This window comes from Melopsittacus undulatus, chromosome 2, assembly GCF_012275295.1.
Source record: "Melopsittacus undulatus isolate bMelUnd1 chromosome 2, bMelUnd1.mat.Z, whole genome shotgun sequence".
Taxonomy (NCBI): domain Eukaryota; kingdom Metazoa; phylum Chordata; class Aves; order Psittaciformes; family Psittaculidae; genus Melopsittacus; species Melopsittacus undulatus.
In genome coordinates, this window is record NC_047528.1 from 73,372,213 (window position 1) to 73,444,301 (window position 72,089).

The following is a 72,089-nucleotide window of genomic DNA, read 5'->3' on the forward strand; positions in this document are numbered from 1 at the left end:
TTTTCATGGGTGCTTGTGCAAGGACTCCCCCTTCCTAGCCATTGCATCTCCTTAGTAATACAAAACACATGCCTGGATGCCCTTAAGCGTAAAACCAAACTGCTCCAAATACAGGAAAATGAGTGGGAAGGTGAATGTCCTGAAATAAAACACATTGCACAGGTACAAACGTACATTATCTTCACAAAGTACAGTTATAACCTGTGTCTTGCAGAATGCTATCCTAGCAGCTTGGGCAAAATTTGTACGTCAGAAGTTTAGAAATAATTTTTTGCAGAACTCATGTTGTAGAGTATAAAAAGTTCTTAACAAAACCAACAACCCACAAAATCCTCCAAAATTATGCTTCTGAGATGTAACATTCAGTTAACCAAAAATGGGGATCAGGCTAATTGCCTGGTTTTCTTTTTTTGTTTTTTAATTTTATTTTATCAAAACATTTTGAATGTCCTAATTTTTAAATACTCGATGGGAAAACTTCTGCATAAGTTTTGAAAAGTAGGCTGGCATCTAGAAGAGGATCTTTTAAGCTGTGACAGCTGCACTGAAAAAAAGGCAGAAGGCTGCAAGTGAAGTGACAGATAGATGGTGGGGCAAAGTGAAGGTAGCAGAAATCAAACCTTTGAGTTAAGCTTGTGAAACTTGAATATGATGCAGAAGATGGAGGGAAGTCAGTCTGGATAAGCTTGAAATGAAGCACTGGGAGAAGGAAAAATGCAAGGGATGGTGAAATCATGGCTTGTCTTGTTTCCAAGCTGCTGCGATTACGTATTTCATAGAGATGAAAGAAAATCTGATGCCTGGGTGTTGCTGCAGAGTCAACAGGAATAATTCCTGGGTTGCACACAGCACGCTTACTGTGCTTTTTCCTTGTGAAAAATGTGATCGTAGTGTCTCTAGCAGAGCAATCCACAAACCCTTTTAAAAATAATTAGCTCAGGTTAGGGGTGGGGGAAAGCAGCCTGTGTTCTGAGGGTGACCAAATAGGGAGGGCAGCGTAAAGAGGCTTGGAGTTTAATCCTGCAGGATCACAGACTGGTCCGGCTGCCTGTGGCTGCGTCTCCTATCAGATACCCTATAGAGGGAGGATACAGTCACATGATTGTTACTGCTTCCTCCCCATGACATCACCGCTTCTGCAGCCATACCACCCAAGGAAGGATGCTATTAGAATCTTGGGGACTGGGCTAAATGATGTTGCATCGCAGGTAAGCGACACAATGCTGCGGAAAGTGTGATTTGCCACTTGTTTTTCTCGTGTTGCCATGCTCAAGCCCCAGCTCTGTCAGGCAGAGTTTGTGCTGGAAGAACACAGAGCAGCTCCTGTGCAAGCAGAGGGTTCGCAGGTGCAGAGGCTGCTGCTGGCTCTGTGCTGAGCTGCCAGCTGACATCTCCAGCAGAAATGATGCCAGATGGAGCTTTTAAGCTGAAGAAGGCCCTTTGTCCCTGCTAGTGTGGTATGGCCCCTTCTGGTGTCTGCTGAATTCTCTATGTGAGCAGCCATCATCAGCCGGTCATGCAGAGAGAGCGCAGTAACACTGTGCTGCTTGCATTCCCTGCCTTTTTCCTGGATGCCTGAAGAAAGCTGTTGTACAGATAGATGTGTCTAAGCTCATAAAGGAATGAGGATTAACTTGTATTTGGGGAAAGCTTTTCCTCCATTGTTAATTTTTGCTGACGCGGTTTGAGAGTACCTAGTCCAGCAGGTTTCCTGCATAATTTGCTGTAGTGCAAGGTAGGTTCTGCATGCTGTCCAAGATAAGAATGAAAAATCCTTTTCCAAAAGGAACATGCGAGATGAGAAGCACATTTTTACTTCTTGCATAAAATGTCAGTCTCCAAAAGGCTGAAAATCCCACGCTGAACTGCTTTTCTGAACTGTTGGTATTTATATAAGCAGAGGCCAGAGTTGCTTTTCTTTTCCTGGTGTGGGTGTTTAATTGTGTACTCTGTACACTTATGTGAAGACATATATATTTGTGGAGTAAAAATGGTGACTCTTCTGTGGTGGGCTTTGTTGTTTTTTTCCCCCTGTATTGCTTTTTAAATGTATTTTAGGGGGGTTTAAAAATATATTACTTTAAAATTATTCTAACTACAGAAGCTAGAATGCAAGAAGCCAAATCAATTTTTGAGCTCATCCTAGTCAGAAAAATAAAATAGTACCTTTTTTCCTTCTTTTCCAAGAATTCTGGTAGGTAATTCTGTGCCTTTGCTAGGGAACAGAGGATGACTCAGCCTCAGCTTCATCAGGCAGAGTCAGGTGACTTTTCACACCTAGCCTGCAGGAAGTTGTTTTTATTCTTGAAAATCCTATTCTTTGTTCAAATAAATTGTTCCCACTCTTGGAAAATCTGCAAATTTGGCAGGTCTGGGGTCTCACTGAGCACTCATGGGGGAGGATCTGGGATCTCCTGCGCTGTGAAGTAGGTTGTGCGTCCTAGTGAGAAATGAATTCACAGGCTGAGAGAGTTGGGTTTGTTCAGCCTGGAGAAGAGAAGGCTTCAGGAGGCCTTATATCATCCTTCCAGTACCTAAAGGGAGCATACAGGAAATCTGGAGAGGGACTTTTATAGGGACATTTAGTGAAAGAACAGAAGGGAATGGCTTTAAACTGACAGAGGGGAGATTTAGATGAGACATTAGGAAGAAATTCTTTACTGTGAGGGTAGTGAGGGGCTGGCACAGGTTGCCCAGAGAAGCTGTGGCTGCCCCATCCCTGGCAGTGTTCAAGGCCAGGTTGGATGAAGCTTTGAGCAGCTTAGCCTAGTGAGAGGTGTCCCTGCCCATGGCAGAGGGGGTTGGAACTGGATGATCTTTAAGCCCCTTTTAACCCAAACCGCTCTACGATTCTGTGATACTAATTCTGGTTTCCGGGGAACAGGCATGCAGTGTGTTAGAACATAGGGGTGGAAAAAAACAAAAGTATATAATGAATTATCAACATGAAGTAAGAAGGAACATCGGTTCTTCAGAACTGGGAAGAAAAATAGTTTTCAATTTTGTTTTTCTCCAACAGAACTTCTGAGGTTATTTTTTAGGGTTTTGGTGTTTTTTTCCCCCAAGGCTGAGCCTCAAAAGTGCTAGAAATACACATCTTATTGTATGAGCTGGCAGCAGGGTGGCTGCATTCTAATGGTGCCCATGCCATGTGTCTTCTCCTGGCTCCCTCTGAAGTCAAGGCTGGATCAATTCTCTCCAGCACTGGGTGTGAGTAGAGCTGTCCTCTGGCTCACCAGGCACATGGGGCTTGGCTCTTTGCCCATGCAAAGCTCACAGCAGGGATGCCACACATGAGTTCTACAAGTGGAGTGTGCTTCCTCCTGACCCCCACTCTGCCAGTCCCAGATCATATTGGAATGCCTTGTGGAAGTATGTGCTGGCTGGTGGTTCTCCTGGTCTCCTGATTTGAGTCAGGCATCTTTGTGCAACAAAAGACAAGGTGCAAGCCTGAAAGGTATGCTGGGGCAACTCAGAAATCAAGGATTTAAGTCCTTTAACCATTATTTAGTTTATTTAGTATAAATTGTATATTTAGTATTATTTAGACCCTGGAAACATCCCCAGCTGGAGGGCTCTCTGCTCAGCAGCACTGGGGTGCTGTGTCCTGGGTTCAGCATGTGGCTATATGGGTGCTCAGCCCCTGTACACACTGCCTTGTGAAGATAGAATCATTGCAGAGGTAGTGGCTGGTGGCTTTTAAATGAGGACTGGAAGAGGAGAAGGGGGTGGTGTTGGAGGGGAGTGTTTGCCGTGGTGTTGGGTCCTCCCCATCTTCCTGGAGCAATCAGGACTCTCCAGAGTGCTGTAACCTACTAGGTCTGGGAGATGCTTCATTGTGAAGCCACTGTTGGCTGGGCTGGAAGGGAAAGTGAGGGGGATCATTACTACAGCTCAGTGCTTGTGTCGGAGTCCATCCGGGCCATCTTGTGTGCATTGGTGGTCAGTGTTGTGTTGCATGAGCCTCCTACAGGTCTGACAAGCTCTTAGCATGGAGCATAACCCTCATAACATGGAGCTCTTAGCATGGAGCATGACAGCCATAATGCCCATCTGTACTGGTCCTTTTCCAGTGTGCTTTTGCCATCAGGCTGAAGCTTGCAGATTGCCAAGAGTGTTGATTTTTCCATGTAGTGAAATGGGGTCAGGTTGTGGAGCAGAAATCTGATTTGTGTGTGCATACATACACACCAGGTACTGGATTTTGTCAGATTTCTTCTCTATAGTCCAGCAGAACCAACACCCCCCCCCCCCCCCCCCCCCATGATCATTAATACCAAAAGAGAAACTGTCAAGAGTTATGGAGAGCTGCTATTGCTAAACCACTTTTAACACGTTGCTCTCAAACATCACCCCAAGGAAGAGATTTCACCATCTTGCAGGTGGGAGAGTTTCCTCTCAGCAGTATGAAGTAACTCATCTGTTACTGCACAGCCCATAGGCATCAAATGCAGCAGTGAAAACCAGTGCCTTGCAAACAGGAAAACATCCTCCATCTATGTGAAAATGGCTTACTGTCTCCACTCAGATCATGGGAAGTGACATGGTAGAACAGGCTAATGGCTTTTTTGCTGCAGGTTTATTACCATTATTTCAAACTGGAGGCTTAAAATGTTTTTAGCAAGAGATGAAGCCTTGGATGATATGGTTTAGTGTGAGGTGTCCCTGCCCATGGCAATGGGGTTGGAACTTGATGATCTTAAGGTCCTTTCCAACTCTGACTGTTCTATGATTCTATGATGCCATTGAACACCCCATTTAAGGGCAAAGCTTCTTACGGGTAACTGTATACAAGGGTATTTCTCTTTTGACAGTGCAGATCTGTTCTCTCTAGAGGTATTTGCCTTTTTTTGCAGTCCAAGAAATGTTTTTCCTGCTCTTTAATCCTATCACTTTCTGAGTGCAGAGACAAATGGCAGCACTGGAAATCCAAACCTGGTGCTGCAAAGCTTGACTGTGTGAGGAGGAAAACTGTACAGCACCCCTGACCCTTCAGCCCCATGAAGCTCTGTGGCATAAATCCAGCTGCTCCAGGAAAGATATTCCCTCTGTTTTTTGTGAGGAAGGGTACTAGAGGAAAATTAAGAACAGAACCTCTGTGTGTGCTACACTGGTACCCTGATCTGTGGCTTCCTGGATTTTATCTAATCAAATCTTGTTTCCTTCAAGATGCAAGGGTGTGCGGGGTCAATGCAGGCCCAGAGGGCTCACTTGCCCAACCTGATGGGCTGTTAGCAGAGGGGCATCCTTTAAAAGAGATGTTTCAGCTTAGTTGGAAAAACCCAGATGGATGTGCCAGAGCCAGCAATGCTTCCCTCCTGCTTTTTCCATAGCCCCAGCATCTGAGCTAACAACCAAATTTATTGGAAGAACCTTTAAGACTCGCTGGAAACAGAGATGTGAGTTTAACATTTTTTTTTATAAGGAGCCAATTTTTAGTTATGTGAGTGCAAAAATTCCATTTGGAGTTTATGGGGAAGGATCTGCGATATTCCCCCCCCCCCCCTCCCTTTCTGACATAAGTCAGCAGCTGAACTAATTTTGCTCAGACTTTCCAAGAAAACTCGAAGAGAGATCAGACACATGATATTTCATACCAAAATAAATTAGTTTCTAAAGAGAGAGTTATCCTGGGAAGGAGCAAGGAGCAGGATACCAGGGTGAGTTTCACCCCCTTGGAGGAAGAGAAGTGTAGTGATCCAGGGGCTTCCCAGGAGGAGAGAAGGAGAGGAGGGAGTCAGGCTGTAGCCAAGGGTGTGGGATGACCTGATGGCTGGTTATCAGCTCCTGGGGTACATTGGTGCACTCCATGTCCCCCCGTGCCTCCCTGCGCTCCTGGCCAGCCCTGTTACCTATCTCCTTTGTGCTTACCGCAGGAGCACATCTGGTGGTTGAAGGCTGTGGTTTGCTCTGGAGGAGCCCTTTGTGCCTCAGTTTTCTGACGTTTATCCCAGATGTTCCCTCCCGCCTTCCCCTTCTCTCCCAGGCCCTCTCCCCTGTGATCTGGTGCCCTGTGTTTTTTTGAGCTCTGCTGTGGCTTCCTAAGTTTTTCCATAGAGGTTACTCAGGGTAAGGCTGCACATCAAAGATGTGACTGTATTCAGCTTCCCTGCACTGTCAGAGCAGGAGACTCCTTCATGTGTGCTGGGGGGGGGGGCATGCAGTAAAATGCTGCAATATTTTACAGTATTGTTTCCAGTACTGCAGCCTGCCTGCACTTGTGTAGCAGGAGACTGAGTTTGCAGTGCTGTGTGGCTGTGTTTGGAGGCTGTGCAATTCAGCCCTGAAGTGTAGGAAAGGCATTTGCCAGTTTTAATACCCCGCCTTCCCCCTGTATTTTCCCAGTTTAACTATTCTTCACTTTTTATGTGCCATAATATGTTTCCAAAAAAGGCCTGCAACTGAGTTCAGCACTTTCTTATTCTTACAGGGTCTGAAGCGTGCTGTGAACCGAGGCCATTTTAACGTGTTTTTTAACACCATCATTAAGACAGAAGGTCAATAAATCAATCAGCTTGTTCAGGCTGAGGCTCCGAAGGTGAATAGTCTTAAATTGCCCTCAGGTGATTTTCAGCCTGCAGAAAACCACCTCTTTAATTTGCCAGTGATTCTGCCTGCTTGCTTTTACTGAAGAGGTCTTCCTTGTAAGAGTACCAACCAACAGCATCTTACTTCTTGCTTAGAAGAATGCTTCACAGCCATTTACCTGCCTCCTCTATCCTGTAGGGTGCAATGTCACATCACTGTTTCTTCATCATCTTCTACATGGTGGGTGGTAGAAGAGGGATTGCATCCACACCCCTTGGCCTTCCTGGCTTCAGGCTAAACAGGCCTTCTTCTCCAACCCCTCCTCAAAAGACACAGATTCCTAATTATCTCCCTGTAATTTTCATTCATGTCTTTCCAGGTGACCCCATTAATAATCTTGCTTGCTGACTTCTTGATCTACGAGGTCTATTTTCTCTGGCTTGGTGGTACTAAAAACCTGTGGTATAACCACTCTCAGCTCTAAAAACTCTCAGCCTTATCCTCTTATGGCTCTTTCTGAACACTGACGTCTTCAGCTCACTGCCCTCCTAACTGCCTGGATTTGAGGGCTGGGTGGAGAGTGCTCTGCATCTGTCTTTGCCAGTAGGTCTAAGTCTCTTTGGATAGGGGGTGGATAGATGCTGGCAGAGCACCCAGCTTTCAAGAGAAAGTGCCTTTGTTTGGCAGATTGTGTTGTGCAGTTAATGGCCATGGGGCTGGGGTACCGTGCTTGGCTGTCTTGAGAATACACTACTAGGAATGGTCAATGCAAGTATTATGGGCATAGAGAGTGGCAAATTATCTGTCAGCACAACAGGGTCTTGTGATTATCATAAATTATAATGTAAACCAGTAGATTGCTTTGTTCATTAATAATGGGTACTATATGGAAAACAAATCCCAGGGATTTGCACAGCCCCCATGCCATGCTCCCGAGTTTGTGCAGTACTTGCTGTCACGTCATGCCATGCCTTATGAGCACAGCTGACCTGACCAGCCATGTAGGTCAGCAGTGTGCTCAACTCTGATGGAGGCAGGATTGAAATGACCATAATAACTTCAAAAGCATTGTCTGTACTAGGATCTCCCCTGTTTTATCATTGTATGTATACTGGTACCAGAGCATAGAAAGTCCTGAAATGTACCGTATTCTGCTTTTGTGTGCTGGCTACCTCACACCGCATGTGAAAGAGATGGAACAGGTGATACTTCAGATGCCATGGAAAAATCACTCCAAACAAATGTGAACAGAGGAACTTGCAACTGGATGTTAGGCTTCTGCTTTCTTCCCCCAGCCTCTTGCCAAGTTCACTTTTTCCTTATGCTGCAGCAGAAGGGTCACTGCAGAGGTATGCTTTGCTGCCTGTGACCATTATGTTTCACAGAGCAACCCACCCACTACTGTCTTCCAAGAAAGCAGCATACACATGAAAGCATGTAGGTAAATGTTCATCTGCTAGAAGCATTTGAAGTGTTGAGGTAATTCAGTAACTGTGATCTGTTGAAAGAAACCTGAAACTTGCTGGAATTGCATGAAAAACTGTACTGCCTGCCTCAGTGCAATGTGTCCAATTAAAACAGAAAACAGGATGAGGAGAGCGTAGCATGGAACTAGCATGTCTACTAGCAACTGACCAGGGCCAAAACTTTTCCTTTGATGACTGTTCAACTGGTTGTTTCCCATCGGTATACTTTTCAGCTTCTTTTGAACCAGGGGATGTTTTGGTCTGTGCTTGCCATGTCAAACACATTTCAGATCCTATCAGTCAGTCAACATAATACCTAGAATGTCAGTTCACCGGCAGAGCTATTTAAGCTGTGGCTTTTGCATTTTCACATGCTGTAACAGTGCTATAAAGCTGAGAGATTCTCAGTGTTTCCATTGTAAAAGTAATTTATTGCTCTTCTACAATACCTCACTCCAAGCTGCAGTGTATCATACAGCTGGTCCCAATCACATGATGGGTTTACTCACTGTGAGACCTGCAAAAAATCCCCATGGCCTTAAATATGATAATGCTACTGCTTTGGTTCTTTCAAGCTAACCCAAAGTGAGCAAAGGTAACAGAAGAGCCCTACAGTCCATGCAGTGCCTGCTGTGCTTGCTAGCCTGTCCGCCAGCTCGCTGTGTTCACACCCTGGTTTCTGTAGGTTGTTTGCACTAACCTCTTACTCACTTTCTGGACATAGGAGGCTTCAGTGATTCCTTAATTAATAATTATCTGGCTTTATACACTCATCAAGCTTCATGGGCTATAGACTTGCTCTTTTGACACTCACCTCCACCGAGCATGGCTCATAGATCAGGGACTGAAAGTCAGGTTGACCTGGCCCAAGGTTTCTGGATGGTATCTAAGGTTATGTGGCAGCCAGAAAAGTCTCTATCAAGCGGCACAATTGCCAGTCTGGCTCTGTGACCTCTCTCAGCTTGTAAATTGCTCCCTGACAAGACCTTGCTCCATCTAAAGGACTGCAGTAGTCTGGCATAGGTCTGATACCAGAGAAATCTGCTAACCAGAACCCTCTAAATTGAGGAGATAACATAGTCAGATTTATTTGTTTCCTCTTTCAGTTTCCAACAAGAACCTGTTTACAATTATTAAGGCAGAGCGTTGACAAAAATACTTGGTTATAGCTATATTAAGCTAGTCAGTAAAAATGAGATCTCACTGTTAAGAGCTGAGGAAGGCTCTCTACTGTATCACAGGGAATAAAATGGCAGATGTAATTCAAAGTCATTAAAGCAATGGGGAAAATGTCCCTAAGGGACCACAGAATAATGGGCTCCAAACTGGCCACTTCCTCTTATGGAGCATAGCCTGAAGTCATAGCAGACTGCTCAGTGAAAATGTTGGATGTCTGCCCAAGGAAAAGCTGGTGGAATGCCAGGAATTATTAAGAAAAGAATGGGGAACTAAGCAGGAAATGTTTGCCCTTGCGCAAATTGTGTTGCATCAGCATCTGGAAAAATAGTGGAAAGGACAGCAAGGATGTCTAAGACATAGAACGACAAAGGGACAAAATACGTATGTCAAACTCTTACTCAGCAAGATTCAACACCTTTCTGTGTAAATAAGGTTGTCATTATCCAAATCTCTTAGTTACTCAGCTGTTAGGCATGACTATGAGTTGCATTTGTTACCAGGTCTGCATATAATGGTATTGCAATGTTTTCTTTGGAATTGTTAGTGTTGAACTCCTTTGAGGAGATGTGGATGTCTACCTCTGATATCTTCTTGTAATTAGTAAGCAGAAATTTACACTCATGAGGAGGAGTTTAGCTCATTCTAATGTAAATATCTGAAATACATCAGATAAATTGCATGTGAACACAGTTTACTTCCTCATCTGCTGTGAAGGGAGTCTAGATTTTAGTGTCCAGAGTCAGATTTCTGAGCATAAATGAGACAGTTTGCACCACAAATGCTCATACTCTTGCCATCATCAGAGTGGATTGCTGAAGTACACCTGTTTGGATGAAATTAATTTGCCCTTAGCCTGTGTATATTAAAACATCTGCAACTGAGTTATTTGTATAAAGGCTTCAGTTCTGCTGGTGTAACTGGAAACATCTCTGCAAACATCTCTAAGAAAGAGGTCAGGTCAGTTTATCCTGAAATGAACTTTGGAGATTACTCCAGATGCCAAAGTAAAGGGAGATAAATAAACGCAGAATAGAAAGTGATACTTAAGGCGCTTGGTGCTAGGATGTAGATAGGAGCTCTGTAGTACTCAGTTCAAAAGTGCTGTAGCTAGGTTTTATTTACTAACATTGGCTTTTGCATAACCTGATGTCACATCTTTCCTTCAGAAGGGTAGTACCTGAAATGAGCTTTAAGGCTGATAACCATCCAGCTAACTGCAGTTTCCATGTATTAGTGAGCTACCTAGAGTTCAAAGTGTGTTTGGTTTCTTAGTTTTCCATGGCCCTGTGGTCTCTAGCACATTTTTCTCTCCCTGGACATGTTGTGCAGCACGTATTTTTGGGGTAGATTCAGGCTGCGATTATAATTATCCTACATACTTGTGGTCTGGCCTGGTATTATCCATCACAATACTGTCATGTGCTGGGCATCGACAACATAATTAAAAAGCTATTTTTTATATGATATAACTCACATGTTGGGTAATTTTCTTGTAGTATTAAGGAAAACTTGCCAACTCTTTCAGCACAAGAGTTCCCAGAGGTTTGTTTCTGTAGCAGGCAGGCTGCATCGTGCAGGCAAGCAGTCTGAACTGCATGTTCTTTACAGGTCCTTCTTTGCTGTGTGGGAAGAGTGGGATGAAGTAAATGATCTGCAAAATGTCACAACGTTACAAGATAATAGCATGGTCTAATCCTTTCACCTCATTTCAGCTTCCCATTCCAGTCCCCGGTCATGGTTTACAAGACACGGAACTCAAGATCCACTTGCAACTTCAGCTCCCTAGTGTCAGCCACAGCATCCCACCTTCAGACTCGCATTTTCCTTAGCACATGTAGGAACCTGCTCTCATCTGTTCGTTGAACTGCTGCTATTTTCAGTTGTCACTCATCTAAACTGGTGCTTTTTCAAATTGCCTTAGTCCTGTGGCAGCTTACTTGTGCTCAGCAGGGCTGCCTGGAACACCTGCTCTGCATTTGGTTTCCTTCCCCAGGCTGCAACTCCTTTGCTTGATTCTCTTTGAGACAAACATGCCATCATGCTTGGAGATTACTTGATTTCCTCACTTAAAGGGGCTTTTATAGCATTATAATGGTGACCTGCTGGTTGCCTATAAGAATGCTTTCCTTGGTTGCTTATGCAAGTACATTGTCTGTGTCATCTGAAAAATCCTAGCTGGTGGAGTGCAAAGAGCAGACATGACAAAGCAGAGTAGTCATGCTTGTTATATCCCTAAAATCCCCACCAGGGAAAAAAATAAATGGTAAGGCTCCAAGTAAAGCAGTTGAGAAAGGATAGAAGAGGGGGGAAATGGCAGTAAATAAAGGGGGCCAAGCAGAACAGCAGGGTGTATGGACAGTTGATTAAAAGCTTATCTGCCTCTTCCGGTTACAGAATTGGGAAGTTTCCTCACAGGTGCAAAGATCCAAATTCTTTACTCATGAAATCCCTGTTTCCATACCTGTAGTAGGTGCTGGTACCATGCTAGCCTCATCAGTGACATGCAAAAATTACCTTGTGTCTGTCAAGGACCTACAGGCTCTGCAGGGTCAGTTCTATGAACCCCCTGAAGTCTGTATCTGTCCTCATTTTTTTATATATGTATGTTTTAATGTGCTTTCTTTTTTTTTTTCCTTTTTTTTTCTTCTTTTTTCTTTTTTTCTCATAATCCCCTGTTAGCTGGGGGTTGTTCTTGGCTTGCTGTTGCAGGTTACAAACCTAGGTACTCTCTGGAAAACTCCCTTTCCCAAGCACCTATTTTATGATGGATGGCATTAATCACTTTCTAGAGCAACGATTTGTTAAGTGATGTAGAAGCACACAGCTGCTTCCTCCAGCCCAGGACCCTCCTGCCCAGCTAGTGTTCCTGTCCAGAGCCTGTCCACACCATGGACACAGGATCTCTGACCACACTGAGGGACACAACTGCCACTTTCTCATGTGTAGGTTCAACCAATAGCAAACCTGAAAATGTATCCTAGAGGCACGTGCACCATTAATAGCTCTTCATTTGGTGTGAATGGTGAAGTTTGTTTCTTGTCATGGTCTCCATGCTTGCTTTGTCAGGTCTGTGTCTCTGTATTTTGTTTCCAGTTTTCCCTGGTTTTTCTATAGTTTCCCAACTGACAAGGTCCACAATTGGACAACCTTGCTGGAATAGACATTCTCACACTGCCACATGTCCTCATCAGTGTGTGTGACTGGCCAGGCTTCGTTCCCATCTCTGCCTCCCTTATTATTTGTGCCAAATTTGTGTCCCTCCATGTTCTTATTCAGGCTTCCTTATTTGCTTCTTATCCCTTGTTACATTAAAAAAGGTCCTTGACCTTACCTTTGAAGGAGCAGGCACTCTCCTGCCATGCACCCTTACACACATCTTTGTTTCCAAAGGCAGCCTCAGTTGTTCTTACAGTCCAAATACCAGATGTTCAGATGGCCAAAGTTAGATGAATCCAGCCCTGTCTGCCTAAGCTACTTCATTTAATAGCTTCTCATGCTGCTAAGGGCTCTTCTCATTGGGAATGATGTCAGCCATTTCTGGAGCTTGTCATATTAGTGAGTACTTTGGGACCTGATCTTTAAAGGAGATAACAGTCATTTTTGTACCTAGCCAGATGTTGCTGAGCTTGCTGTGGGAAAGAGAGATTCAGTGGTTATGAGCTAACTTCTTCATGCTTTCTTATGTGGACTGCATGAACAAGGTATAGTTTCCAAGCCTGCAGAGCAATGTGTATCTGTGTTTCTCTGTTTTAATATCTTCTTATATATATTATTAATGTATTGAGCTTTGCCTTCTGAGCAATGGAAGGAAAGCGGATCAGTTCAGGGAGCTTTGAGTATGCAAAACTAGACAGCACTGCAGTGCTATGATTAATGTTGCACATAAAATCTGCAGTTCATGATGAATGGTGAATTCTACTGTATTTGTTTTCTGAGCTGGTGGGCTTGCTTTCTCGGTGATCTCCCCGCAGGCAGGGCACTTCCTCCAGCATGGGATGAGGATGGGCAGAAGAAGCCCAGAACCACTCTGGGGTTTGAGGCTGTGTTTTCAGGAAAGCTGATATTCCTGCACTTGGATCCTGTGAGTTTTGTGTGTGCTTTTTAGTGTTTGCTCAGCTACTGAAGTAGTCTTCAGCAAAACACTTTTTCTAGTGGCAATGTATGGATTTCAGTAAGCACCCACCAGGACTGCTGACTCAGGCTGTCTTGACTCTGTGGTTTGTGGAGGTATTTTGGAGAACTTGGTTCTGAAAGACCTGGCAAAGGTGCATGAACTTATTCACATACTTGTTTTTCTCTATACGTACAGACCCTAATATGGTCAATGCAGGAGACATGAATGGTTCTGGCAACCTGATGGATTTTCTGGATGAGCCTTTCCCCGATGTTGGAACTTACGAAGATTTCCACACCATTGACTGGCTGCGGGAGAAATCACGCGACACTGACCGCCACAGAAAGGTAAAGCTGTCAGCCCTTCATGCGTTTCAGCCCGAGTTACAGCAATCCTGGTGGCAAGAAAAACAAGCACTTCTACAAAGTTACTGCTTCCTGCCTTGTTGTATGACTTGAGGAGAAGTATGGATGTGGCATGTCTTTAGTTTGTAAATAGGAAAGGGCTTCTGGCAACTTAATCAGCAGAGCTTCTCTGAAAAAAATGACTGAGTAGAGAAATTGTGCACACTTTCTAGGAGGCTGAATATCTGTTGTTTTCAACACTACACCCTAAAGCTGTGTTAGCCTGTATTGGCAACATGTCTATGTTTAAATTTCAGATTACAAGCAAAAGTAAGGAATCCATATGGGAGTTCATCAAGAGTTTGCTGGATGCTTGGTCAGGATGGGTTGTGATGCTTCTCATAGGACTACTGGCAGGTATGTGTGTGTTAGCATTACAGTTATGCTCAGAACCATCTCACCCAAGTTTGCTGTAGTGCCATCTGTTTCTCTTTTTACTTTGGGGTCTCTCTACTGATGTTTCAAGCTAAAAAGGCAGCTATGCACCCATGCAGTTATAATTCTTAATAAAAATAGCCACTTGCAAAGCCTTCTGAGTATAGTTGACCTAGAAAAAAATGTTACACACCAGTAGAGGGATTTTTCTATTGCTTTTGGAAACATGCATCTGGTTGCTTTATACTCAATGGGTTGCTTTGACTTTCTGAATCTTAGATGCACCAAAATCAGTTTCATTGTTAGGATTTTTTTTCTTGTCTTCACTTACTTTAATTCTGCAAGTAGATATTATGATGTGGGGAAAATGTTGGCTGTAGGCACTCAAAGGGGAGCTTTGTAAATTGCAATATCCACTGGCTTATCTTCCTTATATATGTATGAAGAGAAAATATAGTTTCAGTCTCAGTTTCAGATCTGCTTCCAGGCCAGACAGACATTACATATTTAGCAGCCTGCTTAAACTCAGATGGCAAATTCATTAATTCCCCAAACTTCTCCTGTCTTCTGCTCAGTTTAGCACATCTTCCAACTTGGAAAGCTGCACTTCTCTAACCAAGCTGAAAGAGCTGCCATTTCTTATGCTTTTTCAGTGATGTCAGGGTGCTCTTCTATCATGCTGCTTGGTAAAAGTATAATGGGAAGTTTCACAATCTCCATGTGATGTGAATCTGCTGCTTACCAACTGTCAAGTTAATACATTTATTACAGTTGAGCAGGAGCTTCAGGAGTACTGGGGATGTTCTTGAGAAAAAGTTGGTGAAGTGTCATTTTTGGCAAATTATGTTATTTTGTAGAGATAGATATATTTGTTTCCACAAAAGCTTTGATAGGAGGGTGAGATTGGAAGAGAATCTGATAGACTATGTACTACCAGGACTGCTGAATTCTTCCTGAAAAACAGGATTACCCTTATCTGGGATAGAGAATTATGCTTGAAATAAAGTTAGAGCAAGCCCTTGAGGGCTCTAGTCACCTCTTGCAAGCTTGTTGGTAATCCCTTCACTCCTGTAGGGAAGTTGGTGTACACTCACAGACTTCTACCCCAGAAGCTTTGTTTCAGTTCAAGTATGCAATGAAATCTCATGCTGAAATCCTCAAGGCTGTTGAAAGCTGACCTCTGGTAAGCCCTAGTGCTGCCCTGAAGTATGTCCATCTTGGGAATGGTGGTCAAGGGCAAGCTGCAGCCAAGATACGTTAGGTTTTGCAACGTTTTCAGTTACAAGGATGCAGAGCAACGTGGTTTGTCTCAGAGTCAAATCAATTTAGTTGGTTTTTAGACTAAAAGGACAAGGACTTGTGAATCAGCTGGAGAACAAAAATCACCTGCATGCTCACGATCTGGGCTGAACCCTGCAGACTTTCTGCTTAGCTTTCTGTGTTTTCAGTGTTTCTGGGGCAGGGCAAAGATCCCAGCCTCAGCAAGGGGTCAACACACCTTTGATGAGTGGGGTGGGAGGGGGGTTACTGGTGCATAGATAAGGTTTCTTAAGCAGGTTTCAGGAGGAGTAAATGAGGTTGGTGGCTCAGTCAGGACGCACTTTGTGTCATTTCCTTCTCTACTTGAAATACTGCCTGCTCAGAGAAGCTGTCCTGCCATCTGTGGTTCCATGGGGTTACATGGACCAGACTGGCTCCTCCATGGTCCCTCTTGTCCTGCACAGGCAGAAGCTACTGCAGCTCCAAGGGGAGCTGTATGTTTTGAATAACACCAAAGTATATTGAAAATGTAGCAGCAGCCATTTAGGCTCAGACCAAAGTTTCATGACTGATTGTGGACACTTAAATTAGATTGAGTGGAGCCCATTGCTGCTGCTGCAGTCTGATACAGCTAGCTCTTTTGGAGATATGTGCCTATAGGGTCTCAAACCCCTCAGGTGCTACATGGAAGGAGAATATGGTGCGTAACTCTGTCATGTGGCTGGAAATGATGTCTTAGGCTTCTAGAAGTGATGTCTTAGGAGCCAGAGCTTGCTCATTTCAGGAAGGGGAAAAGAGCAGTAACACAAATGCTGTTTAGTGTGGAGATCATATGAAAAGTGCTCAACAGTATGTGCCAGAAAAAGATGCTGAGCAATACCTGGGGCCGTCTTTAACAGAAAGGTTATACTTTCTGGAGAAATACAAAGCAACTTATGGGGAAATTAACCTAAAAATTCTAGGTGTGGGTGCCAATTTTTAAGGCATTTTTCATCTGTAAGGAATTCTGAGTTTCTACTGTGGCCATCCTGCCAGCAGACCAATGGGCATCGCTCCACCTAACAATTATTACTAGTCAACTGAACTATGTGCTATATATAGATCACCAAGAGTCTGTGTTTTCTAAACTGTGTGGCACAAAGTACTATTGTACTAATGCTGAAATGCTCTGGAGCTGATGGTGCAAAAAAACCCCTTTGCAATTCAGTGCTGTGCCACTTGGGTGTTGCTATTTTCTGGCACAGGTGCATCAGGAAAACTATGTTTTCAAAGCAAAGTTTTAGCATTCTTATTAGGGCATTGTAAAGGAGAAGTATTGGCCAAGGATAAGCATAATCTAAAGGAAAAGGAGAGATGCAAAAGGCTCATATCTAAAATGAAGTTCAGCATTTCCTGACTTTAGAGTGCTTCACTGTTTTTCATTCCAGGCAGATTACATAGAAGGGGGAACAAGTTCGATTCCTTTAGTGGGAGGAGTAGTGAGTTAAATTTATGTTTTATTGCAGTCTAGTCGACCATGGTAAGCACAAGGAACTAAAGTGTTGACTTTCTGAGGTGCTGAACAGTCTGCAACTCCCATTAATTTCATTCAAAGTTGCAATGACTCAGAACTTTGAAAACTCTAGTCCTGGTCATGCATCTTGTGAAGATTCACTATTGCACTATTATCTTGTAAATGGTGGTCCTCCTCTCTCATTATTCTTTTCTCTGTAAAGCATGTGTAGTAAATTGCATGTCACATTTTCCTCCTTATGTAGATCCCAAAGCATTTGGCAGAAGGGATTAGATCAGCTGCAAATTAAAGACATTTTCCTAGAGGTACTGGGGTGAGCATGAGCTTGTTACATTAGAGAACTGAATTCTTGTTCTTTGCTCTGTTTACTAACTTTATTGGGGAAAAACATTCAAAAGCCTATCTGCCTTTGAACCTTCTTTGCACTCTATGAAGCATTAATACTCAGTTGCCTGGTTAAGTGTGATGTGAGCTTTGAACATTGGGTCAGCTATAGAGGATGATAAAGGTCCATGGAGAGATGCAAGAGGCACAGCATTTGATGCTCATGTCCAGGAGATGAGGATTCTTTGTACAGTTTCCTGAAACTTTCAGAAAACTGGAGGAGAATGTAGAGCTTGCTGCAAAGCTCAGTAAGCTGCGCACATTGACGTTACCAGCAGCACAGTGATGTATCATCATCTAAGAATATGGTTCATTGTTTCCATAGAAACTTGGGAAAATGGAAGCGAGCAAGCAAGAGAAAGGCAAGGTCTTAATGAAAGAAAATAATTGGTACAAACGTCATTGCTCCCTTCTGCAGCCTTTTTGGGTGATCTTTAGTGTATATCTTAATTCTTCAGAGTATTCCCATACAACAAAAAGACTTCACTGTTACCTAGTCACGTTGCTGGTCAGTGTGGGGACAAGGATCCTTCTTAAGGGGGTGAGAATATTTACTTATATGTAAGCCTTTTCGAACACTAGTGTTTTTTTTCTTTCCTATAGAGTAAAAGATAAGTTACATGTGCCTGCATTATTTGAAATGAATTTTAATTTTGAAATTAAATTAAATGAAATATTTACCTCCTTCACACAAATGAAACCCAGAAAACTTTAGTTCCAGGTCAAATAAACTGGCTCCTGAACTCACCTGTGTGCCCCAGCTGCTAGGAGAAAGGGGAGCAGCCCCCACCACTGCTTCATGTAATGGAGCCACAAAGCTAAAAGTTTTGGAAACGCTAAACCACTTTACATTGCCAAAGCATTGTTTTTCAGTGGTTTAGCCCCAGTAAATCTTTCAAATCCATTATTGGTTTCCTGAAATTGCACTAAAAATGACAAAAATAATGATGACTTTACTTTCCACTGTATATGAGAGGGGTGTGGAAAATACTAAAGGACTCTTCAATCAGTTGGTGGACTAATGCTTTCCAGAACCCCCGGACATGCAGACCGAACAGAGGTCCGCCGTTCCGTGTTCTGGTTGCTCCCAGCCTTCCCCTTCCTGCTGGTGCTGGATTCGGGAGGACACATCTGATCCCGGGGGCTGAGAATTACTTCTGGTGAACAAATGCCCCAGAAAAACAGGATTTTCTTTTCTTGTGTCTGGCCCCGCAAGTTTTCCCGTATCTGTGTCCGGTGGCCACCGGGTGTCACTGTAACTCTGTATATACTGGGGAAAATCTGCAAGGAATCAGCTAGCTACGGCAAGGTTTTGAAGGATAATTTTATTCTGCATTCTCGGGTTGCTAGTGAATGTACATATCGAGAGCCTGATTCCGCTAAATTCATAAGTCAGAATCCATATTGTTTCTGTGCTGAAATAGTCATTCTAAAATATTGCAGTAAAGCTGTAGGAAAACATAATGTGTCCTCCTCTCCCCTATACCTGAAATACAGAATGTGGTTTGAGATCTGCAGCTCAGGATGCATATACAGATGCCGTGTGAAGTCCTCCTTATCTCAGTCAGATGCTACCCCTACCTGGAACAGACTGGAGGATCAGGCCCTATATCAGTTATGCCTTCTCTACTTGGCAGTCGGTCAATATGAAAATGATAGCATCTAAAATAAAAGGCTGATGAGAGAGTATTGAAGGTCAGACAACAAGCTGGCTGTTTCTCTGCACACATGTTATTGCCCTCCATTCTTTGGTATATTCATGCTTACATTGCAGCTGCTTCCTCAAATCATGTTTTTTTTTTTTTTTTTTGCTGTTGTTATAATTAGATTTATTTTCCTTGCAACTTGATATTTTTTAGTGCCACAGTTTCTTTTTCTGCATTTCTTTTCCCAGGCACATTAGCCGGAGTGATAGATTTAGCTGTGGATTGGATGACAGACCTGAAGGAGGGGGTCTGCCTGTCTGCCTTCTGGTACAGCCACGAGCAGTGCTGCTGGACGTCTAATGAAACGACATTCGATGACAGGGACAAATGTCCCCAGTGGCAGAAATGGTCTGAACTTCTTGTAAGCCAGTCTGAGGTATGGGAGACCTGCGGTCACAGCAGGCCAGCAATGCCTTTTTTCCTGCTTCCTGATGTTCTCTCCAGAGAGTTGCTCTGAAAGAGAAAGTAATGAACCAAGTACACTGCAAAAAGAGACATTTCCACAACCATTATCTACTTAACTTGGAAGAGGTCCTATTGTTCCAGTGTCATGTATGATGAAAAACTGCAAGATCGCTCTCTTTTTATCAGTATTGAAAAAGTGTTTCATAACACTCATAATCACCAGGGAACCTGAGCTGTTATCCAATTTTTGTCTTTTAAACACAATTTTATGGGACAGAAATGGTGATCCCTGACAAATACATTTAAGAGGAAATGTTTGGGATTGCAGATGGTTTTTTTATGTATTCAAATGCTGTGAGTGGTAGTGGGAGCTGTGTAAGATCTGCATAACAAAAATTGAATATGACATGGATGTGGGACGAATGTGACTTTGAAGAGAACTAGCCAAAGTATGTAATGTGGCTTTTAAAAAGGTATCTGGTAGTGCAGTTTGGTCAATAATAAGAGAAGAAAATATACACTTCTGTGGTATAAATAACCTCCAGCCAGGCAATTAAAAAATGGGTGATGTGGAGAGGTTGTCTCGGGTCTTCCCCTAGTGTGGAGGTGGTCTGGTGCTGCAGAATGAGGGCACCTTCATCACCACACAAGTTTGTCATTCACGTTTCATTCTGTGTTGCTTCAGGTTTACAGTACAAGCTGTATCTGTGAATATGTATAGCCCAATTTCCATAGTTCTGAAAAGCCATAGTGAAAGTAGTGGGGTGCACCCTCTTCCTGAATATTCCCACCATTTAATGGCAGGCAAAAATCTCTGCACCATTGCCAGTCCACAGTGCCAGCCCTCCCTTTGCCAGAGGTTTGCTAGGTTCGCACTAGTCTTCATCAGCAGATGGTTTGTGTGGTTGTGTCTGTAACAGTGAAGAAATATTACCCTCATATAAAGTTGCAGGGCTGGGGATGATGTTGTAATTTAAGAGGACAAAAATATGTGGGAAGGGGAAAAAGAAGAGACTGTTAAAATTGTTATGGGATTTGGAAATCCTGTGCATGTGTTTGACACGCTGTTACTCCAAAAGGCTGGAATATAAAAACAGAGGATATCTTGCAGAAAATTTATTGCTTTTGGCTGCTACTTAAAATCAGCAGTCATGACTGTTGTATGCTGTGGCCTATAGGGAAGGTATCAGCTAGGAGGGCACTGTGAAACTTTACTGTGTTCACACTGAGCTTCTCATGCCCTAGTCATGGTGAAAAAAAGTTCATCTTGGCTTAGTTTTGGGCTCTTTCTCAAAACAAATGGGCCTCTAAGATCTGTGGGGTTTTGGCTGTCATGGCCCAATGAATGCTATGAATATTAATAATACAGTTGTCTGTTGCTGTTACACTGCAATCACAGGCAAAGCCCAACAAAAATGTAAATATGGAAACTAAAAATTGTTTGGTAGCAAAAGTCTCAGGATTTGGGAAAGTTTTGCATGATTTCTGTAGCTATAGAGGTCTTGAGGAGAGGGATCAAAATACACTGAATTTGACTGGGATTCAGGATAATTTTCTGGATTTGTTTTGGTTTGGTGGTTTGTTGTTTTTGTGGGTTTTTTTTTTTCATATTGCTTCACTTTGTGCCTGACATTTGCATAACAGCCCTTACAAAACAGCAGTGGACAGAAGGACTAATTTGGAGCACATTTTAGACAAAAGTGCTTTGGGACAGTTTCCCTAAAGGTACTTTGGTCAGGAATGTCTTATCATAGCCAACTAAACTGACATGCTGAGGACTAAGATTTAGATCTGTTCTTCCATGTGATTTTGACAACTTATGGCTATGATAAACCATGTACGTATGTTCTGACTGAGAATTGTGACATGTTCCATGGTATCTCTTGAAAAATGTTTTAATTTTAGTCCTATAAAATGAGCCCAAAGCAAAGTCTTGATGTAAATTATTATGGAAAACATAATAGCCCATCAGACACGTATCAGGCTAAGTTTTTTTCCCTGATCACAGCTTGTAGGTGGATGATATACTTCATCTCTCTGGTCCTGAGCTGCTTTCAAAGAGCAGATGAAGTGGGGTTTTTTTTTTGATCCAAGGCTGTTTCAAACCCTCAAATTCACTGGAGGAGGGGATGTGTTAAATCACATCAGATGCCACCCACTTCATATAGATCACTGGCAAGTATCTGGTGACCCGGACCTTCCCCTGTTCTGCAAATCCAGCTAGGTCCCAGCCTCAGCTTCATTAGAATTGAGGACCACATTTCTGGTGCCTTACAGCTATCCAGGGTAAAGGAAAAGACCCCAAATCTTCCATGTCTTGTGATGCTGTATCCAGCAACAGATTGTATTCCCATCTCAGGGCTTCTGGATCTCCTGTCACAAAGCTGAGACCTGCAAGACAAGGAAGCCCCTTTATACCTGGAATACAGTTTTGCAGCCTTGAATCTCTGTCTTGAGTGCCCTGAGGAAACACATTGATGTAACGTCCACAGGAGGGAGTCTGCAAACTGTGAGATTCCCCAGCAGAGTTACAGTAGAGCTTTGGGTCTCTGCTGGAAACAAACACTGGAGAGCATCCCGAGGGATGTGGTTTATTTCAGCATTCTGAGCTTGTGAGGGTTGTTTTCTGTTGTGTTCCATTTGTACCTGAGCTGTACTGACACCAGATCTGAAATACTGCTTGGTCTCACAAACTGAAGTACAACATTTTTCTCAGTTCCCATACTTGCTCTGTTACTGTTGTTGCCAGGGTAAATCCTTCGAGCCACTAGCAGAGTGAAAAAGGTCTTGGCAGGATCATCTTTACTGGTGAGCTTTTTTGGTCTCTGATTCCAGTGTACATGCCTAAGACTGATTCAGGGCCTTAGTAATGAGTGGCATGTAAATGAATGAGAAATGAGCCATTTGCTAGACTGAGTTACTATTACTTCACTTCCCAAAGGTTTGGGTTTTTTCATTATTATTAATCATTATAAACTGCTGCAATTGGACCTGCAGAATGCCAGATATCTGGAAAATGTAACAGTGAGAGTTGTCCCAGAGACTGAACTCACCATATAGACTCTTGTGGGGTCCTGCCACAGTGTGCTAGGTGTATGTGTGACTGCAGTAATACGTTGATGCAGTATTCATCAGATGTGAAAGAAGTAGTAAAAAGAAACAATGTTAATTTGATTCCAGTGAATCTAGAAACAAAACTACAGCTTTCACTCAACCTTGTAGGACTGAATTGTTGTAACAGCGCTGGTCTTCTTTGGAGTTACTCCAGTTCACACTGACAGAAGAATTTTGCCCTGGGGCAACATGTACAGAGTTTTCTCTACAGGAAGAGTAAATATTGTCATAGCTGTTTGTAATTGAAAGCACTAGGATAAGACATTCATGAAGACAAGACTGTCTTCAGCTGTAGCAACAAAGATCCATGGTTACTACAGACAAATGTCAATCACTGTAAGTGCGGGATCCATGACTGCTCAGTCTCAGGGCACTGGAGGATGGCATTGTATTGCTGCTGTTATTCTGCTGTTATCAGCAAAGCCTGCTTCAGCAAGTACAAGAGGACCTTAACAAATTGTTGTTCTTCCAAATAAATCCATAAGGATAAGAGCAATGGTTCCCTTGCTGTCTTTTCACATGGACAGAGACCTGGAAAATGAAGCTAGCAAGCATCCATGCCAAAAGTTGATTCCTTGAAAGTTTGTAAATAGGGAGTCTTCTCAGCTCTAGACTTTTTATGACTGGGAACTGTGTTTTGCCAGCTCTGTTAACTGAAGACACAATACAAGTGATTAATGTCTGTTTTCCTGCTTGATTTATCATAATATTGATATCCAGGCTGCTGTTCTGCAGAGCAAAGATAGGGGCCCCCATGTTCTTGAGCAGCTGGGATTGCATCCGGTAGGAAGAGTTCACTTAAAGGTGAAGGATTCATACCAATTCATGCCCTGAAGTTCATCTTGGTTTTTATTCTGTAGTGTCACATTGCTAGAGGAGATTATTTGAAGGCTTAATCTCCTTAAAAAGGCTTAATGTGTATCAGTTTGATACCTCTGACTAGATTCTATTTTGTATGTGTAGGTAGAGTGCTTGAAATTAATCTAAAAACTATGGTTTTGACTTAGCCACTGGAGACAGGTAGAAAGCTTGAAGGTCACTACTGACTATGGCTTCACTATGGCACTGCACGGTCAACTGTTGCTAATTATTATTGGCATTTCCATTCTGTCAGCAAAGCAAAGCTATTCAGTTTGAAGATAGGTTTTATTATTGGCTAGAATGCTTTTAAAATATCAGGGCAAAAATGACTGAGATGTGTCTGAATGGGATCTGCCAAGCTATTGTGTTTGTAAACGTTTTTCAACCCTATCATAGACAGCATCATGTAGAAGGAAAGGATTTATTTATGATTTTATCCTTACCATTTATGAACTAGCTACTGATATACACAGAGGTGTCGTTTTAAAAGATCAGCATCTGCATGGAGAGGTAACCTTTTAATACCAGCCCTCAGAAAAAGATGTATCCCTGTCACCCATCATGGGATGAACACAGCAGCTTCCATCATTAGGTGCTCTTTTATCACCAATTATTTTTGCTCTTACAACAGATTTGTTTGACATTTTGCAGCTTTTTGCGGTTGGCTTAATTTTTAAGTCCTTGAAAGATACTTTTAAGGTGTTTGGGTCCCTTGCAAACAGACTGTATGGACCAGGCTAGGTATATATTAGGATGCTTCTCCTTTCCATGAGTAATAAAATTGTTGGACTATACAAATTTCTCCTTCCTGAAGAAAAGCAACAGCTATCATGTAAATGAAAAGACCAGGTTCCATGCCATCATAATCCCTAGTAGAAGTGTGAGTTTTACCAACTTGCATTTGTCTAACAATGTTTGTTACTGTTATTTTTCTAGGGTGCAAGTGCTTACATTCTAAACTATTTTCTATACATTATGTGGGCTCTATGTTTTGCTTTCCTGGCAGTCTCCCTGGTCAGAGTGTTTGCTCCCTATGCCTGTGGCTCTGGAATCCCAGAGGTGAGTTTCTCTTTGTGGGTGGATATCGAAATACCAAATAAAACAAAGAAATAATAATTTGACACCTTTTCCCAAGTCAGAACTGTCCTGTGAGATAGTGTAGGAACAAGAAGATTGCCTTTCCATCTCATCTGCCTTCATTCCTCTAACATGCCTTTATGGTGCTTACCAAAATTGTTCATTGTAGAAAATGTTCAGATGCCACTGTGGCAGGTTAATGCACATCATACCACACTGCCAGAGCCTGAATTAAAAATCAGCAGCTCTCAGTCATCACTTTATGGGCTCCAAATTTTTGTGGCTGAGACACATACTCACCGTAGGATTCTACAGAATTTTCTTTGGGTTAAATTACTTGGGCCAGTTACAAACTCAGTCATTTTCTAGTCTAGGCTTTAAACAAAACCAAAATAAAATGAAGAGGGAAGCTACAAAGCTAAGGTTTCCTAAGCTCCTGAAGATCCAAATGCCAATCATTTGGGATGCCGGAAAAGTGTCTGGCTTTCATCTTCTACAAACTGTGTCCTTGTAGACAATGTTATGCTGTTGTGCCAGCATTATGACAGCCAAAAATCTTACTTGCTTTCCAATATTTTACATACTGAGTGTCAGCCCATATTTAAGCTGTTAAAATGAGGAATCCTGTAATTCAAGATTTTTTCAATCAGAGAAGACTTCTGTTAGAAGTGCTGTAGGATCACTGGGATTAGTAAGAATCTGGCAGACAGAATCAACAGCCCAAATTTTAGGAATCTTGGCATATTCTTTTTTTTTTCATCTCTAGGAGAAGCATTCAAATATTTCATGGTTGATTAGCACATCCCCTCCCCCGTAATTTGAAATATTATATAATTTCCATGTTTCAAATTCTGCACGTGTGTGTTACGTATTTGATATATATAATGTTGACATATACATGTTTTTTAAGTTTTTGTGGTTAACTGTAAATCTAGTTTCTAAGTGATAAATATCTCATGTGAGGTGATGCTCAGTTTCAGCCTGTTTCCAGGGCTACAGTCCAGACCCAAACCCCACCCTGGAGCCTTGTGTCATGCATGTACATTGAGCTGCATTCTAGCCACTCATATGCAAAATTAAGAGGAAATCTGTAAAAATAAGATCTCCTGGACTTTCTCATTTCATAACATTTGCCTGCTTTTATGGCATGGCCTTTCCAAATACTGAGAACTCTTTTTGTCTCTCGTTTTAACTGGGAAAAGTCTGTGGTTGTTTATTTACTTCTTTTTCAGCTTTGTTAAAGTTGAGTCTAGTTTAACTCTGATCTGTAAGCCAAGGAGATACGTAAGGGTTTCATATTTCTATTGATCTCTGTGAGACTCCTTACCAAAGCGGGGGACCACCCGTAACAAGAGTAAAAGTGTGTTCTGCTTAACCCCTGCTCAAATATCGCTGTGGGAAAGTTGCCCTACCTATGGTTACTTTCTCTCCCTCACTGTCTCTTTTCAAGCATTCTGCAATTTCTTTATTTTAACTCTGCTGGAATTTTAATTCCATGTGCAAGTTCAGAGTAGAAAAGGTTTCTTAAGCTCTTCAACATGTTCTTCCTGCTTTCCAGATAAAAACCATCTTGAGTGGGTTCATTATTAGGGGCTACCTGGGAAAGTGGACACTTTTAATCAAAACAGTCACCTTGGTTCTGGTGGTATCTTCAGGCCTCAGCCTTGGGAAAGAGGGGCCGTTAGTCCACGTGGCCTGTTGTTGCGGAAACTTCTTCAGCAGCCTTTTCTCCAAGTACAGCAAGAATGAAGGAAAGAGAAGAGAGGTGAGGTTGGCTCCCATCATCTCTAATTTCCCTGTCCAAACACTTGGTGTTTCAAAGGACTCATGCCTTGTATGCAAATATTTGCCTTGTAGGTGCTTTCGGCTGCAGCTGCCGCAGGAGTTTCTGTTGCCTTTGGTGCTCCAATTGGGGGTGTGCTTTTTAGTCTGGAAGAGGTGAGACCTAGCAGTTTGCTTGTTTCAGTAAATATATTTTCATTTGGTACCTTTTTTCTAAGACTCCTCTTTATTTTTCAAATACCTACATGCTCATTTTTCTTCTGAAGCAAAAATTATGTTTGATTTCTAGTAATAAGAAATAAACAGATATTTTAGGCTAATTTGAGTAGAACAACAGCTTTGGCTTTCTGGAAACAAATGAAATGAATCAATTTGGAAATGTATCCCTGTGCTGAGCTTTCTTTAGCTGCCACATGGGCTGAACTATCGAGCATCCTTCTTACCATCTCTAGCCACCAACTTTGGATTTTGGTTTATTGATTTTTAGCTGATTGCTGCTCCCTATCTGAAATCTAAAAGTGCCTTTACTCATGCCTTTGTGAAAACATTCTGCCTGTGGTAAGGACTGGTGTTTCCAGTAAAGTCAGATGTAGAGCCACAGATGAAACACACAGTGATGATAATTAAAGCAAACATTCTCTGTCACACTCATGAAGTGTTTACGGTCTCTGCTTGGTTTTAGGTCAGTTATTACTTTCCTCTGAAAACTCTCTGGAGGTCATTTTTTGCTGCTCTTGTGGCTGCCTTCACACTGAGGTCCATCAATCCTTTTGGAAACAGCCGGCTGGTCTTGTTCTACGTGGAGTACCACACCCCCTGGTACATGGCTGAGCTCTTCCCCTTCATCTTGCTTGGTGTCTTCGGCGGCCTCTGGGGGACCCTCTTTATCCGATGCAACATTGCCTGGTGCAGGAGGCGAAAGACCACCAGACTTGGGAAATACCCAGTCCTGGAGGTCATAGTGATAACGGCTATCACTGCCATCATCGCCTATCCCAACCCCTACACACGGAGGAGCACCAGTGAGCTGATCTCGGAGCTCTTCAACGACTGCGGTGCACTGGAGTCCTCCCAGCTCTGCGACTACATCAATGACCCAAACATGACCCGGCCAGTGGATGACATTCCTGACAGACCTGCTGGCCCTGGAGTCTACACTGCCATGTGGCAGCTCGCCTTGGCCTTGGTGTTTAAAATTGTTATCACAATATTCACTTTCGGCATGAAGGTAAACTGGGGACAGGCACAGAAGCTGTCATGAGCACAAGGCACAGATGGGTTGCCATCAGCAGTTGTGGTCTATCTGGCAGGGCTTGTGTGCCTCTGACCTACATGTAGCCATGCAGGTGTTGATGAGATATCTGCTGGTTCACCTGCCTGCCAGTACCTTGCTTTATGGGCCCCTGTTGCATCAGAGGGATGAGCCTCGCTTTTTCACCTTCTAGTCATCTGCAGTTTTATTAAGTAAAACATAAATCTGGGTGGGAATTTAAATCCATTTTTGCCAATAGGCAAATTCAAAATGATTCCCACTGCAGTAGTCTTTCAGTTCTCTTGGGGATAAGAGTTATTTACACTGCTGTTTGTCTTGTTGAATTAATGTGTTAATGTGCCTAAAGGTAGCTATGCTTGGGGAAATGATAGCTTTAAATTGACTGATTTACACATTTAAAATCTCAGAAAAATATAAAAATAGATGAAAAGCTCTGTTTTTTAATCTTTTAAACCACCATAACTTGGAAAAAAGAGGGGATGAGTGGCAGGACTGATGGATGTATGATTTCATTATTCTGAGTCTGCAGCCTTGTCCTTCTCCTCCCCATAAATAGGTGATGAAAGGTCCAAGAACAATTTATTCAAGGTTTCAGTATACACAAAACTATTAGTGGTGAGTTTTATATGTCTGAATTCTAGAGTCCATATAAAATACATATCTGTCTGCCTATGGTTCCCATTATCTGTGCATTTAGTTTTTGATCTGATTGCAGCAGACAATGGGAAGTTTTTCTAAGTTGTACACTGTAGTTTATATCACACTCAAAGCTAAAGCATCTCATCTTTTTCTTAAATGCTGTGCTTGAACTGAGGATCCATCTTTTAGAAGGTCTTCTACTTAAAATATAATAGGAAATTGTTGGAATTCTGTTTTTCTTTTACGTTTTTCTCCGTCTGAAGACAAGAAATACTGAATGGTAGAAGGTCACTCAGGACCAGTGACTAAGTAAGTCCTGCTGATTTGATGAGCAGGGGGAGCAAGTAGGAGTTTAAGAGAACTTGTATGTTGCAGATAGGTATAATATTTCTGGAGGAAGACTTGGAATAAGGTGCCCTTCACTGCAGAATCTGATTTATGTCTGGCAATCAGTTGTTTTGCATGTTTGTTTGTTTAAAATATTCTGAGTTTGGTTCTTTGTTTAATATGCAGTTCTTTATTTACTCTATATATTTAAAATTTGTTATAAGCAACTGACAGTTTCAGTTACTGTGCAAAAGAACAACTAAGTATCTTTACCCACCAGATGTAGAAGACTCAATCCAAATGTATCAGCCAAATTAACACTATATGGTGGGGGAGATAGTGCTTGCTGTTATCAGCCCTAAGATTTCTGGGCCTTGCTGAGGTTTAGTTTAATTCTCTAGGAAGCTCAAGGCGTATTTTCAGAATTAAAAAGATATAACCATCTTTCAACTCTAAAAATAATAAAAACTCCATGCAAGCCCTTGCCACAGCAATGTAATGATTCATAGAGCTTCCTGGAAAATATATAACAAACTGAGATGAAGAAATAGCTGCCCCTGGGCAATCAGTGTCCTTTCTGTGGATTTTTATTCTGCGTTTGACATTTAATTTAAAATCTGGTCTGATTTAGCCTGAAAGAGTAGTAATAAAACTATAAAGTACTCTGTGTGGTAGAGGGGGTGAAACCAAGACGTGATTTTCAGTTAAGCTAATTCTCAAGCCCATGACAGAACCATCAGCAGCTCCTATCTTCCTGCTGAGAAAGCAACAAAGGCAAAACCAAGAGCTTCTTAACTTTAAAAGCAGACTATTATTCAGAAACACTGTTTAGCTACCAAATTCACTGTAATGCAGCAGGTAGGATTCAAAATTACATTAAAAAAAAAAAAGCATTAGCATTTTATAAAGCTGTTAATACACATAGAGCCACGCAAATTTAGTCACTGCTGAAACCAGTCTTGGACCACAGGGAACATCACTGTAGGCTGCTATAAGGCTATGGCTTTCTGAGCTAACATTTAATAAGGAGATGGGGTTCTCTTACCAGTAATGATTGTTTGATCAATAAGTAAATTACTAGTAATTTTTGTCAAGGTGCTTCTGTGTGTGTTTTATTCAAGATCCCTTCAGGCCTTTTCATTCCCAGCATGGCTGTTGGAGCCATGGCTGGCAGGATGGTTGGGATCGGAGTAGAGCAGCTGGCATATCACCATCATGACTGGATCATCTTCAGGAACTGGTGCAGACCTGGGGCAGACTGTGTCACACCAGGACTTTATGCTATGGTGGGAGCTGCAGCTTGCTTGGGTACAGTATCTGCTGATCATTGGTTCATGCATGAATAATGCTGATGTTCGGGGACCTACAAATTGTTTATGAGGGCTTTGTGTCTGTGTTAGGTGCTATGCTGGCATTTCTGCATGTACTAGAGGGTGAAATCAAGATGTGATTGACTAAAGCATGGGCAACTTTCTCTAGAATGGTTTTTCTAGGGATCTGCCAAGTAGTTAACAACAGAGGCTTGTAGTCACCAATGCCTACTCCTTGCAAAAAAGAAACTCCTGCTAAAACCCACACAGAAATAAAGAAAAGAATTGAAGTTAGGTGACAAGTTTTCAAGGAAGAGAATTTTTGCTTTTTTGTTTGTTTGGTTTGGAGTTGTTTTGTTTTGTTTTTTTGTTCTTGCCCTTTTGATGTAGTGAAATCCACTGAAGCTGGACTAAAGCTGTTTCCATGTTCAGACTGTGCTTTCTCTCAGTGCAAGAAACAAACTTCCCAGTTCTGGCCAAATTTTGAGCTACACAGAGGTAAAAATTATAGGTCTTATTTTGGCTGTGTGTCACATATGGCCAACTGGGCTGTCTCCTGGTTTAGTTTTGACCATAAGCCTATATTTGATTATATCCAATCAATGGGATTTATTGAATATAACAGGAATGATCTGTTAACTATTAAAGCAACATCATTGGATAATACCTGACATATCAAATTTCTGGTCTTAGATGAAACAGGAATGCTACAAGCATATCATCTGAACATGTTTTTTTGCCTGATCACACTTTTCCCCTTCTGTACTTGCATGTTCTACCTCCTCTTTTTGTTGCTGTTGAAACAAATATCAGATGATGAAATAATAGTGGGGAAGTATAAGACATGATTAATATTATTGGGTAGACTTGAAATGGAAGATATATTCAGATAAAAGCTAGAGAAATTTCAGCCTTGGAGTCTCATATTTGAAAAGCAGGATCACTTGTGCAGTCAGTTATAGAGGAAGAAAGGAAAGGTGGGATTTGCTTGCCTAAATTTAATGTCTGTACATAGATGTCAGCAGCTGAGCTAGCTGTGTTGATACCCTTCACAGGCAAAACAGAAAAATGAGATACTGGAATGATCAGTATTACCTGGCAATAGACATCTAAAACCAGGAAAATTAGCATATGAAAACATTTTTGGCCTCAAAAATGCTTGTTTTCCTCCATAGATTATAAAGGCAACCTGAATCACCTCTTTTGATGTGAACACCTACAGCAGTGTAGGCACATTAAATAACTAGGATGAATCTTACTGTCAAAACCACTAAAACACTTCCTCTTGTCCATAAGTGACCTTAATGTTCATAAAACAAATGATGCACAAAAATTTTGGTCTTGTATTGCATTTGATCTTCTAGTCAGCAATGACTTTCTCTTTAAAAGTTCCAGATCAAGGTGCAGTGACCTTAATGGTATGGTGAGACATACACCAGAATGGTCACTGCTCATTCTTAAGCTCAAGACCTGTCTCGCCTAAAGTAAGAGATACAGAGTAAGTATTAAATGCTCCTTACTCTAGTATCTGCTCTCAGCTTTTCAGAGTCAGAAGTTTAAAGGCATTCCCCAGATGAAAGTCATATCCGGATCATCACATTAAATAGTCAACAATTTAATTTTCCTGTGTGCTGCTAGATTAAAAGCATATTTTAATGACCTGTTTCTGATTTCTCTCATCTAAAATGGTGCTGTATTTTGAGGCCTAAAAATAGTAGATTTATTACATTTACCTTTTGAACAGAGGCAAAGAAATGTTACCTAATAATTCAGTGATATACATGTACTTGTCTGCAGTTATGTGATTATTTTTATCCTTTAATGTAAACTGAAGGAATAAGGAGCTTGCTTATGAAATTAATACATAAAGACTAGTTTGAAAAGTACAGCTACAAGCCTGTCTGCAGCTGCATGCCTATATGGCCTCAGAACAAGTTGTATGCAGTTCAAACTGTATATTAAACTGGTATCAAAAGCTAGGGTTTAAGCTGTAACATAGCTCTTGCAGTGGCCCTAAACTATCTTTACATAGGATTTTGTAACTGTGTCATACCCAAAGATAATGCTTAGCTTTCGCTCCAGTATGAATGCAATTGGTTAATCAATATGAAGTCCAGCTGCCAATGCTCCTACCTGACCCTCTCATGGTACTCATCTGATTCTTGGAGTTATTTCAGAGGGCTAATGGCAGGATTCGGTTTTAGTTTCTCAAGTATCCAATACAGCTGATTTTTTTAGCATGCTTTCTAGTTTGATAGCTCAGTCTTTTAACATTCATTATTTGCTTTCCAGTGTTATCATCTTTGGCTTGAGCAAGTTCACTCAATCTTTTTGATGAAAATTGCAGTAGATTAATATTCTCTTTCTTCAGTGAAATAAGCCCAAGAATACTTCACAAAGTATAAGGGAAAGTACTCAGCATGAATAATCTCATGCCTTTGTGAGTGCAAGACTCAAAAATGTAAATGAGTTGCTTAGTATGTATACTTCAAGAGCACAGAGGGAAACTTGACTGCTTTCCTTGTTGGCAGGTGGTGTTACTCGAATGACGGTCTCTCTGGTGGTGATTATGTTTGAGCTAACTGGAGGCCTGGAGTACATCGTACCTCTTATGGCTGCAGCTGTCACAAGCAAGTGGGTGGCAGATGCCTTTGGGAAAGAAGGGATCTATGAAGCTCACATTCACCTGAATGGCTACCCATTTCTGGATGTGAAGGATGAATTCACCCACCGAACCCTGGCAACTGATGTCATGAGACCAAGGCGTGGTGAAGCTCCTCTCTCTGTTCTGACACAGGACAGCATGACAGTGGAGGATGTTGAGACACTAATCAAGGAGACTGACTACAATGGCTTTCCAGTTGTGGTTTCGAAAGACTCAGAGAGACTTATTGGGTTTGCACAGAGACGAGAGCTGATTCTTGCAATAAGTGAGTATCAGTGTACTGTATGTTGGTGGGAAAATTGCATGGAGTGAAGATGCAGAGCCCTCACTTTAAAAGCAAAAAGATCAGATGCTGTCTGAAGCAAGTCAGAGAAGTTAGGGCAGCTGAATCTTTTGATTCAGGTCATAAATGGCAACATGGCTGAATGGGCTTGCTGGGAGATGTGTGAAAATGTCTAGCTATGGACTGATAACAAAGAAATCAGTTAAGAATAAACTCAGCAAATATTTTAGATCAAAACACTTTCCTGTTCGAAAACTGTTTCTTTGGCATCCACATTTTCCAAAGGAAAAGGTACTGTTTCCTGATCAGCTCTAATTAAGAACATTCATAAGATCTAAAGCAGAACTGAGACTTAAAAATCAAAACCTTCTCTGCATACATTAGTTTTCCTAAAATCCCCAGCTGACAGGGACCTTTGGTGACCCTTTTTCTCTTTGGTTGAGTATGACAGCTCCTGATGTCATTCTGTGTTGACTCTGATAAACAGTTAATCTTTCCAGTATGGTTTGTGTCTTTGTGACTTAAAACCTGGATTTGGTTTCACTTTCCCAAAAGACATGGTACATGGTTTCAGGGCAGGCCAAAACACTAGTTCTGTACCATGCTAGCAACTTTTTGATAGCTAATCCTCTCTCACTTGAAGGCCAAAGTTGCTTTGCATTTATTGCAGAAGTCATTGCTGCTCATTACCACAGAGTAGCTAATGTGTTGCAGACCTTCACCTCAGCCTGCTTCATAGTTGTGCTCATGGAGCCATACACTAGGTCTTCATAAACTATTAAGTTACTTACCAAGAGGTAAACATCACATATGGGAAAGCATTTTTTATTCTCCTGTTCAGGTTCTTATCTCCTGTTCAGCCTGACAGCATCCAGAGATATTGGAGGGATGTCTGTGAACAGTAAGAGCCCCTTTTGTGCAGCACTGTAGCCAAGGAATGAGATCTGAAAAGCCCACAACAGTATCGCTTCTTTCAGTGCATTATGCCCTGCAAAATGCCTTCTCAGTTTGAACTAGTATGACAATGCATGACGCTACATGGAGATGTGCTTTCAACCAAGAAGCTTCAGCTTCTTTCTCTGGCACAATACATTGTGCATCAGCAGTGTGGTGGCCCAGGGAATACTCTGCAGAAGTACTCCACTTCCTTCACGCAACTGACTTCTTGGATGAAGGCAACAGCTATTGAGTCTCGTATCAAATGCCTGTTCAAACACTGCTCTGCCTCATGATTTACCCCTATGTAATTTTTTTCTTACTGGGTGGAGGGCTAAGCATGCTCTAGAAATTAATCCAGTCCCTGTAAGGTGAATAGCAATGCCACTTCCAATTGCTCAGAAGCATCTTGAGGAGGACTGCATCCTTCCACTGGTCCTTGTTGAGCAGGTATGCAGGTCAGGTTGGCAAAGTCACCCTCTGAGAATATGTGTCTACATTTAAGATGGTGCCTACTTAACAGTCTTACAAAGGTGTGTATTTGACCCTGTAGAACTGCTCTTAAATTTGGCCAGCTTCAGAGGCATTGTACAAAAGTCAGGGTCTTGGACACAAGCCAGGTGGCCTGTACAATGTACATTTCCCAATGTGGAGCTGAGAGAGCAATGTAGTTAATATAGGCTGTGAACTGTGAACTCCTGAGTACGAGAAGCCGTTTTGTATTTGGGAGAACTAATTCACTGTCTAGCTATGACAAAAGCCTTCTACATAGATTACTTTGTAAAAACAGACATCATCATCCATTTTCTTTGCCTTTCTGTTAAGCTATGTCTGTTTTTCTTACCTGCTGACTGCAAAAATGATCTGTTCTTCCCTTTTACCTTTACCCTAACTCTCCCATCCTGTGAGACTTCATACAAAGTCCACCGTTTTTCTGATGCCACAGAATTTGCTCAATAGTACTACATCATTCAGATTTCTCCAGGGAGATGTTTGACTTTGAAGAGTGAAGTCATGGCTTTGGCTAATCACTGTTGTCCAGGGTCATTGCTGCCTTGGGAACTGCAATGTGGTAACTGAAATGCTTGGGTCTATTGCTTTGGGTGCTGCTTTGGAAAGGAAATACCTAGCTGTCAAAGTTTATTATCAAAGGGTGGGAGTTACCTTCAGTTTGATTAATGTTACCTCTTAGCACAGATCATATATCAAAGAGCTATGCAGGCATATTCACACTTGAAATTAGATGTATAAAGCAAAACAAGATGAGAGGGTTAGCATCATTCCTATAAATTGCAATAGGCCTTGTAATAAGTGGGGTGAGAAGGTTGAAAATCATATACTGTACTGATATTAAGTTTGAGCCAGCACTGCTCCAGTTCCAGAAATATTATAAGACAATGGTCATTAAAGGGAAAAAAATGCAGCTGGAACATGTTGGAAATCATTACTGTCTACACATTACAAGTCACAGGAGCAGGTTTCTGCACTTTGATTGATGGCAATGCTCTCCAAGAATATATACACATGCTTTGAGTACTTCTGATTTGCTGTACCTCTCAAGAACAGGAGCAACCTATATTAATCAAAGATAATTCTTCTAACCGCTTCCAAGAATTTATAAAAAAAAAGGAAAGGAAGGCAAAGTTAAATCCTTAGAGCCAAACATAACACACTTATTTAGGGGACAGAGAAGTTGTCTATCATTTGGAAATCCATCTCATATATTTTTTGTGCCCTGTTGTATCAAGTAGAAATCAGGTAAAACATACAAAGAAAATAAACTCCTTCGATGCTAAGAATTCTTCTCAGAGCATACTTTTAACTAAAAAGCTTATATTGTTGATGTAAACTCCAGATGTAGTGTGAATTTCACTTCACAGCTTGATCAAAATATGAGTGGTAGCTTTTGAACTTTTGAAAGCTGTCAAATATGTACCATCGAGGAAAAAAATGTATCAGACTCATTTATTGGTATATATTGCTCCTCCCTTTACTATTTTCCTTTAAGTAAGATGCTATTTTTTTCTGCCCTATTAAAATGTAAATATGCAGACACTACTTAAGGAATTAAGTGCAAACCCATAAAATTCCCCCCGCATTCCAGAGAGATATGCTGGTCTAGAACAACACCCACACCAGCCCACATCCCTGGGATATGAATTGGTCTTTCCTTAGCTTTGTGTTCATAAATCCATTCACCATCACCAGATTTTCTCAACTCCCCTGAGAATGTTTGGGAACAAATATACTGCTCCAAGCCAGCTGAGACCATACACAGCTGCTGACTCCATTCCTTCAGGCACATAATAGAAGCTTCCGTTGTGATTCTCACAGTGGAGGAAATGACACTATAATCGTTTGAGTTTGACAGAAACTGGATTAGTGATGTTTGTGAATGCAATGAGCTGCATATTTATTCAGAAAAATATTATCCTAACCAAGAAAAAGTATGTGTTTGTAAAAATATTACTCATGATTTCTTCAAGGGTACAATGTCTCAAGGAAACTCAAGTTTGCTGAGTAACCCGAACTTATGGGATCTCAATACATTCAAGACAAAAAGCATCTACCACCTTTGCTTTCCAAAGGAGGGTATATTTTTTGTTTTGTTATCAAACCTAACTCACGCTCTGCCTTGATCTTTGTATTGTACAGAGAATGCAAGACAGCGTCAGGATGGGGTGGTGAGCAACTCCATTGTGTACTTCACTGAAGACCCCCCCGAACTGCCACCCAACAGTCCCCATCCACTGAAGCTGCGGCGTATTCTCAACCTCAGCCCTTTCACTGTCACTGACCACACACCAATGGAGACTGTGGTAGATATTTTCCGGAAACTTGGGCTCCGACAGTGTCTTGTCACTCGCAGTGGGTGAGTAGATGCTGAGTCAGGCATGCTTAGAGAATGTGGGGAGATTTTCTTAGAACAAGACTCATGAGGAACAGCTGAGGGGATTGGGTTCTTTTAGTCTGAAGCAGAGAAGGCTCAGTGGGGGACCTTATTGCTCTCTACAACTACCTGAAAGAAGGATGGGGAGAGGAGGTGGCTATCTCCCAAGTTATAAGTGATAGGACAAAAGGAAATGGCCTCAAGGTGAGGTTTAGATTGGATATTAGTAAAAGTTTCTTCACAGAGAGGGTAATTAGGCATTGGAACAGGCCTCCCAGGGAAGTGGTGGAATCACTGTCCCTGGAAGAGTTCAAAAACTGTGTAGAGGAGGTGCTCAGTGACATGGTTTAGTGGTGGACTTGGCAATATTGGGGTGAAGTTTAGACTTGATGATCTTCAAGGTCTTTTCCAACCTAGCTGATTCTGTGATTCTAAACCCACGTTTTTTCCTGACAGTAGCTAATTAAATGGCACCTTTGAGGCAGTCAAGTGACTATTTTGATTTTGTCTGTTTCATGGCTAGAAGTCTAAGGAAAGCTCACCGAATGTCTCTCCAGGGCAGTGAGAGAAGTCAGATTCAGAAGCAAAATGGCACTTGCTGGGTGTTATGTTTCATTATTATTATTTCTCCAAAATCCTCAGTCTATTGTCATTCAGATAAGATAATGATAAATACAAAACAAACTGTTTTGGCTTCCACTATTCAGTTTTCAACAGAGGCAGATCTGGCAAGCAGCATTGTTTGCAAAGAATGTATGTGTTTCTAAACACACATTTCTAGATTAGATGCTTGAGAAGACTGTGATAATGATGTCAGTGGAAGAAAATTGATCTGTTCAGCTTCCTTTAATAGAAACCGGAAAGGCATATAAACTGAAAGTCTACAAAAACCAGCTGAAGGAGTGAGGGCAAACATAAAATTAGGAGGGTAAAAAACTGCACTGTGAGCACCAGTAATAACACCCCATTATTCCAGTGAGATGTGAGCTATTTTGGGATCATTGCTCATCCCAGGATCTAGTAGTAAGAAGAAACTTTACAACAGGACAGCAAAAACAGAGCAAAAAATTTTAAAGGCAGAAAACTAAAATTCAGTCTTCTGCAAAAAGCAATTTTGTAATTTTTTTTTTTTTTTACTCAAAAATACTGCATATTGGCTGTTACTGTCGATGCAGTGTCCTCGGTATTAAGAAGATAGGTGCCATTTTCAGGACACAGGTTGATGCTGATTCCAGGTGCTTGCGTCTGGAAATTTTGGTCTTGAGCTCTAGTGCTTTCATTAAATGAAAGGAGGAAAAACTATAACTATTACATAGTTGCAAAATTCAGTGCCTTGTGGCCTTCAAAGACTGGAAATGAAAGCCCTTGAATGCTGGAGCTTAGGGAATTTTTGACTCTTGGGGCTAGATATCCCACAGGCCTTATTTTTCTTGACATATATATATATATATGTAATTCATTTAGGTTCACATAAGTGAGAAATTATCACTCAGATTTGAAGGAATCATGCTGCCAGACAGAGAGATTTTACAAAAGTGAGTCTGTGCTTTATCTTAGCTCATGTGTTACTAAATCCCATGCCCTAGCTCAGGACACTGGTGCCTTGGTTTTGTGCTGCTAGTGTGCCTAAGGAAACTCATTAGTTTGTTGTACAAAGTGTCAGTAGTTGTAGCCCGTCACCCAGTCATGTTCCCAATCAGAAAAAGGTAACAACCTGAAGTATTTCACTTAATGATCATGACTGGTGTAAAAATACATGAGGTGGGAATGCTTTTTATAAAAGATATAATCACAGGGAAATGGATGAGATGGACAGTGCTATATGGAAGCTCTTACTTACAAAATGTCCCTGCAGTTGAACAGGAAAAAAAAAGAGGATGATATATGAGATGATTGTTGACCTTTCCTTTTCTTTTCCAGGAGGCTGCTGGGTATCATAACTAAAAAGGATGTATTAAGACATATGGCTCAAATGGCAAACCAGGACCCTGAATCTATCATGTTTAACTAGACTGGTAAGGGAAGAAGAAAGTAACCCCAAAGGAATACCTTCTAGATTAACACAAAGGCTATGTTTGGTATTTCGTTTTGTTTGAAGAGAAAATGCAATATGTATGAAGAATGGCCCAATAGCCTCTGACAGAGGGAGCATATGCAGGATGGCACTTATTTAATGAGGAAGGCAGTTTAGAAACGCTAAACAGCTGCAGATATCAAGCTGTGTTTCCTTAATGAGATTCCCAACAGCTCAATCGGAGCATTGATGGGTGTAAGTAAGTGATGTGGTGCTTAGAGACAAAGAGCCAGGAGCACCAGTGGGATGCATCAGTGTTCACAGTAACTCTTGAGGCAGGTGTGAAAACTTGCAAGACATTGTCTATGTATAAGCTATTTAAGAGATATAAAGATCTGTGTTCCAAACTAAAGAGTGTATATGAGCAATCTCAGTTGTTTTTGTTATTGAAGCCATGGCTATTTATATGCTACTGAATTATACCATTTTCATGAGGGAAAAAACTGTCAGATTTTAAAATGAAAAATGTTGTCATCTTCATTGATTTTTGCAAAAATTAAGTGAATCAAGACTGGTGGTAAAGGAGCAAGAGCACACTTCAATTCACTTTAAAATGCAGTGTCCCCTGCTCCCTGCTTTAGTCCTTTGAATTTTATACAGTTTAGCATTTATGTCAAGCAACCTCCCTTTATTAATGTTGAAATGTGACTTATTTGTAAGGATTTATTATTTCTGTATGCAATTTTGCATATAGGTACTGTGATATTTAGTATTATGTGGTTTGCTGTGGCAACAGGAAAAACCATAGACACCCATGGAGGAATTTGCAAAGGCACTAAGGGAAGACTGGTATCCATCTCTCATCAGTGTTAATGACAAGACATGAGATGTCCCACCGCTCTCCCCTTGTGTACATCATCATTTTTCACAAACTAATGAAGTTCTGCATTGATTCCTCATTCTCTGTTTATTCTCTTTTCGTCACCACTACTTCTTGGCATTTGTCTGCACCTGTCAACAGATTGCTGAAGTTAATTTAAGTTATTCTGTAGCAGATCTACTTTTTATGCACCTGCCAATCACAGGACTATGGAAGCCCTCCCCATAACACTAATGCTGGATAAGATCAAAGGGCCTGAGAATTCAAATGACAATAGTGAAGCTTTAACTACTGATCTGTTTGCACCAAGAACACAAGATTTAACAGCCCATGGTAGGGACCTCCAAGTCATTCAGGTAAAAATGGTAAATTACCCTAAACCCTTGTTCAGGTTCTATGTGGGATGCACAGAACCAGCGTTTTCTGTGTTAATACACTAACACTTTGGTCAATACTGCTATTGGTAACAGAATACCAATACTCTCAGTAACACATAATCCACACTCCCCAGTGTTTGCTTTATAAGCTTAAAGCTTGGAGAGAGGTTGCATCTTAACTTAGGTGCCCTGAATCCCTTCCAGACGCTCTGAGAGTCTGGTCCCTTCATTTAGACATCTAAGACTTCTGTTATTTTTATTCAAATCCATACAGATACTGGTAGCTCACCTCCATTGCGTTCAGATGGTCTTCATGGAAAGAGATGAGTGGAGACCTCTCATGCCAGAAGAGCCTGTTTCTTACTCCAGACAAAAGCCAGACTGTTGATCCAACTTGTAGGCAATGTGCATGATAATTGTGTGCCTGAACTGAGACAACTAGCCAGGTGTAGCCTAAGTTAGATGCCTGAAGGTACATGTTGCAAATTCCACTTCTTATCTCCAGTAACCCTGCTTCCTTCTGGCATATCCCACTGCATTCACAGAAAGTATGGCCCAAATTGTTTAAGTAAAAGAAACGGAAGTAAACGGATAATTTTAATCTGCTAAGTACTCCATTTAACAATAGCGTTCACAACAGACTGACATAAATATACATAGCTCTGGCCAAAGCCCATAAATATTTCAGTGTATACTTTTTGTTAACTGAACATCTGCAGTACAATGTATTATTAAAGGGATATTGTAGATATTAAAACTATGTAAGGTACAGAACTAAGCACCCCTTTCCTTCTGAAAATAGGAAATGCAACAAATTATTGTTGTTTCTTATATTTTTCTGTGAAGCTGTCATCATTCAAACTCGAAAAAAACAACCTAGTCAACAATCAAGCTCATAAACATTGGATTTCCTCATTTGAACAGAGATGCCATCATGAAATAAAATCAGTTAATTTCCACATCTAAACCCAAGGAGGCCTTAGTACAAGTGTTTCTACCCAGAACCACTAAAATGTAAGGAATTTGGGCTGAGATAAATATCAATGTTTAGATTTCTATAAATATCAGTCTTTGAGAGCAGTCTTGTTTGGAAATTAAAGCGAAAACTGTGTTCTACTTTTCACTTTTCTAGCTCTTGATGTTAAGACATACATGTTTGATGAACACTTCTCAATCTTCCTTTATGCTTACATAGGAAACAAGAGGGCGTACTCTTCCCACTTGAACACTTCTAAATACCTCTTTCGCTCATAAGCTAAGAGAGGTAAATTGGGAAGGGAATTCATCTGCTATTTGAAGTAAAACTTAAGGCTTCCTATGTGTTAGGAGAAAGGAGTGGTCTAAAACCTTCTCTGTTAGTGAAGAAAATTTCAGTCCATGTGGCATTATAATGTAGTCCATAGCAGAGCTAATTCTGAAGAGCATTCACAGTACTAAGGGCAATGTTTGCTAACAGGAGCCAGGATGTTTTATCAACACTGAAAAAAATTGTCATTTCCAGAGAAAAAGACCTGGAGTCACATAACTGAAGTTAAACAGGCCCTGAATACAAATTTACTTGGGCATTTACTTATCAGCTTAAGTTCAGCCTGTGGCTATGCATAGGCATAAACTTGTGTGGCTAATTGCCATTAACACCCAGACATCCGATCCACTAAAACTGACATTCAACCCTGTGATAGCCTGTTGCCTTGTCTCATTAGAGTGTATATGAGGAGCCCTCAGGGCATAAGAACAGGACCCATAAACCCAGCATAGTGGTTTGTAAGAAACAACAGAAGGAATTGAGATTTATGCACTTACTGTGAGTGCAGTTTGACCCTGGGACTACTATCCAAGCAGAAGGCAGGTAAATGGGTGTACAGCTCTTTTCTATCAATTGCATTCCACTTTAGATGGGATGGTTTAAATATCTAATGGGTCAAGGAAAAAAAGCTTTGGATGTGTAATGCTGCATTGTTCCAATGTCTGTTCAAAATACATTTGGCCCCTTTAGAGCAGGGACAGATATTTTGATTTCCAGAAATGGCAAAGTTATCACTAACTTCAGCTCCTCAGCATTATCAAGGCTGAGGTGACGCTAGAATGACTTTGGAAGGCTTTGAAACTGGACAGACTTTGCTAATTAGAAAGCCTCCTCCATGCTACAATCTTCATTGCTCTTAGTATGAGTACCTGAATAGGGAACACTCCTAATACAAATTAATAACATGCTTTTCTCAGAAAATGCAGTTATGATGTAATGATTCAATGCATTTCCACATAACAAGCCCATTATCAGTCACTTTCCCCCATCTGTATTCCCAAATATGTCTCAGAAGTTGCTGACTAGACTCCAAGAGACATAGATCTCAGCCTTAAGTATTTATTTAAATTTGTAGAGCTCAAGATAGTCACGTATCCTGATCAATCTTAGAGTTACTTAAGTACTTCAGTATATAGTGCTCACTTTATGCAACCTCAGCTCAATCCTCATATTCAAGCAGTTGGACTTCAAAGATGTCAGGCTAAACAAGGAAATAAAAATCTTTGAATGATGCAAGTTCAGTATTGTACCTTTGTTTTGCATGAACTATGTTCTGTTACATTCCGCTTCTGATGTGTATTTGAAGCAATCTGTACCAGAAAGTTTATTGTAAAAGTACAGAATATGGATTATACTGGCCAGAGCCAGACCCTTTGGTTGTCACAGTAATACTAATTATTAATACTTATGCTTTGATGAAGCAGAAAAAAAATGTTTAAGAATTACAGGAGACCCACTGACTCCATGTTGGAATGACAATATGAATACAGTATTGCTCTGTTTTCAGCTGTTTTTTTTTGGTTTTTATTGTAGAAACAGTATATATGTTGCACCTTATTGAAAAACCATGTTTGGACTCTATTTTTTAAATAAAACTGACTTACAGAACAGGAAACATTTTGTGAACATATTATCAATTGGAGAAGTATTTCACTTAAAGTCTTTGTATGAATTTGATGTTTCCTTGCCCCAGCTATAGGGATAACTCAAGCGTGATGAATGGTTTAAGATATCTAATTCAGTTATGGGTTAGCTAATACTAAGTAGGGAGTTAGGAAAGTTTATGCAGTAGACTTCAAAGAATCACCCTTGACAGTTGGCTGTTTAATTTTCAGAGAGAAAAGTTGGGATTTTTTTTCTCTCTCCCCCCCCCCCCCCCCCCCCCCCCCAGCTTCATAAATCCTTTATTAAAGAAAAAGAGAATTCTCGTGCTGGGTTGTTCTGTTTAAGATAATCATGAAACATCTTTAAAGCTGGATATTGCAAAGTCCTGATGATTTCAGGTTTTGTATATATTTTTCAGTTGCACTTTAGTTCAGAGCTAAGCTCAAAAACCGTATATGGCAAGTTCAGTTATGTCCCTTTAATTGTATGAAACATCCTTTAAATCTCTGTCAAAGGCTAGTTTTTAGGTACTAGCAAAGAATATGGGCTTAATCCTGACTAATGTACTAACCAAGTAGAAAGAGACTGTGTCTTTGTGCAAATGAGATGTTAATTAGTGGTTTATCCTAAAGGAGCATTACAGGTTTCAAGATACACTTCAGAGAACAAGTTTGATAGAATTGATATATCAGAAATATCCTATTTAACTAGAGTTAGGGTTACTCATTGCAGAACCTGGTACTGGAATCCTCAGGCCTCCAGCTTCTTCCATGGATTGCCGTGGCCCTAACATGACTTAATGCAGCCATTGAAAAGCCAGGAGGCATCAGCCATGCAGAAACTTAAGTAAGTGGTAGTAGCTCCTGTAGTTTGTTTTTGGTCATGAGGAACTGAGCCTTAGACCTACCTGTCATCACTTGTGATGGCACAGCTGCAAAATGGGAATAAAAATGGTCAGAGAATTCAGCTGTGTACCATGTATCCTGGCCTAGGTACTCATTTTGTCTAAACCAAACAGCCCACTGCCAACCCTGTGCCTTTTTGCTCCTTTAGGAAGACCTTCCTCCCCATATATTTCCTACAAGTGGTATTATTCACCTGTGCTATCCTGCTCTTCTTACTCTAAACGTGATCTTGCTTCCAGCCCCTCTCCACTGTGGTGGCCTGGATGCCCAACACACACAGTCTTAAAGACACTGTAACCCACACAAGAAAGGTGGTGGGTGGTCTCATGGCATATGGGATTTTGTATCACTGCCTGTTGGAGGGCATGACAAACACGGTGTTAACTTGTATGCTACACTGAGGTTTTGGATGGTTTTTTGACTTGCTATCTTCATTCAATACTAAAAAGATGGACTTTTCAGAAAAATAGCTGCTACATTTGCACAGATCAATCTATATGTGTTGTTCATCATCCTAACCAGTAACTAGTGACTCCACAATGAAGGCAATCAAGAGCAGGGTCATGACTGAGAAATGTATCCTGAAGCAGTTACGAGCTCTTAGGCAGAATGAGACAGGAATTACTGATCTGTAGCTGCAGCATTTGATCATGTCTGCATCCCTCCTTTAATCTTTCTTGCATTCTGAGCATAACTAATATGCTCAGTTTGAGCACATTATAAGCACAGTTTGAACGCAGTTAATGATTTCAACCCTTGCCATCCTCAGAATTATCTTGTATACTCAGGGTCAAAACAATCTGAGTGTTCCTACAGATACAGTGCTTTCCCCAGTCACAGCAGTTAAGTGGTTAGGAAGACACTACCATATGTAACAGCCAGACTGGGGAGAGTCAGTATTTGGCACTTCAGCTGTGTTTCATTTGAGAAATGATGTTGCAGCTTGAACAATCAGTGCGCAGCTCTTTGTGGGGATTTGGAAAGCCCCTGCGGTCCATTCCTGGCTTGCACAGCATTCAGAGCAATGTCTGTGTGGGCCAGCTGTGATTACAGAGCACATACCCTACAGATTAACCAGCCTTTTTTAATCCACAAAGATTCAGTAAAGGGCACGGAAAAAATGTGCAGATTGCTTAGGAAACTAGGCAGTTGACTATATTAGCTAGGGAGAGTAGCTTTGTTTCCTTGAAGTTACATCCATGGGGGCATCTAACTCTCAGGAGAACCATCCCCTGTGATGTGTTTGCTGACTAGTTTGATCACTAGGAGGGAGTAATGCCTAAAGTAAAGGTAAAATCATATCTATCAAATAAAATCAAAGTTATTGTTTTTCTTTCCTAATGTATTCTAAAAGACAACTTTTTTCCCCTTCGAAAGTAAGCTCTTTCAACAGTTTCTAGTGAGAACTGGACTGTGACTGTGCTGCACAAAATTTGAGTGCTGCAGGGCAAGCACATCAAATGCTAGCTGTGAGTTTATCCTTTGATAAATGCAGAAATAAGTGGCTGTGATAATTGTGCCATGGGAAAGGACAATTCCAAAAAATTAAAAAGTGAGATGAAATGTAGGTGCCTACTTCCTTCCACCAGGTAACTTGAAAAGTTACTTCCCTATTATGAAGCCTTATGATTTGTAAAGTATATTTAGATGATTGCCAAAGTTACATTTTTCCTGAAGGCAAGTTTTACTCACCTCTCAGATTAGATTACCATTAAGCACAAAAATTTCTGCATGAATTTAAGTGGGCAACCAGACTTTTGAAGTCCACAGGCAAGTAAAATTTGTTGTAATTTAGCGGTGAGGGGGAAGACACAAACTCTGCTGATGGCTACAAAATGGTTCTGGTCTGCACTGAATTCCAGGAAAAAAAAAAACAACAAAGTAAAAGAGATACCATCACCAGCCCTTTCCTTTTTAACAGTAGCCTCATGATTAGAGGCTGTTGGGATGTGGTAGGGATGGGATCCAATTAATGCATTAAGTAAATGCCCTAATCCCCCTAATACAGGTCTTTGAGGTGTTGAATGGGCACCCGATCTCCTGCTGTAAGCGCAGCTCACTTATCCCAGTGCAGCTCCTTCTTTGCTAAGTGCTGCTGTGTTTGACTTTCAGACAAGCCAGGACTCCTGTCCTTCAAGCATTTGTGGACTTCTCTTCAGAAATGTCTCAGCTTCCTATTCTGTGCGTTGGGATGCAGGCTCTGTACAGTTACAAGACCAGAATGGACAAAGTCTGAGTTTGCCTCTGTAAAATTCCTCACTTGTGAAAATCCTGGTTTACAGACTGCTAAACAGTTTGCTCACAGTTTCTGATTCCTTAAGGTATTTCACTAGCACAGAATATTCAAACGGTCAAATGGCTGAAAAGCCCAACAAAATAAGGTGAAGGACAGAACATCTAACATGCATTTGTCATTGACCAGAATATTTAATCTTCTATGCAGTCACTGCTTGAGACCAATCATCATTTGGATTATGGTAGTAATTAATGAGTTTTAATCTCTGTCCTATATTTAAGAACCTGTTTCATCATATTATTTATTTACTCAATTAACTAACTCAAGTGGTAATTTAATTAGAGGTAGAACAAATGTGGCCAGCCCCTCATGGACTAGTACGGAAGCTGCTTTTCTATGGATCACGTGATAAGGCTCTGCAAAAGGGTAAGCCCTTTCTTCCCGCTCCTTACAGAAGGTTACTCATTCTTAAACAGAGAAATGCAACTCACTATTGTCACACGGTAAAGGAAAAGAAACAATCAGTTGCCCCTTTCCACTCCTGCCCCTGTCAGGGTAGTGCCTTCATACTGTATGATCCTCAGCAATACATTGATCTGTTCATTCCTGTGGTTCCCATCACAAAGAACCTCCAGCAAAGTGCAATCTGCACCACTCCTTTCCCACAAACCACCAGCACACCAAACCCCACACAGAGAAATACCAGGTGCTCTTCTCCACCTACGGTGACATGCAAAGAGATGTTGGAACTGCAGGACAGACAGCTCTCCCTCAGTACAGCTGGAAGCTGCCACTGCTACCACCTCCTCCTGTCTCCATTGTCCTGGTGCTGTAGGGCTCTGAGAACAGGAATGCAAAGGAAAAAAAGTGAAGAACTGTGATACTTGGCTGAGGATCCTCTCTTTTGGGACTGATATTTCACCTGGTCCTCAGAAGGTCTGGCTGGCCGTTTTCTTCCCACTGCTCCTTCCAATTAAGCTCACAGCTTTTCAGGGAAAGAGTATTCAATGACTAATTGCGTCACAGTACACAACCATACCAGGAATTGCAGCTAGCATATTTTCTTACAGATGCACATGGTCTGCCTTTCTCAGATCAATGGAAAATCAAATCCATTATTACATCTACCACAGCTCCACCTGCACTGAGCAGAAAGGGCTGTTTATCCTAGCCACCAGCCACCATCTATCCTCACATCTTTCCTGCAATGCCAAAAGGTTCCCACAGTTGTCATTGCATGTAGACTTTTCTATAAGCTTCAAAGAGAAGGTCTTACAAATTGTAAGGGCATTCAAGTACCAGAGGACACTTGAGAGAGGCCCAGCTCCTTGTGCACATGAGAAGAACTAACCAGCAGTGGGGCATGGGTGCTCTGTGCTGCCCCTGGATCAGCAGGTGAAATTTCAGTCACCCCTTCAACACGCTGGGGCAAGCACTCCCCCATCTGCTGCTGCACCGACTATTTGGTGTATTTTGTGATCCACAGATCCAAGCTCTGTATTCGGCAATATTTGTTAATCAGCGTCAGACTAATGAGCAGGGGTTTAATGGCTCCTGTGGGCTCAGGCTGGGAAACCCGCTAGGTGGGCTGCAGCAGCATCGGTGCCACAAGCCATGAACAGTCTGACAGGGCATGCTGACCACTGACTTCTGATTCATGCAGGAATCACAGCTCTTTAATTTTTTGTTCTAAATGTGTAGTTTTTCCTCATAAATTTTCTTAGATATGCCAATTAAAAGCTTTTTTTTTTTTTTTCTTTTTAGCTTGATATACTGATACTTGGGAAAGAAAGTGAAAGGAGAGAAAGAAACCTTTTTCTTTGTTTGACTATTTGGCAAGGCCAAAGTATGACTGTCTGCTTTGGCTTCTTAAAATACGTATCACATCTGTAAAAACATAATGGCAAAAGGAGGAAAAAATAATCTGCAATGCTTTCCTGGTGGTTTCTGTCAGGCTTTCATGTAACCAATGCATTTTCATCAATTATGTATTTAGGTCATGTGAAGAGTTGGAAGAAGGAATTCTCTTGCCATTTCAAAGTGGCTGTTAGGAAGAAAATATGGCCAAGCTGCTGAAGCTATAAGAAAAGCAATTTTGTTCTTCTGTCCTGATATTTTTCTTCTCCACTTTCTTTACCATGATTCCTATTTGCACAAGCATTTCCACCAGTATAAGAAAATCTGTGTAGGGAATACACAGAAGCCCTTGGAGCATGGAAATCTCTTTCTTTGCAATGACATTCCTAAAACATATCACCATAAAACCATTAGAGAATTAAGTTAAAGGCCTGCCCTATAAAGCATCTGGACAGATGTAGAAAACAGTATAGACTCCTTGGTGGGCAGAATCACCATATGTAACCTTTAGGTTTCTGTGCAATTTACAACCCCAAGCTGGGTGCTTAAATGCCCTTTTCAAAGTGTAATAAGAATGAAGTGCTAAGGAAGAGGTTTCATTGTAGCTACCACACAGAGTAGGCAAAAACCTGATGTTAACTGCTGAAAAAAACAAGAGAAGACCTTGAAATCTCACCTCTTCCCTGTGCTGGAGGTCACAGGAGTCTCCTGTCCTTCAGGGTCATATACCTGAGCAAAGCCTCAGAGAACTTGCTTAGTTTTTCTTAGGAAAAATGCCTGAGAACTTGTGCAAATCCTTCTGGTGCTGTCCCCCACATCTTACGTGTACTTAGAACAGTGAGCAGGAAGCAGAAAATGAGGGCTCAGGGCTTTCCAGCCTGAAATTTTGTGGAACCTCATTTGAAGTTGTAGGGGACAAAATTATTTATTACAAAACAGGCACTCTTAAAGCCATGGGCTGATACTCTCCTAAGAGTGAAATACAGATATGCCTCTTTATTGCCAGGGCAGTTGAATTTCATTTTGATTTCAGTTGATTTCATTTTGGAACTGAAAGAGCTAAGAGCTGCTTCAAAGGTTAAATTTAGCATATTTGTACTATATATATATATACAGTCATTTGGATATTTAATTTGATTCTTAAAATAGATTCCCCAGTAAGCAAAAAAAAAAAAAAATCTAATTGGCTTAAAAGAAAAAAGTCTTAAATTATGTTATAATTAAGGTTACACATGCAAAAGTTAGCAGTTTGCTTATAGTTAGAAAATAAATCTGTCTTGTGAGCCAGGGCATCTGGAGGGAGGGCTCTTTCATGCCTTCCTCTTGGAGGTGTCCTACTTCCCACAAATGCCAAATATGAGTTTCGCAGGTTAGAGCGACTTTCTGGAATAAGCTCTAGGACTTTTGTCTAAGGCCTATGGTTTTATTGGTCCCTAGCTTTCTCTAGTAAATTGTTAATTACTTATTCAACATTAACCAGGAAGGATAGAAAAGAATTAAGTTCTCTCTGATATCATCTCCTAGTCCTGGAATTCTCCTGAGGATGACTTCTAAATCACTGGGCTGCTGACTAGCATTAAAAAGTGAAAATGGCATTTCCGAGAGTAAAAGTCTTCATTTCCTTTACTTTTCTTCCAAATACAATGAAGTGAATCATGCTGAATGAAAGAAAAATCTTTTTGTGACATTTTTGTGAGGAAAAAGCACTCAAAAATATTGCGGTCTTCCTCTACTCCAGAATTCAGTTTTATTACTTAGGCAAAAACATCAGTCATTTCTACAGCCCCACTTAACCCCTTGCAGTCACTTCAGAGTCAGATTTTACCGTTTCTTCTAAGGCCGTATCTTACTAAATTGAGGGAATGAAATCTTGTCCTTTGTTAGAGTACGTACTAAACCATCTGTTTACTTTTCAGGGCCTAAGATTTAGAGCCTGTTTATGAAAGATAAGCAAAATCAGGCTTTGAAATGCCTGCTGACAAATTTCGCAGCAGTGGAAGTCTGAGCTTTGCTCTTCTAGTCAATTCCTAGTTTGAATTGTTACTAGTTGAAAGCAAACTCTTCTTATTTTCTGTTTTCCAGCATCGCTATCAGCTAGAATTACCTTTAGCCCTAGAAGTTTTTAATATATCTGTACAATAGTATATATTAAAGTGTGTTAAGTGCTTTTAAGCCATAGACTGGCAGGTGCTATATAAATATTTGTCTTTGTTATGATTGCTTAAAGCAGAACACTCAGAGGTATAGAAAAGAAAAAATTTAAGTAGTCCCACCTTCTGCCCTTGGTTTTCATATCTATTTAATAATCAATTCAGTGAGAGAAATTCCTCATAGAAAGAAAACACTCAAACTGCCTTGCAGCACAAAAATAAGATAATTTTAATCCATGCTAAATTGCCAGATTTACAGTCACAGTTGATTCAATTTTGAAATGGTATTTAAAACCATTTATTCCAAATAAATGTAACTGAAGGGTTTCACAATAAAGCACACTTTTATAGTCTCTTCTTTGCAATCAATCCAGATTCTTTTTTGCTATTGTTGAAATGGTGTTTGTTCAGAATATTCTGGCTAGCTGAAATGATGGAAATGGGAAGGATGTCTGTCTGTGGGGAAAAAGACTATGTGGCACTCAGCAGAATGTGTTTTCTGGACCATTGTCATGCTATTGTTCCACGACCACTAAGGTTTGCTTAAAGCCCCAAAAGTTTCAGAGAGGCCAGGTGCCTTACGTTATAAGCTTGAATGTTCCTTCCTGATCAAGTAGCTTTTTCCATTTTTATTTTTTTTGTCCCATTCCCATCTGAGGTTTCTTTCCTGTTCATTTTCATTTCACCTTAGCTTTTCAAGCAATGACATCCAAATAGAAAGAGACTGTCATTGCCATGGTTTTCACTCTAACTTCCTGGCTTTTATGGCATATAATCAATCCCATCATGTCCTGTGATTTCTGTGTATGAGTGGCAAGAAGCAAAAGGGAGTTTATTTTGCCTGTATGCAGACAGGCCAACTTTCACACATTAGGAGCAGCAACTAATCATCCACAACATTTCCTAAAGTTTATGGTGCTGGCAGACAGCTGTTTTCGTTCTGATATGATGGTTTCTTTGCAGACTCCTGCTGCCAGCAGTGTCTCAACCACTTTACTAGCGCTCCATGCACCACACATCCTGAGCTACTGGCTTTAAAGCTCCTTTCTACTCTATACACACAAAAGAAAACTAGGCTGCCAATAAATACTAAGGAGAAAGACATTTGTTACTACAGCCATCTGCTGTACCAAGGGGATATTTCAGTTATCAACACCTAGAACTAAATGCAGAAAATGACAATATGTAGGCATGCATCCCAGGTCCCCCAATAAAAGCTTTTAAATTTACTTTTTGGTTTGCTTTTCTTTCTTCTTCCCCTTTTAAATCTTGGCTCTTGAAGGTGTCAAATGCATTAAACTCTACTGTTCATGATATATGAATTAAAGAAAAAAATGACCTATATTCTCTGAAAGTTAATCACTGTTACCATAACTACATCTATCCCACATATGTTATAAATGTATGGACATCTGGGCCTTCCCTAAGTAATTGTCAATAGCAATGTTAACAGCTTTTTAATATTTGACTTGATTAATGTGGAGCTTAAGAGACTGGATTTCATCTCTGCAATGCTGGCTGCACACCATTGTCTGTAATCTCATATTTGCAAACTTTTTTAAATGCTTCTTGTCTTCAAAGACTTTGAAGGTATGTTCTTGAAGCAGAGAGTATACCCTACTGTCAGCCAACAGTCCAAGTGTCTGCTGTTGAACAAAACCGTTGTTAGAAGACAGCATCTTATGACATGGATAGCATGAAGCTGCGTGCACAAATACTGGTGTGAAGCACCCAAAAATGTTCCCTTTAACCAGTTTAGCCTGAAGATAAACTTTTCTAGAAATGAAACATGGGGAAACCTCAACAAATCCTGCAATTCTCTGAACTGCTGTCAATTGTTAAATATGGGAGACGAAACAACTGGACTGAGGGGAGGGGAAGAGTTCCCTTTAATCCATCCCTTATATAAATATTTATGATCTCTGAGTAATGAGGTATTAAAATCAGAACATTTGATCTATATTCACTTTCTATCACTCCCACTGATACAAACTCATTTGTAATCATGCATATTTGTTCAGTCCAGTCGTGCTGTTTTTAACTTCCATCTAATTATTCTTTATAGGATTATAGTTCCTAAGAGCCCAGTCACAGACCAGAAGGCTACTGTGCTAAGTGTGGAAAGTGTGAAGAAAATGTCTTCAACCCCCAAAATTATGGAAATCCACCCACTAAATTCAATGTTGTTTTCCCAGTTGGTTTTATCATGCTTCAAATTAATCTGCTACACAAAAAGACAGCAGCAAGCATAATTTATTAAAAAGCAACACAAAGAACATACCTCAAACATGGCATGATTTGCCAAAACATTTAAATCTCTATACTGCTCTGGCAGTATAATGAATGTCACATTTTAGAATTCATTAAAAAGCTCCAAGTATTTCATTAAAAACCTTACCAACATAGATTCAGTGAGTAATAGGTGAAGACATTATTTCATTTGTCTTTTATGTGAGTGATTGTGCTGATATGAAAAAAGAGCAAGTCCCTAATGCAGGAATTAGAGCGAAATTCTGTGGGGTCTCCATTATACAAAACCTCAAACTTGTCAGATGTAGTGGTCCTATCCTGATTTACATCTGAGGCATATAGATTTAAAGAAGATTAAATAAATTAATAAATAATGCTTCTTTTTGAAAGCACCTGATGCAGAAAAGAAAAAATTGTCCCAAAAGTCACCAAAGAGCCCTTTTCTCAAGCAACAAAGAGCTGCTTAGCTCTTGCAGAGCTGCTGGAAAGGGTTATGAGAACCTACTAACTGGATGTCAGAGGATATCCTCTTTTTAGCTGACTTCTCCAGTGACTCCGATGACCGTCAAAGCTTTTGCCATGCTCCTTTCCAAGATAACAATGGAGTTATTGTGATTGGACAATATCCCCTGCCTCAACTGGAGAGCAACCTTTAGTCTCAGCAACATCTAGTGCAATATAATGTCATAGTGATGATGGGTTTGATAACCAGATAGAATGGAGGAAACAAGATAGATTATAGCCATGTTTTAAATATTAAGTGCAGAGTAACCATACTTGTAGATGCAAGGCTGGTAAGTACAGACAGGCACTGGAAACTAATTAGCTATCAACTAGATTCCTGTTAAATATATGAAGTGCATTTATATTGGGAACTTATGGCTTGTTTTAGGACTCAGGCTGCATTAGGCAGAACATCACTCCAACCCCCACAGAGATGCATTCACTTGGCAAGCCCAGCAAGTGCAACAACCCTAGCAGCAGATCTGTTGAGTGAGATCCATCCCTGCTCCCCTCATGCACTTCACTTTCAGCCAGTGGGCAGATTTCCCCACTGTTCTGAGGAAGACAAACATCTCTAATAGTTCCTTCTGCAGTCTCAGGGGTTCCCCCACTGTTACCTCTCTCCCTGAGGAGACTCACTGCAGTCAGTGCTCCAGTAGTAGAAACATGGGCGCAGAATTAAAGGCAAGAAGCTGTCACAGCTGAGGCCCTCTTATAGGACATGAGTCCTATCGGTCAACACAAAGCCAGAAAGGTAATGCCTGAGAGGCAAATATTCACATCCTTCATGTCAGGCACCTAGCCTGGGCACCTGCACTCTTGGAAGCCTCTTGCAACCCGAAAGACTGTAAGCCTCTCCTCTGGACTGCCTGCTGGATGTACATGCAGTTTTCTGCACTGGCTATCTAGAAGCCTGCATTCCTCATCTGGAAATATAAAGGTCTTGAATGCCTTAAGTAGATCATGTAAGCAACTTCCTCCTTTGCTCCACCTCCTCAGTGGGTTGGCAGTTGGTGTCAATGCACACAGGTGAGAGGAGAACAAAGGAAATTGTCTTCATTTTTGGAAGAAGAAAAAGAATGTTCTATTTTTCTTTTAAAGTACACAGGATTACTGATTCATTTATTCATAGTACTTGGTTTTTAATCTGTCAGGGAATAATGACCCATTATTTTATACTTACGGGAAATGACACTTTCTAGTACCCGGTATTTGCAGCTGTCAAATTATATATGTCAGCATCTGTCACTCTGCAGTGGTGCTTAACGAACAAGTTTTGCATATCCCAATGTGCTTCTACTAGAACAGAGGAAAATATTAACACCTTTTCTGGCAACTGCAGGGGATGACTGTGTTTTTGGCATATTCATTTCTGCTCCATTATAGCCTTACCATATATAGCCTGGACTGCACAGCCTCAATGGTTGTAACAGGCTGATTAAATACACCAACATACAGGTTTCTGCCTGTAAACTGCAGAATAAAATGTCTTATTTTCCTAATTCAAATGACTTCATGAAAATAAGAACAATAAAAGTATGGAATCTCTAACAGCTTGAGCTGTCAATAAAGATTTAAAACCTTTAGGGCTTTGTCCAGTTAGTTTGGAGTAAAGATAGTCCTCTAAGGTCCTCAGGTCCTCTGTGAAGCTATCTTGCCCAACTTGCAGCCAACATTTTCCAGAGGAAAAAGCAATGAGTCACTCATCATGTCACAAAAATGAGGGGGAAAGCAGCAGATGGTCACATATTTCCATTCATAATGTTGCATCAAAATTTAATTTTTCATAAGAAACTAGGAAATTATTAAAGAAAGCACCAAAATCCTACTCCACTTCAGTGTAGCAATGCAATTTTACAGCATCAAACATCTCTACAGACCTCTTTATCTCTCTAACTCTGATCAGCTTCAACAGTTTTAAGGAGATTGTGTCCAGCTCATAGCTGTTCTATACTCAGAAAAAAGACTCTTCATTGGCAGATATTCTCACAGGCTCACAGAAAGAACCTTTTCATTTTTTTTGGCACAAAATCTTCTATTTCTACATTGCAAATTGATACCTACTTTACAACAAATTATCTGCTTCAAAATACAACAGTTTAACTAGACATTATTTAACAGTGTGAAGTGGGCAAGCACATCACTAGCACACAGGAACAACTTTGCTTATAAGGCTTATTGAATCACTATGATTTATGCAGTGCAAAACCGACAGAAGCCAGACGAATCAGACAGCAAGGCATATGTGATGCTGCTCTGGGAAGAAAGATGTTGGTCCCCCACTCAAAGACATATTAGTCTTTTTTTGTTTTCTTTTCCTTAAAAAAAATAAAAATAAGAGAGGCTCCCATGGCAACTGATATTATTCACTAATGAGCTATCCAGGATTGCCAGGTCTTCTGGCTCTTCCTGCAATTCATGGGCAGGACCTTGGGTTTGTCTTAGAGACTCAAATCCATCCTCAGTCTAGAAACTTTAAAGGAACCTGGTCTAGTGGAAGATGTCCCTGCCCATAGCAGGGGTGTTAGAACTAGGTGATCTTTAAGGTCCCTTCCAACACAAACCACCCTACAATTCTATGAAAGGGGCAACATATGGGACTTTGGTCTAGGCCCTTTCTAGCAGGATGGGCCATAACCTGACATCTTGATTTTAGAGAGGACAACTATGGTATATTAAAGCAGCTGTATTTTTCAATATTAGGTTGTGTGTATCCTAACTTGGTTTGTTAACTTTTCTCATTGGAAATTCAATGGGGGAGAAGTGTTATTTCCTCAAGTGAGTCATGCAGAGGAAAATTCATACTGAATTTGTATGACCAGACACAGCTGCTCCTCATATCAGATATAAAACCTAAGTATTTCAGGATCAGTCTTAATATTTTAAAGAAGATACTGTTCACTGTGATTCCCTGCCTTGGATGCATGGCAGTTGCCAAATCCCTGTGCACTACAGGTACTTAAAAAGTCTGTGAGCCTACACATTTTCCATGGCTGAACGAGGAGTTAGCAAGAAGTCAGAACGATTTGCCAGAAGCCTATTTCTACCTTGTTTTCTGCGTAGGCATACTTGAAAACAGTTCAAATAGGCACCACAAACAAATGTAAGTTACTGAATCTTTGCTTAACCTGAACAGAAACTGATACAGGCACAGTTGAGTCCTAGAGATTACACAAAGCTTTCTGTTGATGAAACTGGTAGGTGTCACCACCAGACAAGACAAATCCATATGCCGCAGACCCTGTGTAAGGACAGCTGAGAGCTGAAGGACAGGGGCAGTGAGAGTCATCATTGTGAATAAAGTTACAGAAACTAAAGCTGACTCCTAGGTCCAATTTACTCATACCCACAAATATCTCTGTTTTTACACAATACGTTTAATCACAGAAATAATTTAAATTGTTCACTTGTTCATACCCTTTTAATAACTTAGCAGAAAATCAGCCCCAATATCTTTCTTTCCCCATAGTATTACGTATGAAACAATATATGTCAATGAGCTAATAGCCAAAGTGGGAAGCCAAGCTGAAGATATAGAGATACTACAAAGGAAAATAAATCAGTGATGTCATGAGTTCACCAGACACTGTTGTTAAAGAAGAAAAATGATCTGAAATTCTTCTTATGTAGTTCCTTTAGCCAAAATTTGTTACCTGATTCAAACCGGTTATATGAAATTAATTTATTCCATGAAAGTCAAGTTTTCAGTAAAATTACTATTCTTAAATAGCACTTCTTGGTCTACTTAAAGCTTCCTAGAATTGTCTGATGCTATTAGTGGAATTCACTAATAGAAGTGATTCCAGTCATTTGTTTTCCAGATTGAAAAAACGCTTTATCCCAAGGCCTTCACTTAATGCTTGTATTGACAACAATAAGTACCCGTATTCACTGTGATTGGAATATATCTTAGCAATATTTCAGATATTAGCCATGGGATTAATCTGACTAAACAGACTAAAGCAGAGGTTTTCTATGTCTGAAGTAATCACACTTGGCTTCCTCTATATGGAAAAAAATAGAGGCATTACAGCACAACCCACCTCATCCTAAAGTCAACATCTAAAATACATACCCAGTAAATCTCACCACATGTCTAATTCTTTATGTTAATGAAGGAAGAAAACGGAGTAATAAGATGGGCTACAAGCCTCTACGGTACAGAAATCTAAAGTAAAGTGAGAGGAGTTCCATCAACAGGATATATTAAGGACAACATGAATCAGGTTGCATTCAGATTTATAGTGATCTGCTCAGTCCTTACATGGAAACCACATTCTTCTTTCTGTTGAATACTGGGTGTAGTAGGGACTATTTGAGCTGAATATTCAATTGGAAATAATAGAGTTTTCTAGATCAATAAAAATAAGTAGAAACAAAGCTCAACAACAAAAATAAGTGTGTGGAAAATTGAGTGCATTTGGCAAAGGCTCAAACTAAAGCCCTTCAGTGAAATCATGATAGTAACCCATGAAATTAGAGCCACTGATCTGAAGCACAGTCTAGACCTGGAGTCACAACACTTTTACCCTTCTAAAATGCTTAAAGATAGTCTTTTCTGTTTTAGCTATTCAAACATTAACTCACTTTATCTTAGTGCACTCACAAAACCTTATTCAACTGGGCAAATCACCAAAGTAGAATAAAAACCAGCAGTGAACTAATGTAGTTTGTGTGGCATTAAACAACACGCATGATAAATTTTGGGGTTTAAACACAATAAATCAGTCATTTAAATTTAATATAAGCTGCATAATTTCATTCTGCTTCATTAGCCTATATAAACACAATAAAATCTGTCAAATGCAAACAAAGGGCCTCCTAGAGGTGATAGTTTAATTGTAATAAAACTGCCATCTAGATTAAGAGGCCAGCTGAACAATTCATTTCTTCATAGAACTTAATGATGCTCTAGAATATGAGCATTAGGATTAATTTTTCCTGATGTGTTTGTGCACAGGAAACAACAACTTTGTTTCTGCTCTTTAATGCAAGCAGTCTGCCCCACGGCCCCAGCATCACATCAGAAGAAAAGCAAGGCGGGTGAGAAACAGGTTGGGTTGCACTGTGAAGCTCAGATTCTGCTGCCTCTTTCGAACTATTGCCTTTAACATCAGTGAGAGATCAGCTTAGAGATGGGATTCATGGGAAGGACTTCTAAGCTAGCCAAGCATCCTCCAGCATGCTTTAGTCAGGTGGGAAGAGGAGGTTTTCCCTGATACACCCTCACAGACCAAAACAGCACAGATGCATGCTCACCCTCCCTTGGCATATTGCCTCTGGCAGGAGATCCCAAGCCATTCCCCTAACCAGTAAAGGGAATTACCACTCACCAACACATGCTTGCTGACAAAATTATACCCACATTTCCTTCCTGTTGCCAGTAGGGAAAAGTATCTTCTTTTCCTTTTTTAATCCCCTAAAATGTTAATACAACTCGTGGCTTATTTTAGCTGACTGAGAAGCAAAACACTCAGGTCTTCCATGGATTGACTTTAATTGTTTGACTAGATATCTTTCAGCTGGTAACTATGAAACATTCACAAGTGGCATAATCTAATTCCAGCTGGGACAGTTAACTATCAGAAGCTAATTTCGCTGGCTTTACCTCCCCCTTCCTTCTCTCTATATGCACTCATGCTGCTCTTCTGTATTTTATTACTTCAGCTGAGACCCTATGCAGCCTATACAGGGAAAAAAAAGTAGTGAGGACCTCTTTCATCAGCTTGTTGTGAAAACAGTAACCTGTGCTGAGGGAAAAATCATCTTTGCTGTAAAAAAGTATGTGAAATGGTTTACCTTATAATTTGAATTTTAATCCATAAAACCATTTCCTCCCTAAAATTAGAACTGCATACTTTCTAAGCCATTTAGCAGCCAGACAGAAAAGCCACCAACGTGCTGCTGACTGTGATTTCTTAATGCCACATTTAAAAAGAAACATCTCATCAGCCTTTCTGAGTGACAGAAACCGTATAAAGCTTTAACAGGGGACAAGTGGCATCTTCATTTCTTCACTGAAGAAGAGAATCTGCTGGGGATTTTATGGATGTGTTTACATTTCTTCAAAACTACTTAAAACCATGTCAAGTCCCTTGGATTTCTTCATCCCTGCTCTGGGTATCTGTGCTGTATGCAGGGGTGAGTGGCCACTCTTTTATTTGGCTAACTGGGCACCTGCTCCTGCCAAAGCCATTAGCTGAAGCATTCATAGCTGGGAAGGAACAGTTACAGCTTTAATTTCTGAAGGCTGCAGTTTTTAACACTGAAGCGGTACCAGCATTGTGGAGGAGAGGTCTCGGGGCAGAAGCACTTCCTGCAGGACCCACGGCTGCCCCAGAGCCAGCATGGCTCTCTGCATTTGGGGAGCTGAAGGGGTATTTGCAGAATTGCCCATGGAAGAGGTTATATATATCCTGATGATTGCTACTGCCCTACAGCATTCTCTTTTTCTTCCTCACACAAAATAGAGCCCTGCCTGCCAGGTACTGAGTCTTGGGGCAGAGAGGTCATCCATCTGCCTACTACTCAGCTAGGAATTTTTAACAGGAGAAATGTCTTGGATCAAATTAAGCTCCAGAATACAACATGCCGTGTTGGCCTTACTAGAAAAACTAGTGAAGAAGTCTTTCACACATGTAAGGTATTTAATGAATCCAAACCAAAACATTTTCATGTCCCTTTGAATTTCACTCTTAAGGTTTTCTTGTCCCCCAGAGGACTCTCCAATGTTCAGAAGTGAAAGGCCAGTGTATTAAAATAAATATCTTGAGGGGTTACCAGATTGCTGGATACCATCCTTGTTTTGTAGATGAAGGAAGGGAAAACACAGTTTGTTTGTGCTAAGAAAAAAAGCTGTAAGAGACAAGGACAATTTTAATGAGTTCAAGATGATGCATCTTTGTTCCTGAGGAGCACAGTGAGGCAGCTGGCACGCACAGCATGGGGAGAGGAGGAAAGCTCCCCACTGCAGCATGCCATCATGCTACCTCGATATACCTCCCTGAGGTCACCTCCTGATAAGTCCTCTTTGCTCATTTCTTTGCTCAGCACCAGCTGAGCATGCACTGGGCTGGGAAGATGGAGCAGGGGCCTCTGGCATCCCTTATGCTTGCATGCCCCACTCCACCAGCACGCACCAGAGGCACTTCAGAACCATTGCTGCCAAGGCCCCAACCAGTCCCAAATGTGTTTATATGTAAACCTGGATTTCAGCTTCCAGTAAAAACATAAAAGCTACCTCTAAACTGGCAGCACCCCAGTTCCAGGTGAGAATGGGGCGCAGGAGTATACACCAGCCAGTACCCCTTCCTACTGCAGCCTGTCCATCTGCCTGAAGACACAAAAGCTGACACACAGCTTTGATACACAGAACCACAGAATGGTCAAGGTCATCTAGTCCAGCCTCCCTGCCCAAACAAGGTCACCTAGAACACATTACTCAGGACTGTGTTCAGAGATGCCTTCAAACAGGTCTCCCCTTGGGTGCATCTGCACAGAGAAGTAGAGCAAGCCCAAGATGCTCCTGGTTTGAGGCAGCCGGTCCTCTGAAACCAGCTTGGATCCAAAAAGCCTTTGCCTGACATATTTCACCCAGCATCTTTTCAGCTGACATGATTGTAAGGGAGTAGCTTTTGTAGGGAGTTTGATTGTAGCTTTTGTAAGGGAGTTTGTTTTTAGCTATCCACTTCAGCCAGGAACCTGTATAAAGACAGCCCTGTGCAAATATATATAGCCTGTACAAATATTAGGATATTATGCATGCAAACAACCATATAATTTAGTTATCTTCAAAGTCAAAGGTCCCTGGAGCAAACACTGATAATTGACTATGTGAGAGTATGATGTCATTTTTCCAGTCAAATTTAAGGCAGTAATGAGCAGCAGTAGAACTTAGCTTCCAAAGATTTGGTTTGAAAAGGTATCATCACAGAGATGGTCAAACTGTGGTCATTTTATGTGGAGCTGGTAGTAATTTACTACAACAGGAGAGAGATCAATACAATTAGCTAATGTCTTTGGACTGTATAAGTGTACTATCTGCTTAAATAAGTTGGTTTAAGGCATTCATTAAAAGACTATAATTAGAAAACATTTTTCCCTTTCTTTGTGCTGTCTTTTATTTTCCTGGAGTTTAAAATTACCCTGTTCGTGTGGGCCTTTCATCTAGCAAGAGAGAGATGAAATAATTTCTGCACCTTTTTATAGCAGAAGGTAGTACTGAAAATAAATGTAGTTATAAATTCATCATAAGGGTTTAAAGTTTGCTGCATCAAGTTCTTCCTAAAATAGCTGTGAGTCATTCATGCTCCCTTTGGCATATTACAATTTTTAACCATTGGGAATCTTCAAACACTCACTCACATGCCTTTTGATTTTATACTAGAATCCAACCAAAGCAGCAGAACAGCCTCCAGCGATTTCCGACTGGTTGAAATTCAGCAAGTTTTTACTCTGATCACTTAACATGACTGCAAGTCACTTGGCGCACCTATATCATTAATCATATGGTCGGCACTGTCAGGTAGAGTACCAGGATTGATGCCTTTAAAGAGACTCTGGTATTTGTATCTTCTATGGCTTTAGAGATGTAACAAGATCTCTTAAATGTATAATAAAATTCATTCAGCTGCACATAAACCCATGTTGCTCTGCAGGTTTGCAGCATCAAGGACACTGGGTTTATCCTGCAGTTCAGAAGAAATATACCTAGCTATAGGAGGCTAGCTAGGTTAGCTATTACTTACCTAACAGAGAGGAAGTTTTTTCCTGTTGTAGGACCTCCAGATCAAAGTTGAAATAGTGATATCTAGATTAATACTGATGAGAAGTCTCTCATCTTTTGATGGTAGAGAATCGTATTTTTGGATATTCAGCAAATGTAAGATAGGATGTGAGAGCAGCTCCAGCTAAAATCAGTTGAATTTTTTTGTACAGGCATCCCTGGATCAAGATTTCACCATTATACCAAATGTAACTTTAGCAACAAAACTGCGAAGGAAAGTCTTTCCCACTCTTCTGACCATTCGTGAGGTTTTGATTTGTTTTCCATCCAAAAAGGAATTGGAGAATCATATTTTCTAATAGTCCCGTTGTCCAGTAGCTAGAAGAATTTTTGTTTGGGCAGGGAGAGAATTAAAAAAGGGGAAAGAAAGAAGATTAATAAAATGAAACCAGGATACTGGCACAAATGTAAAAAGGCAAGCGATGTAAGGGACTTTTAAAGACGATCCAGTCCAAATCCTCTGCTATGGGTGAGGACACCTTTCACTAGATCAGGTTGCTCAAAGTCCCATCCAAACTGATCTTGAACAGTCCCAATAATGGGGCATCCACAACTTCTCTAGGTGACCTGCTCCAGTGCTTCACCAGCCCTCACAGTAAAGAATGTGCAATCTAAGTTTACACTCTTTTAGTTTAAATCCATTAACCCTTGTCCTATTACAACTGACCTTACTAAAAAGGGCCTAAAAAGTTTGTTTCCATCTTTCTTATAAGCCCCATTTAAGTATTGAAAGGCCACAATAGGATCTCCTTGGAGCCTTCTCTCCTCTAGGCTGAATAACCCCAACTCTTTCAGCCTGTCTTCATAGCAGTGAAGGTGCTCCAGCCCTCTGACTATATTCATGGTCCATCTCTGGACCCATTCTAACAAGTCCACGTCTTTCTTGTGCTGGGGTCCCAGGGCAGAATAAAACACCGTTTTCTGACACAAAAAAAACCCAAAATCTTTTTATTAGTTAACTACATAAGAGTACCTCTATATAGGATGATTCTGGAAACAACAGAGGAGAGAGCTAATGGCAAGGCTAACATTTATTCCCTGGGCTCTTTCTAACCTTTCCCAGCATCATATATGTGATAAAGGGTGTGTTAGCCTCTCTCAGAAGAGCTGGTTCTGTCTATAGATGCTTAAAAGACAGCTTTCAATTTTGCATGTATTCATAGAGATATTTCAGTTTCAGCTGACTTCAGTATGGCTCACTGGGTGCATGTGAAAATAGAATTTAATGGCAAAACTTTTGTGTGTACAATGGGAGTACAAGAAGAAAATGTAGGTCAAACCCAACAAAACCTAGGTGAGATTTCTCCTGGCTTGTTTCACCCCCACCTTTTTATGGCATAGTGCACAGGAAAACTCCTGGACCCAAACCAGTCATCATCCATCATCTAGGAAATGTAGAAGTGGAAATGCTGTGGGAAAATTCAAAGGTATGTTTTTTTCAACTGTACTTGGATTTAGCAACAGCTGGGATTATCCTCACAGATAAGCCAGAGAGAAAGAAAAAAGAAAGGAAAATTTGGGACAGATACACTGGAAAAAAGAACTAAAGGTTACAGATCTATAAAATACTGGGTATGCTTATATTAAAGGGCAATATAGTTTTATAGATTTATAGCTGCAAATTTCATTATTTCCATAGAAGCCAGTTACACCAACTTCAATTACTTTTTAATTATTCATTGATTTTACCACAGAAGGGTTAGAAAATCCTTAAAAACATTTTAAAAAGGTATATTCAGGGCCTTCCAGTTCTAAACACTTTCTTCTGAATCCACACATCACACACTTTATAAAAAAATGACTTGAAGGCCGCTTGTACATCTTATGTGTTCTACAGTAGTCAAATATCTGTCCAAGAGAAAAAAATTGTTCTGGAAGAATAAATACCTTTCTATTGAAGAAAATTAGGGTTCATATGTCACTGAAGGTTATTAAAGCAAGGCTCAATGCCACGTTTTCCTTGATCCTTTAGATTTCAGTAAAAGAGTGATTGGTTTTTTTTCCCTACAATTAAACTCTCCTGCTCTCTTATAACCAACTAGTTAAATGGCTGGTTTTCTAACTGGTAGAATGATACCAGTTAGACTAGTAATAAATTGCTTACATTTTTTGCCCATGACGTCTGTTGATTTTGTAACACTAAGCATTTTCTTTCTTTTCTCTGTCCTGTCATGTGTCTGTCATGTATTTTTGGCTAAGATAAACCATACAGAATGTAACATGTATTTACTTTATGAAAAATTTGCTATTCTTTGGAAAAGCACACTGGCTATGCTGGAGGTAGAATATGTGGTCAGGGGCCACCATTCTGTGGCTTTACCTTCAAATTCTGCTGGTCATTGCTCACAAAGACAAAAATAAAATTGCAGACAAAGCTATTTCACTGAAAAATGGAAGTCTTTTTGGTTTTGTGGACCCATCAGAAAAAGCAGCAGCACTGCGTAGGAAACAGTTGTATGCGACTAAACAAATGGATGCATAGTTTATTTTTCCATCTGTGAAGCACTACGTGCCATAACCCCTTTACTCTTTAGCTTTATGCCCACTGTTCTTGTCTTCCTCTTCCACACCTCTTTGTCATTTTGTTTGAGTAGCTCATTGGAGTCCTTGGAGAAGGTGCCTCTTTTGGGCTGGCTCCCTGATCGCTGCCTGTAGTCACTGCAAAGGGGGAAAGAGGGAGAGCTGCAACTCGAGGGCAGTTCAACAGATCCTAAAACAGGCATCCAAGAGAGGTAGCTGAGTTGCCCTTTAATATTTCTGGCATTTCTTTTAGCAAAGCCTGAAAGGTTAAACCAGCCCTTCTTTTTGGCAAATGAAGATGGCTCCCACTTGGTGCAAGCAGTATGAACATAAATAACCTGTCCTGAACTGGAAAAGCCTGCTACAGTAATTCATGTTTGCTTCAGACAGACTGAGTTATAGAGATCTGGTTGTCTGTCATACCACACAGAGTTGAGAAGAGCTTCAAAGCAGCTATTTCCCACTCAGACTTTAGTACAAATTCAGTCAAAGTATGAAGGTTTGCAAATTAATAATTCCCAGATGGCATGAGAAGAGCTGCTGACAAAATTCTTTTTTCTTCTTCACCTCTGTAGTTATAAGTAGAGCATGGATAACTGGCTCAGACAGGGCATCTAACCTTCAGATTGATACAGTTATGTCCATTCTGTTATCCACATTTCTAGCTGCAAGACAACCTAGCAGCAGATTTGTTGAGTCCTGTATGCAGAGTGACTGTCATCAGATCTGACCTTATCTCTTACATCAAAGCCATAACGGTCCAAAAAAACCCGTGGTAGGAGTCAAAGACCAACTGTGTGGAAAAGTCAATGTTTTTTTCTCAGGCCTTAATGTGGTCCAATCTCTTTAACCTCTGTCCCTGGGCAGTTAGGAGATTTCATACCTCCCCATATCAGTACTTGCTGGAGTGGCTGTCATCCTCTCCTGCTCTTCTCTGCAGCACCTTGTATGTGTTGAAGAGGTTGCACACTGGGAAAGCATTGCTATTCCCACAGCTTGCTTTACTTTCTTCGCATTAGTGTAGCTGTAAATGTCTTGACTACTTATTTACATCTATAGAAACCTCAGTAAACAAATTCTTTCACAGACCAAGTAATGAGGGAGAAATGGGTGAAAAACTGAGCTGCTTTGTTTCAAGTTTCTTCAGAGATGGGCGTACTTGAGCTGTGGGAGCTTGGGCTGGACAAAGCTTCCTGGTGATAAAACTTCTGATCTTGCACAGGTTAGGATTGCTGACTGAGAAACAACAGATGCCTTTGGCTGGAAATTGCTCTCCTAAAGACTATTTCAGCACTTCAGGTTGTTGCAAACTTTCCACTGTATTCCTTGTGTACAAAGTCTTCCATAGGAAACTTCTATGTCTTGTGTTAGAAAAGCAGACTTGTGTACAGACTGGGTACTGAAATTTGCATTGAAGTTCTGTTTTGTTTTGTGTATGTTTTAATAGCTCATTTACCAAAAAATGTGGGGATATCAACTGAATTCCTGTTCTTCCTCTTTACTGCACAATTCAGGTGGCTCCAAGACAACTAAAAGAAGACAGACAGAAAACAATAAAAATCAACATTGCTGCAAAGGATAATGCAGTCTTCAATGAGTAGTACCATAAGCTTCTTCTGCACTCATGCATATTCCTTTTTAAAATGCATGTGTGAAAATATGTGTGTATTCTCTCTCTTTACCCTTACAGCATTGCTACTTGCGTTAAAAATTCCGTTCCTTTGACCATTTTTAGACATAGTCCCCATAAAGGAAAGAAATGAGGGAAAATAAAAGAGGGAAAGAATTTTGGTAAGGTCTCCAGTCCTGTCATCTGGGGGTTATTAGTTTACAAACCCTCAACCTTTGACCTGGTATTTTTGCTGAAGTCTGAGTGAAGAACAAGCTCCCTTTGAAGCTCTCCACATCATGTACTGAGGAATGCAGGATTGCCAGCACTTTGACTGTTTAAAGCCCAGATGAGTTATTGTAGCAGGTTTCACTGGCTCAGGATGGGGGTAGGGCTCTTTCCCCTCATGATCAATTAGGAGGGATTCATCTCATCTAATTCTTTTTCCTCTGTAAAAGCTGTCTATCTATTCTCAGTATTCATCAAGGTACCCTCTATGGAGACACGTAGGCACCCCGAGAGGGCACTTCAGCTGACATGATAAGATGTGCCTGGAGGTGATTATTTCTCTCTACTGAATGCAGACAGACCATACAGGCAAAGCCTGATCAGACAAAATCAGCCAAGCAAAGACTCCTGTTTGTAGACACCCATCTCAAGAACATCAAAATCTTATTCCTTCAGTGTTTGCAAAAACTCTGTTACCCAGCATCATCACACACAGCCTTCCAGACAAAGGATTTGGGAATGAAGACTACTTCTTCCAAAGAAATATCTTTATCGAAACATATTTAGACAACAATTTAGACAAACCATTAAAAATAAATTATTATTCTTGCTCCAAATAGACAAAGACGGTTGAGGAAGTCATACTTCTTACAATAGTCAATTAGATTAGCAAAAAATTAGTCAAATCTTGGTAGTCTAAATAGCAATGTCAACTATCACAATTTCTGAGAGCTCTCATGATCATTCACACTGCTTATAAATGTTTTGAAATCATCCAATAAGCAAGACTTTTTTAAAGAAGAGAAAATAGCCATTATGATTGCTGAGAAAAGTTAAAATAACGGTGAGTGAAATGCACTGTGTACTTTAAAATGTAATGAATGCTAGAATATCCTATATTAATTATAGTGACATGTTCATTCTATTCTATTTTGTTCTGTTTGGCTTTTTTCTATTTTACATATTTAAATTAAGATTGAGCCAGGTGGTAATATCTAAATGTTTTCTGAACAATGAATAAATTAGTTAAAACAAAGTCAAGATCACAAGCAGTACATATAAAAGAAATCATGCATGAAGATGTAAATGTATTCCAGAAGAGATATGAAAGACTAATTGCAATTTCCCAGTTGCTTCACTGTGTATTCTGAAGATGCTACTCGGGGATGTACTGATATATGCATTTTCCCACAAATATGTATATAAGTAAGCATATTTTTCAGAGTGTGAACTTCATTCCTATAAGTCAGTACAAAGAGTGAAAAAAAAAGCATTGGATGAAAAGAATTGGAGCTGCTGTTTGGAATGGTATTATATTTGTAGCCACTTTGCTCTCCTGGAAAATTAAGAATTTGTACTTGCATTATTCATGCCTGCTTTGAAAAAGGACAAAATGATTACCCTCAAACAAGGACCTAGCAAGTGCATCATACCCATGGAAATCTGTGACTGACTGAGTTCGAAAGAAGAGTGCCTTATTGAAAAGAAAACCGCCTGGAGTACTTCCCACTTCTCCCAGCCTTGTTCAAGAAGGAATCCTAACTTAATGTGTTGCAGTACATGAAATTAAAGAGCAGAGGGGCAGTGGGCACATGAACCCTGTGTGATGGGACCACCACAACCCTGGAGCAGTACAACTAGCCCCTGAGCTGCTCTGTCCAGCCCCAGCAAGCCTGGGACAGCAGGCAGCTCTTCCCTCTTCATAGCAGCTCTCTTCAACTGCTGTCAGGTATAATAAGGCTTCCAATTTGTAGCACAGCCTGAATGACAAATCATCATACGTTTTACCCAGGAAATATCCCCAAACCAGACAGAAGTTAACTGTGTTGCTCAAGGCAGCCTTGCTAATGCACTGAGGCTGAAATGGAGACAGAGCTGTCAAATGTGGTAAAGTAGGGAAAAAAGCTTAAAAGGCATCACTTTTGGGAATACTAACAGAGAGGATGCAGACATGTCAGTGAGTGCAGCTGAACACCTTTTAACCACGGGGAAGCTAGGAATATTAACAATGTCCTAGAAGGCAAAAAAATCCCTTATCTACTGGGATTTATTTGATACTACTATATCTTTGGTATAAAAGGCAAACAAAACCAGAACAAAATGGTGGCTTATTATGTTTGAGTTTTTGGTCAAGTGTGCAGTTCTTACCAGAAAGGGAGAAAATAAGGATCATAGTTTTGGATGTAGGTTTGATAGCAGGTAACTATAATGTATTGGTTTATCCTGCCCCTGGCCCTGTGAAATTAGCACTGCTTTTACCCTCCACACTGAAACAGTGTGCTTTATTTGAATGAGATTTGTTAGCTGGAGTACACTCTGTCATGGGCTCATCGCCCCTGCTTTAGAATGTTAAAAGATATAGATGAAAGGCTCCTGTCTTAGCAGGAAATGAGGACTGATGCTGCTTCTGTGGTATGATATGGGTAATGTGTTTTCTGGATCTGACTCTCAAATTGGGATTCATCCTGCCTAAGATGTCTACCATAAAATCGCTCAGAATTGGGTTGCTCACCCATACTTCTTTTCACAGGCAGAGAAAACAAAGAGGTACTCCTAGGATTTGGCTCTTGAAGCAGGCATAGAAATACATATTATGAAGGAAATGGGAGGAACCTATTTCCAGACAAACTTCACCAGTTACCAGTCCTTGCTAGGTAGTACTGCCAGATGACCAACACAGATGTAAACATCTACATCTGGTCAGATAAATCACATTTGAGTGTCCTGTTGACTGAATTCCTAGCGTAGTGTGGAAAAAATGCATTGATGTCTGCAAAAAGATAAAAAGGTTTAGAAAATAACTGGAATGTTAAAATATGCTCACCTCATTTAGGAGTACAAAATCAAGTTGCTAGAAACAAGTCTTCTTTCCTGGTATAAGGCACTTCAACATTTCCCCAAGTGTCTTATTTTATCTTTGATATTTGATTATGTATGTAAACTTGTCACCCTTTGTTGGAAGCCTTTAGAAAGAAATCTTCTGTTGTTGAAGTGAAAATGCATCATGGCAAGAAGACATAAATCATTGCATTTTGTGCTCCTGAATTGTTTATGTAATTTTTCTTTCAAAAAATCCACCTATTCTCCTACAAGTTTGTTTTGTCCCTGACTTGTTCTTTGATAATTTGATGGTAATATGTGATTGCCATCTCATTTTAAAACCTGTAATCCAAATGCAGTAGACAAATGGGTGGTGTAACTGATAGGCTGGTGTTGCATACACTAGATATAGTCTCTGAATGTGGAATATTTATTCTGACATTGAGAATGCAGTTTTGCTGCTATGCCTGCCCTGAACTTACTGGAAGCAAATACCCATGTCCTTACTCTGTTTCATCATGCTAGCTACTGAACCACTTCTGTCCTGCAGTGAGACTTCTTGCCATAGCAATGCATTGCTTTAGAACATAATATTCATTACTTAAAAGCACGTGTACCTTATGTATTTCTAAATGAAGTCCCAAGAGACTTAGGCTACTATTTTTTTTATTATCTCATGAGTTTTGTTCATGCTTTTCTAATAATATTTTCATACTATTTCTTGTTTTATATGACCGTGTAAAGAAGCAGAGAAAAATCAATATAGACTTGTTAGAGCATAACATTTAAACTAGTAATATCAAAGAGTTAAAAGCAATGTACAGAGAGAAAAGTATTCAGATGAAACAGACCAGGTGGAAAAGAAATACAGTGCATCATGCACAGAGAATGTGTTTATTGGAGTAGTCCCAATTGCAGATCAAAGATATTACAATAGTGGCTGGAATCAGTACCACGTTTTCAGTGCCAGCAAGTGTTTCACAAAACCATGCAGGGAAGTCTAGGATGTTCTTTTTCAGTATCATGTTAAAAGAGGAAAGAAAAAAAAAAACAAGAAACAACTCTGACCAGAAGCTGTTAAAGGTCTGATCAGGATTTCCACTGTACTACAATGTGCTAGAAGGCAGTTCTCTCAAATACAAATTCTGATGTGAAAAAAATAAAAGAAAAAGTTGGAATAAATGCTGTCTGCTGAACAGCAGCCAAACACTGCAGCAGGAAACTCGATACCAGAACCATGAGCAATCTCACACTGGTGCATAGCAGATCTAGGGAAAAACTTTGAAGCAAGATCTTGTGTGTTTACTGTGACCTGGAGTTCTCTCTGGCTGAGAGGAGAAAGGAGTCCAAAGCAAAAATGCGGGCATGCTGAAAAGGTGTCTAGAACAGGGCATGAATAAGGCCTTATCAGCTGTGTTGACTTTGGCTGTGTGCATATATGATAGCTAGAAATTATAAACCTGTCAAATAAAAGGATGTGAAAGACGAACTGAGGAAGTCTGGTGCTGGAGTTTCTCCTAGTCTGCTAATGTCACTTCGAGCTACTGGAATTAAATGTTAAGGAATAGGGATTTATTTCTGAAATATTTCTTCTTTGTCGATGGACAAAAATACGGACAAACAACCCAGATGTACTAAAATGGCATGATCTAGCACAGCAAACCATGAGAACCTGCATATAAAGGAAATTGTTTCCATTCACTATGCCTCATCATGCTCCCTGTTTCTCCCAGCATTGCTACAGCTTAGATCAGTGCTATAGAAACGAATTATTTTATCATGTTAAATATCACTTTCCCAGATGAACATCAGACACTGGCAACGTCAAGGAATGTAAGCGTAGCTACTATGGTTTTACTATGTGTTTGCAGGATGGATTCCCATTTCCCCTACTCTCTTTGATCACTTGTTCTTGATATCAGAGTCAAAATATCTTTGCTTGGGAACTTTATCTATTTATGTGACAAAATTGCTTCTTGCTCCAAACCTCTCTGTGGTACTTGGTGTCTACTGAAAGACAGAAAATAATGTGACTGAAACAAAAAGAGTGAAGTCAAAGCTAGATAAATTATTTCACACTGCTAGATTTAATTACACTGAATATACCATTCTGAGTTTTCAAACTATTGCATGGCATTTTAAATTTGAATTCATCTCGCCTAACTTCATGTAGAGAGAGACTTCCAGGGACAGTTTGTCACTTCCAAAAATGGATATTTAATACAAGTAGCACAGCTTTAGGATAGAAAGACAGACTTTGACAGCTCAGCAATGGAATATAGAATAAGCATAGTAAACAAGGTCAAACACTGATTTTTTATTTAATTAACCTAGGGTGAAATGTGTCATCCTTAAATGCTCGGCTACATCCTTCATGGACAGTTTTCAACAGCTGCTTCCAGCTGCTCCCTGGAGCTGAGATATGTTCTGTATGCTGAACTATTTGGAAATATTCCCATTAAAAAAATAATTCAAAAATGTGGTATGTTCAGGTCTGAAAGTCTTTGTCTGAAAGTCTTTGGATTTGATGAGTATTTGAAAACAAATATGAGATATGGTTTCTGAAGTAGTTCTGTCTGGACTTCTAACTGGTTGGCCATCAAAAGGTGCATTGTTCAGACCAGGGACTCTCTTTGCACTTATGGTATTGCTATGACTAATTAGGCTGTGATTGTTTATTTTACAGGAAGTTTAGGAAAAACAAAATTTTGCATGAAAGAGCTATTCAGTTTCTGGCCAGCACTAGCAGTATGGGCTATATCACCAGTTATAAAGCTTTTCTGCCTGTTTATGTCTTCAATACAAGAACACATGCTTGAGTCTGGTATTTTCCATTAGTAAAAGCAGGGTATCTTCACAAGTACAGTATATTTCAGTGAGATTCATCTCTCCTGTCTCTGGATAGTAACAATGAAGATACCTGCACCTGAGATTACTGAATCGTCTTAAGCTTCTTTTGCAGTCAACTGAGAAAACCTCTGGGGTGGGACTCATTGAGTTTATTTGAGATTTTACAAAACTATGAATTGCACTTAGAACAATATCTTTCTGTTGACTGCAAAGTGAGCATGGAATGTTTACTTGAGGTGTAATAATCCAGTGCTATACTTGTATCATAAAAAGAGAGAAAGAAGGACAGAGGAGTCATCTTGGAATAAAGCTACATAATTCAGTGGCCGGTACTGGTACTTTAGGCCTCATGACTAATAACTCTGATTATGATCTTTATATATAGGACTCTGTATTTCTGCTGCTTCTTTGTAACTTCTTTATTAGGTCACTTGTAAGAGCTTATTAGGTGCAGTCGCTTCTCTTCTGACGATTTTTGGCCCAATTGTCCAAAACTAGTAGGATCTGATTCATGACCTTTCTTGACCTCTCATTAAGATTACAGCTGGGCTCCAGTTTATCAGCAACAGTCTGAAACAATTTTAGTCAGTGATGACCCCCAAAGCCAAGCAAGCAGCCCTGTTAAAATTAATGAGATGACAACCCTGTAAGAGCAGGCAAAACTGACTGATGGGGAAGCTACTTGATGGCAAGCAGAGTCTC

General features: G+C 40.5%; 1 protein-coding gene across 2 annotated transcripts; it reads left to right on the forward strand.

Annotated features, from left to right (window-relative positions):
- The first annotated feature begins 1,132 nt into the window (after positions 1-1,132).
- On the forward strand, positions 1,133-42,683 carry CLCN4 (chloride voltage-gated channel 4). 2 transcript variants are annotated; one of them, XM_005151428.3, is made up of 13 exons: positions 1,133-1,208; positions 13,483-13,634; positions 13,949-14,048; positions 19,118-19,305; positions 24,246-24,368; positions 25,945-26,151; positions 26,244-26,324; positions 26,851-27,396; positions 29,529-29,715; positions 32,249-32,647; positions 36,257-36,473; positions 38,412-38,506; positions 39,302-42,683. In XM_005151428.3, exons 2-12 carry the CDS (start codon positions 13,491-13,493, stop codon positions 38,500-38,502), a joined length of 2,283 nt encoding a protein of 760 aa, XP_005151485.1. In that variant the 5' UTR covers positions 1,133-1,208; positions 13,483-13,490; the 3' UTR covers positions 38,503-38,506; positions 39,302-42,683. The 2 variants fall into 2 exon arrangements, with proteins under 2 accessions (XP_005151485.1, XP_030906994.1); XM_031051134.2 differs by having other exon boundaries at positions 38,412-42,683.
- The last annotated feature ends 29,406 nt before the right edge of the window (positions 42,684-72,089 follow it).

Bases quoted from the DNA above. Each gene is read 5' to 3' on its own strand.
- CLCN4 (XM_031051134.2), top strand. From the start codon at position 13,491: ATGGTCAATGCAGGAGACATGAATGGTTCTGGCAACCTGATGGATTTT. The intron at 14,049-19,117 runs GTATGTGTGTGT...TTCTTTTCCCAG, and splicing joins TCTCATAGGACTACTGGCAG to GCACATTAGCCGGAGTGATA. The intron at 36,474-38,411 runs GTGAGTAGATGC...TTTCTTTTCCAG, and splicing joins TGTCTTGTCACTCGCAGTGG to GAGGCTGCTGGGTATCATAA.